General features: G+C 41.6%; 5 protein-coding genes and 1 long non-coding RNA gene across 15 annotated transcripts in view; 3 read left to right on the plus strand and 3 right to left on the minus strand.

Moving 5' to 3' along the window:
- Positions 1-3,565: 3,565 nt before the first annotated feature.
- LOC121627690 (alpha-tectorin-like) lies at positions 3,566-11,926 on the plus strand. The gene is made up of 15 exons (XM_041966717.1): positions 3,566-3,602; positions 4,404-4,516; positions 5,743-5,848; positions 6,307-6,436; positions 7,626-7,866; positions 8,264-8,408; positions 8,531-8,627; positions 8,965-9,167; positions 9,437-9,565; positions 9,917-10,104; positions 10,608-10,762; positions 10,893-11,138; positions 11,234-11,396; positions 11,511-11,603; positions 11,912-11,926. The coding sequence occupies exons 1-15, from the start codon at positions 3,566-3,568 to the stop codon at positions 11,924-11,926; spliced, it is 2,061 nt and encodes a 686-aa protein (XP_041822651.1).
- Positions 11,927-13,043: 1,117 nt separating this feature from the next.
- On the plus strand, positions 13,044-15,968 carry LOC121627159 (growth/differentiation factor 8-like). The gene is made up of 3 exons (XM_041965855.1): positions 13,044-13,371; positions 14,744-15,114; positions 15,588-15,968. Exons 1-3 carry the CDS (start codon positions 13,044-13,046, stop codon positions 15,966-15,968), a joined length of 1,080 nt encoding a protein of 359 aa, XP_041821789.1.
- A 4,340-nt stretch (positions 15,969-20,308) lies between these two features.
- stat1a (signal transducer and activator of transcription 1a) lies at positions 20,309-30,316 on the plus strand. 8 transcript variants are annotated; one of them, XM_041965960.1, is made up of 25 exons: positions 20,309-20,441; positions 22,104-22,234; positions 23,401-23,545; positions 23,624-23,719; positions 23,990-24,076; positions 24,173-24,251; positions 24,376-24,467; positions 24,773-24,924; positions 25,015-25,173; positions 25,308-25,400; positions 25,638-25,697; positions 25,824-25,844; positions 26,059-26,149; positions 26,375-26,416; positions 26,549-26,638; positions 26,817-26,915; positions 27,144-27,279; positions 27,386-27,441; positions 27,564-27,658; positions 27,747-27,886; positions 28,110-28,298; positions 28,803-28,878; positions 28,972-29,068; positions 29,239-29,280; positions 29,868-30,316. In XM_041965960.1, the coding sequence occupies exons 2-25, from the start codon at positions 22,107-22,109 to the stop codon at positions 29,895-29,897; spliced, it is 2,295 nt and encodes a 764-aa protein (XP_041821894.1). In that variant the 5' UTR covers positions 20,309-20,441; positions 22,104-22,106; the 3' UTR covers positions 29,898-30,316. The 8 variants fall into 8 exon arrangements, with proteins under 8 accessions (XP_041821894.1, XP_041821901.1, XP_041821896.1 ...); XM_041965967.1 differs by having other exon boundaries at positions 27,825-27,886; XM_041965962.1 differs by having other exon boundaries at positions 27,567-27,658.
- Positions 30,317-31,074: 758 nt separating this feature from the next.
- Positions 31,075-34,755, minus strand: LOC121627206. Its single transcript, XR_006008012.1, has 3 exons — positions 34,601-34,755; positions 34,040-34,089; positions 31,075-32,907 (listed from the first exon to the last, which is right to left on the minus strand). It is a non-coding gene; the product is annotated as an uncharacterized LOC121627206 (long non-coding RNA).
- A 136-nt stretch (positions 34,756-34,891) lies between these two features.
- glsa (glutaminase a) lies at positions 34,892-57,519 on the minus strand. Of its 3 annotated transcripts, none has more exons than XM_041965971.1 (18): positions 57,164-57,519; positions 49,069-49,159; positions 48,637-48,755; positions 46,339-46,468; positions 46,110-46,189; positions 45,819-45,982; positions 44,772-44,830; positions 40,977-41,009; positions 40,413-40,471; positions 40,088-40,154; positions 39,831-39,881; positions 39,340-39,516; positions 39,125-39,256; positions 38,508-38,600; positions 38,008-38,069; positions 37,722-37,798; positions 37,562-37,625; positions 34,892-37,439 (listed from the first exon to the last, which is right to left on the minus strand). In XM_041965971.1, the coding sequence occupies exons 1-18, from the start codon at positions 57,430-57,432 to the stop codon at positions 37,292-37,294; spliced, it is 1,875 nt and encodes a 624-aa protein (XP_041821905.1). In that variant the 5' UTR covers positions 57,433-57,519; the 3' UTR covers positions 34,892-37,291. The 3 variants fall into 3 exon arrangements, with proteins under 3 accessions (XP_041821905.1, XP_041821904.1, XP_041821903.1); XM_041965970.1 differs by having other exon boundaries at positions 49,069-49,162; XM_041965969.1 differs by having other exon boundaries at positions 49,069-49,165.
- Positions 57,520-63,829: 6,310 nt separating this feature from the next.
- The window catches only part of LOC121627305 (NGFI-A-binding protein 1-like), a 21,676-nt gene continuing 15,308 nt past the window's right edge, over positions 63,830-70,197 (minus strand). Inside the window, exons 7-9 of the mRNA XM_041966148.1 lie at positions 69,372-69,540; positions 66,886-67,032; positions 63,830-66,653 (exon numbers count right to left, since the gene is read on the minus strand). Coding sequence (XP_041822082.1) covers positions 66,577-66,653; positions 66,886-67,032; positions 69,372-69,540 — 393 coding nt within the window. The 3' untranslated portion in view covers positions 63,830-66,576. The remainder of the gene's footprint in view (positions 66,654-66,885; positions 67,033-69,371; positions 69,541-70,197) is intronic.

The following is a 70,197-nucleotide window of genomic DNA, read 5'->3' on the forward strand; positions in this document are numbered from 1 at the left end:
CGGCAAACATCTCGACTCACTGCTTCCCATTTTAACGGGACAGTGGAGGAACGCTCCTCTTTTTAACAGGATGAGCACGTGATGATCACTTCCATGACTGCAGAAAAAATGCATTTTAAACTCCTTCAGTAGGTGTTTCCCCCAAACAAAGACACGTCTCATTACATGCAAGCCTCTGTTTAACCAATAACAGTTAAATCAAGAAGATCTAGTTTGTAAAAGGCTCAACCAAGGTCATCAGTGTCACACCAACAGTCTTGAATTACAGATCATAACACCTTTATGAAAATTAAAACTACTTTTCCTGAAGTTTTAATTAAGCTTCAGTTACCCAACATAAAGCAACACATGGACCATTGAAAAAAAATCACTTCCTTAAGAATCTAATGCCACAACAGGACAGAGATAAAGTATGGAAACTGAATATTGAAGTGTTTTTGGTGTTTTACCCTCTGCTCTGTGCTGCGGCTCCTCTGTGGGCTCCCAGCAGGTAAATTTAAGGCTTCTGCAGCCTGGAGATCTGCTGGTAAACAGGCAGCTGAACCAGTTTCCTCCTGCTGCTGGTGAGTGGGAGGAGCAGAGATCACTCCATACCACCCAAAACACACCAGCTTATCCCTGAAATGTCTGTCACTTCTCCAATTACATCAAGAGAAATTGTCGATTGAATTAGTTGTGAACAAGTGATTTTTAATGTATTTTTAAGTGTTTTTTTTTAAAAAAGGGGTTTTTTTTTACAGAACATACTTCCTAACATCATGTCCTGAAGCTGAAATCATCCAATAAATAATGAAAAAGAGCGAATTAATTGGGCTAAGTAGGTTTTTTTTTTCCATCTTATTTGGGTTGCATGTTTACGAAATGTAAATGTGAAGAACACCCATTACATTTATTGAGAATCCATTTAAATACCAATTTTAACAGTCACATATGTTGAGGTGAAGGGCTTTATATTACTATCTGTTCCAGTTTATCTGTTCTGATAAAAAAATATCTAAATCTCTAATTTATGGATCACATTACTCTTCCATTTACGATAGTTTGCTGACTGTGCAGACACTCCACCATGTCAATACTGCATGGGTACTGTATACATACTGCATTCCCTTGAAAGCCTGACTTCATTTTACATACTTTTCATGATGTATTTTATACTTTTCTCTGTTTATCTCTACTTATTCTTGTCCTTGCGCAGCTGCAACAACTGATTGTCTCCTCTGGGGATCAGATGATCTTACCTGATCTTGTCTTGTCTTTTCACAAGAGGAATAACTACTGAATATGACTGCAGCAACATTTATTTTTTAATGAAGTTAAGTTTGATTCATGTAGGTGCACGTCAGTGGAAAACACTGCATTTATTTTCCAGATGTGAGCTATGTGCGCAGTACTATCATTTCTTCTTATTATTTGTAATTTTTCGTGTCGTATTTGGGTTTGAGCCTTTCCTGTAATCTGTGAGGTCAAACGTAATAAAAAAATGTTCATAAAGAAAAGAATGTCCTTAAAACAACCTGCTTTGCATATCAGGAAGATCTCTGTCACACAACGTTTGCATTAGATGGTTAAGAGGAAGTGGAGCCCCTCAGGACACAAAGGTCAAAGGTCACGATGACCGAATGTGGTCTTAGTGCACTTTAAAGCCAGTGACGGACATGTCCAACATGAAGCAATGATTCAAAGCTGCAAAGACAACAGATGAAAGAGACGTCATACACGGGAACACGCTCAGCTGGAAAATTAAATGCTTGAAGCCATGTGATAACAGTTGTACTCAGATCGGACCACGTCACTGATCGTTGTGACTTTATGGGGTCAAGGGTCAACTGGAGTGAAAATAATTCTCTAAAAGATCAAAACCAATAAATAAAGAACACAGACGGCTCTTTCGTCAAGTCTTTACAGCCTCATTTCCCATCAGGGGAACTTTGGTGCTCATGTGTTGATTCGATCGCTCGCCCAGTCGCATTTCATTAATTTCTCATCGCTTCTTTTTCTACATTTGTCAGCATAGCTGCAGTTTTTACTTCATGAATGAAACAGGAGACCAGCTGACACACTGACATGTTTGCAGGAATGAGTTATGAGGAATAGGAAATCCAACGTCTTGGATCCTTTTCAGGATTTAAAAACATCAGTTTCTTTAAAACTGAACCCAGTTTGTTTTTATGCACAGTTAATAACAGCATTGTGTTCCTGTGGTGTATCAAAGGGACAGTCCAGTCTACCCGGTAATAAATTTGTGCCTTTTGTGCATCAGCACTGGCTGGAATCTGGAATTCAGTGTTTGATTTTATGCATGCTGATTTTACAGGTGCAACACTGCACCTGTAAAGACCCTCTTTACTAAAACCTCAAACGTGGCTCTAGAGGCACCGTCAGTAGTTTGATATTCTGCATGTTCTTCCTGCAGATACAGGTATGGAGAAACGTGCATCCCGACCTGATCTTTCCTGCATCTTTAGTGGAATTTGGATCTCAAACATCGACGGTTAACTGCATGTTTGTATTTTGCATCAAAGGCGAGGGGCTTCTTTGGTGGGGCACCATTTTTAAATTGACAGTCCTTACATTAAATAATCCATCTGAGCTCACAGGAGCAGGAGTTGGACCACAATGCAATGCAGCCACAACAGACTGTGGTTTGAATAACATGGAAACTCAAACGTCTACTTCCAACAATACACACGATTATTAACTCTGAGCATTTAAACCAAACGCCAGAGAGAATTTAGGATATTAGTTTGTACTTGTTTTTCCATCCTCGATAATGATTCAGAACTTTGTGTCAGTATTTGAGAACTTGTGCTTGTTCTGAAAGACATTCACCATAAAAGACATGAAGATCCTTCAGAGATTTAGTAGAAAAATGTTAAACTTTGTGATCTGGACCAGGTCACTTTGGGGAAATACTTTGTGAAAGGTTGTGAATTGCTCTGACTTAATGACAGCTACTTACTGCATTCTTTTAGGAATAATTACTGAGAAAAGGGCAGTTAGTTAATGGACTGCCTAAGATCACAAAAAGCCAGTTTGGGGAGTCAAAGCTTTTGGAGAATGTCTCCAATTAGTTAGAAACTTGTAAAACTTGACGTCAGTCTTCAGGGGCGTGAACAAGAAGGAGCTGTATAAAAAGAGACAGAGAGACACACAGCAGGCACATCTGCCGAGAGCTGAACCATCCACAGAGGTTCAACACAGACCTCCATCTGCAGAGCTTCACCTCCCTGCTGCTCCACCCAACCTCCAAACGGTAAGACGAGCTGCACCCTCCTCCTCTCTCTGCCTGTGGACGATGCTGATGCACTTACAGGATGACCACAGACGTTTCAAATCATTCTGCATCTGTAAAGATGCATCATGCTAACTCAGTGTTCAGACAAGGTGATTTTAGATACAGTAAATGTCTTTTTATACTTTTTATGCAGCACAAGGAAAGCATTGAAACACTCATTAGCGTGTACTGCACTGTATGTATTTGTATGATATGGAATTTAGGGGTTCTTCTTCACCATGTGAACTGTATCTCTCCCACCTCTCCGACAGGTGACTGCCGGGCTCCATCATGGTGAAGGCGGGTGCACTGCTCCTCCTGCTGGCAGGTAAGCAGCCACTGAAAGTGCTGCAGAATATAACCCTTATTTTAAAGGTGCAAAGACATGGCCAGAATTTAAAATGTTCAAGAAATGGAAACCTGTAAACCCTGTCGTCAAACAGTCAGCTAATAGGGAGCCTAGCAGGATGGCTAACTGTGCTAACTAGCTAGTAGCTACAGCCATAGATAGGTACAGCTGAGAGTACAGTGAGCAGCAGTTAGCAGTTACTCAGGTGATACGCTGCCTCCTTCAACAGGTGATCAAGTCCTCCACGTTGTACCTTTATGGAAGGTGCAGCAGCTCTGCGGCAGATTTCATCTAACACATAAATCAAATTAAAAGTCTTTGCTTTGAAAGGTTTGAAAGTGAGGCGTCCCTGCAGCCCTGGCACATTTGTCACAAACTTTTAGAACATGTGCTAGCCAATAAAAAAGGGGAAGGACACCTCTTAATCAATATGAGGAAGTTGGAACAAGTTAGTCTCACACGCTGAAGAGATTTTGCAGTAGATGGAGAACATTGCTCCACCTGTTCATGAGGGGCTTCACCTTTAAGAAGTCACATTTCTGAATGAAATAATTCGCTCAGACTGAAGCCAACTCCTGCAGTGATTCACACTGTAGGAAAGATGTTCTGCATCTAAACATTTATTTCATGACTTCATTCAGTGTTTTACACCCAGAATTTATCGCAGTGATAAATGTCATCCAAAGTGTGAACTGGGGCTGAAAAGAGAGAAAGCTGCTCTTGATAGATTGATGTATGATGTGTCTCATGTCTTTTTCCTTCATATTCACTTTGCTGTAGTGGCTGCCAGCCAGGTCGACCTTTCTCTGTCTCAAGTCATTAACGGTTCTGGAGAGGTGAACATCAGCTCCTGCCCCATCACCTTCTATGGACGCAAATACTCAGTGATGGAAGTGAGTAACATGAAAGCATGTTTGAGAAAAGGCTCGTCTCTGCCTCTGCTGTTGTTATCGAACAGACTGATGCTGACGGCCGTCTGTTAGCCAGCACGTCTCTTCCAGATTTCCACCACAGTTCAAATCTCGTGATCATGAATGGCGTCTCTCTGTTCTCGCAGGTGTCGTTCAAAAATTCGTCTGCTGCAATTTGCTTCAAAGGAAACTCATCTGAAGCCGCACAAGACTGTATGTTGATAACAGACCGATTGGATACAGAAAATGTGACTGTGAATGTGAATTATTCCACAACTGTTGGATCGACAGTCCATCCCCGCATGGTGTACAATTCGACCTGCAATGTCGTCGCTACCATGATCGGCTCCAAAAGTTATGTGAGTCATTGTTGGTTCCATGCTTTCAGTTCGACTGTCCAGCTTTTTGGACAAAATGAACAAGACATTGTGCCGCAAAGTGAACTGTGAAGCTCATTTCTGAAATATTTCTTCACATTTTCTTGTCTGTCTGTTTTCAGTGGGGAATTAAATTCTACAACTTCGGTGCACAAGCAGCTGCGAGTCTCTTCACATTTGCAGACTACACTCCAAACTTTATTGTAAGTATATGCAAGCAGCAACTTTGCTTTTTGAGATGGAGCTGTATCCAATCTGCAGCAGGAACTTTTTCCTCATCTCACCAAAGACGGTTGTCAGAAATGACACATCACTTTGCTCAATCTGTACAATCTGAACCAAACTTGATCAATTTTGAATCTGTTTTACTGAATTATGTTGATTTTTCCGCCCAATATATGACTACAAAACAATGCAGGCTGACAGAGTGATTGACTAGCAGGTGGAGAAAGTCACTTCAAACATTTTGTGGCTAAAAAGAGTTGGTGGAGAATAAACGAGTGAATATTGATCCAGGGTGGGAGTTTGTGAGCTGTTTTGAGCCTCAGGTGGCCATAAAGATTGATTAGAAATAACGAACCATAAGTTAGATCAAAGACTTTGCAGACCCTCTCAGAGTGATCCTACCAGTCTGGGAATTGAACCAGCTGCCTTCTGGTCAACTTTCCACAGATCTGTCTGATGTTTAGGTCACCACTGATCTCACCATCCTACTGAATTGTCCTAAAAGTTGAGAAAAGTATTTATACATATAAATAAAAAGGGGGGCTCAAGTCCCTGTTTGCTCAGTATTGGAGGAGTAATCTTGACTTTTGTTTCTTGCTTTTCTAGAACGCGAGTGCAGTGGTCGGGAACTCATCTCTGGGTTCATGGTCCTACAATACCAGTGTAGGACCTGCCAGGGGTTCCGTAGACGTCAGCGGATGCAGACTCTCAGGTAGGCAAATCCGGTGCTTCCCAAAGAAGGGACTGGGACGAAACTGACCCTTCACTAAACTCCTCCTCCGAACATCACTGTAACTCAGCTTTGGAGCCGTACATTTCTCTGCATGTTGATGTGCATGAGGCTCCAAGAAGAGTTTGGAGGATGGCGTCTTTTTTGTAGTTTTTCAAAAATCTAAAGCACAAGAGCAAAAGTATGTGGAATTGGTTAAACTTTGTCTTTATCTGATCTAACATAAGCTGCAAATATTAGCATGTCTGGCTAACTACCTTGCTACCTGCAGCAGTAAACGAGCGGAGGCAATGGGTGTGTTATTAGCTTCTACATTATTTTGTGGTGTTTTAGGTTAGAAAAATACCTGTTAAGGAGCAACACATCCACTGTCTTTAAATTTTGTGCACCAGTTGAAGTTAATATTAAACAAAGTTCATTAACCTCCTGTCACCTCCCAGATGGCGTTCTTGCATCCGGTTCGAGCATGCTCAGTCCAGGAACTTGCTCCAACTTCACCTGTAGCGTCTCTGCAGTCCTCAGTCGTGCTGATACATGTGGACCCCTGGAGGTTTGCCTGGGCAACAACATGTAAATATGTTTGCTTTATATTTGGAGGAGAGTTTGAATAAACGTTTGACTGACTGATTTAAATGAAGTGTCACCTGAGAACGTGACACAAAACAAAAAAACTAAAAATCTATTTTAATTTCTCATCAGCTGAGGAATCATGTCATGTGACATGCGGGAAGCCAGGGTGATATTTTCAAAGCATTTGTTTTGTCCTCACATTTTTTAAGCAGGAAACAATGAATTGATGACCAATTAATTCTATTTTCTGTTGATCACCTGAGCTATTAAGTGACTAATTGTTTCAGCTTTAATTCAGATATAAGCAGGTTCATTCTAAACTGACAGTGAGAGTGTCATCCCAGTGGAACATTACATCGATTTTATTTTCTTGTGTTTACAACCTAAACTCACACCATTAATGATACGAACTACAAGCAGTAAACAGTTGGACTGAGGTTGCAGTTTAACCAAAATGTGTATGAATTTGGACAGTTTGTTTTCAATCTAAGGCCACTGAGTGATTTTTGCGAGTATTTGTATGGATGTGTATCTGCAGTTAGGTTTGTCATCGTTAGAGATGCTGTCTTTGTCACTTATGTCCACACTTTGGACATATTCAAGTGATCAAAGAGCTGCTTCTGTTCTGCTGTTGTGTTGCACATCCATAAAGTCAGGGAACTTAAACAAGACATACAAAAAAAAGGTCCAAATCCAGGAAGCAGAGGCCGAGATATCCTGACATATCTCTTGGAGAGTTGCGCCTACATTTGCTGCTCCTACATTTCCCATAATGCAACCCAGTAACAGTCCATGGCCCCAGTTTGTAACCCAGGTTGTCTGTGAAATGTTTGAACGTTGCAGCAAACTCTAGATATTTAATATTTCAGACTCATTTATGACCCCAGAGTTGTGTTTTTAGCCTGAGCCACAGAGGACGAGTGTTTTCACTAACTCCCCGTTATGAAGAAACAGCCCAGTCGGCAAAATAACATGTTGGCATTTGATGTTTCTGCAAACCACAAATATGTGAAATGAATATGTGTCATATGTGTTATTAGCAACGATTCTGAAAGCTAATGAGACGCCTGCCGAGCAGCAGGAAATTATGTCTTCATAGGATAAAACATCTTTCTGTCATTGTGCTCTTTGGATTTTTCTCTCTGAGAGAAAAACATAGAAAATATCTGTCTCTTTCCATCTCCATCAGCTGCCATCAACCCCCTATCGTGTGCACTGTGACGGGCTCCACTGTCATCGATTTCTTCGGCAGAGTTAACTCTATCGGTGATCGCTGCGCATATAATCTGATGAGGCCTCTGGGAAGCACGAGTTTCGTCCTATTGGCACGTTTCCGGGAGCGACGGCGTACAGATGTGTCGTTCTTGGACCACTTGATCATACGGATAGGTGGTGTAGATATTTATCTGGAGCAAGGTGGAAGAGTTCGGGTAAGCTGCCACAGCGTATTTCTGGGTTTGTTTTTCAAAACCGCAGCTTTTATCGTCTTTGTCCATGATGAGTAAATCTGCAACCTCCTTTCTATAGAGAGATAATTTAAGATGACAGATAATGTCCAGATGCACCCAGCCGTGCTGCGTTGTGGCCTGTTTGCTGCACCTGCGGGTCTAGAAACTGTTGTCTGTCCCAACATTCTTTAAACAGACGTTTAAATAAGAAATGTTTGATTGCGCCACACAAACAAAACATTTAGGTCACAAATCCTCAGCTGTGAAAAATCCTTCTTCCAGTGGGAAAAGCGCACATGCACAGCACATGTACGTACAGTTTGTATTCGTGATGTTTCAGCCAGTGTCTCCTTCATTCTGTCCGTCTGCTGTGATGCAGATTAATGACCAGGTACAAGCGCTCAACTCCACGGTTCAGCTGGCTCACGGCGTGGAGCTCTGGAAGGACCAGCGTGGAGTCAGTGCCAGGATAGTTTTCCCCAACATGACCATCTTCTTTGATGGCAACACTGCACATGTGTCAGGTACAGAAAGCTAAATCCTGTCTGGACAGAACGAGGGACGGCGTGTTTGTGCCGCTCTGTGGCCTTAGCTGTTTCAAAGCTGATCACTGATTTGTCTTTCATTGTCTCCTGACATCAACCAGGAAATCTTGGACACTATGAGGGCTTGTGTGGCAGCCCCACTAATTCCAGTCACATCACCACCCTGCGTGCAGCCAAGTCTTTTTACAACATCTCTGGGTAAAACTCAGTCACACCCAAATGAATGCATGACTGATATGACCTGTCTATTATTGCTGCATGGCCAACATGCTGTGCGGTTTGTCGCCCCCTAGTTGTGAGGATCCGCAAATGGAGGCCAGCGATCGTAGGGTCAGCTGCCAAAATTCAACTCAACAGTAAGAACCGACCCATCAAAACACACACTGAACACTGGTGTCATCCCTAAAACACACACGAGTCATCTTCATCACACGTTCCTGCGGTGCCAGTACAGTCATGTGATCAGGAAAGATAAACACACATAACTGTTTGGAAAACTGCAACTTCAACATCATCCTTCCTCTCTGCATTGCAGCTGTGGGCTCTTGAAGCAGGGACTCTTCAGTGATTGCCACCTCTACGTTGACCCAGAGCCCCACATAACCGCCTGTAGAAACACTTTGTGCAGCTACCCGACGCTGGACGGCCTCGGCTGCCAGTTTTTTGAGGCTTACGTGAAGGCCTGCAGCCTGAGAAGCAACATCATGCTGGTGGACTGGAGGTCAACGACCGGCTGCTGTAAGAACCAGTACACATTTGTGTGGTCTGAGTCGACTCATTTCCATTTCAAGTAGTTTACTGTTTACGGTGATGAGTATGAAGAAGCTAAAAATAAAATGCTCACTTTAAGCAGTCAGCTCATTGAAAATGTTCCACTGTCCCAGCACCAGTGGAGGATTTTGGACTTTCTTTATAAACAAATGGGCTCTCCCTTTTAAAAAGGCATTTTCACATCACTCCTCCTTCATTTCACAGTGAGCCTCATGTGTCTGTGTGTCTGTCTGCAGCTGCTGCCCCTCACGCCTGTCTGGTCCAGCACTGCAGCTCTCACGAGTTCTGCGCCCTGAAGTTCGGTCAAACCCACTGCCGCTGTCGGGCCCTCTTCGCCTCCAAGCACAGAGCAACAGACACTTTAGGTACCGTGTGACAGCTGAGACATGACGAGCAGGTTAAAGGCTGGAAGCTCTGGTTAGACGGATGACAGAGAATAGAAGAGCTTGTGACTGAAAAACCAGCTGCTGATACACCTAAAAGATTGATTTTACTCCTGTAAACATCTGGCAGCTGGTCTGGGTTTTGTGGTTTGGTTAAACAGAAAAGCATTTTTCCTTTTCAGTTTAATTAAAACTAGACGTGTTTCAGCCTCCACGACAGCTCAGAATCAAAGAAATGTTTGTGAAATGAAACAGAAAAAATGATGGAACACTTCAACCCCACATGAATCATAGCGGTGACGGTTTCTCTTCTTTGTCCTGTTTGGTGTTCAGGCGAGCCGACAGTCTGCACGCAGAACTCTGCCACTCTTTCTCTGGCTGGTTGTCTGCTGGAGGACAGGGCCATCAACTCCTCCGCCTTACACCTCAATGACAAAAACTGCACAGGTGACATCGACAGCGAGACCCACATGGTGACTTTCAGTTTCAACACCAGCAGCAACTGCGGGGCGGAGGTTGTGGTGGGTACTGTCCGCTACTTTCTAGCTCTCAGAAAGCACAAAAACACCCGCTGCTGTTTCTGCAAATCGGTTCCTGTAGACTCACCCTAAAGTCGGGACGAGTCTCAGCCAGACGAGCCACATGTCGTTACTCTTTCACGGCCTTAGTTTGGTCTGTGTGCGCCTCACAGAGGGATGAGGACTTTTTTAAAGCTGCATGAAATTATTTGTTTCCACTTAGCGGCAGCAGAAAAATGTCTGGTTCCAGCAGACACTAAAGAGCTGTTTTATCCGCCTACTTTCCCTCTCTGTGATTGATGGAAGGCTCATCCTGTAGACTCACCTGGTTTTAACTTGAACACTGGGAGGATGTTTTTCACAGGTTATTGATTTGAGCAGAAAAAAGTGTCGTGCAGTGCAGTTTGCTTCCAGGAGGCTAAAGGGGCGAGAATATAAAATGTGATGAAATGAACTCATTCAGTTTTCCTCAGCTGACAACACGTCTGCCTTCCGTCACAATCTAGACAAACGGCACCCAAGTCATCTATAAGAACGCCGTCATGACGGGGAACAGCTCCTTGTCCGACGTCATCACCCGCCACAACCAACTTGTGATCGACTTCTCCTGCTTGTACAACAAGCCGGAAGTCAAGACCGTGGCCTTCAAGATCAGAGACGGGTGTGTGGAGGTTCTGGTTGTTCCTGTGTTGACTGAGGCTTGTTGTAGTCAAAGTTTAAGACAGCTGACCGGAGTGTGTGTGTGTGTGTGTGTGTGTGTGTGTGTGTGTGTGCGCGCGCGCGCTCTCCAGCTCTGTGGTGCAGCACATCGTCTCTGGATTGTGGAATTACACGGTGATAATGAACGCCTACAACGACTCCGGCCTCAGTAACCTCATCGGGTTGTCCAACGAGATCCAGCTCAACCAGAAGATCTGGGTGGAGCTGAGCTCGACGGGGCTGGATGACGAGCTGGTCGCCCTGGTGACCACCGACTGCTGGGCAACCAACGTGCCGTCATCTAATGGGAGCGTGCGATACAACCTCATTCAGAATGGGTGAGAAAGAACTCAAAACTGTGGCTTTGTGTGGGAGACTTTTGTGTCGTCACTGCTCCTCACGGCATCCCGTCTGTTTTCCTGTTTCTGAGCAGATGCCCGAACCCCGCTGACCTGACGGTGCAGGTGAAGGGAAACGGAGTGGGAACGTCCAACTCCTTCTCTTTCGACATGTTCGAGTTCTCCGGGAAAAACAACGAAGTCTACCTGCACTGCAAACTGGAGCTCTGCCTTAAAAAGAGCAACACCTGCCCTCAGGTGAGCAGGGCTGGCATCACAATTATTTCAGCCTCTTTTAAATTCAGATAAAAGTGTTTAAAGTAAGTTTCCTAAACCTGAAACCTCAAGTGTAACATCCTCTCTGTCCTGCAGAGCTGTGGCGGAGGCGCTTGGAGGCGGCGCAGATCTTCCAGGTATAAGCGTGCAGATGAACACGCCCTCATCACGATGGCCTGGACTCACTCGGTAAAGACAGCTGCCCGTTTTTATTATCTGCATGCTGTGTGAAGAGCCAAATTTAGATCCTCAGTGTGTCGAAAGAGACACAACCAGAAAGAGATTTGATCGAGAAATGTTTTGCTTTTCTTGGAGCTTAAAATCTAACGTTTGTCCTGTGGGAGGCGCTAGAGGAAAGGTCAAGGGGTCATTAAGATCAAAAGTCTCTGCAGCAGAATGTGATCAGGAGGTTTCTGACAGTAAGATTCAGATATTTTCTGTGTGAAAAAGAAAAGTTTAAAACAAGACTGATCCCGGTTTGTCTGGTTTCTTCTCAGGTGGATGAAGCTTAGTCCCAACAAGGAGTCTGAAATCTCACTGGTGCTGAAAGAGTGTTTGAAAGGATGTTTGAAGAGACACCAGATGTGATCGTCAGAACAGATCTTCATTTGATTCACCCGAGATGGTTCATATTATTTCTGCAGAATCCGTCCTGATTCAGTCCAATGATTCATGCAAATTATTAACGAGGTTTTGAAATGGAACATAATTTTTGGAGAAATTACATAGAAATTAAAGGAACTGTGCAATGAAGACAGATAATCAAAAGTGGCTTTAGGTGATTGTGTTTGCTATCTGCACCACTTCCTGGTCCTGTGAGCCTGAATGCTGCTTTAACAGAAGATAAAGACGTTTGTGGCTGAAAGAAGCTTTGCAGCAAGAAGTTTTAGAGATCCTGTGAAGGAAAATACTGACGTGACTGTGAACGCAACATTAACAGGTTACATTAACAAGAGGTTGTCAGGAGATTGAAGTTAGTATAAATGAAGACTGTCCGTTCAAAGTGTGGCTGTAATTTCACTGAGACATGCTGTTGTGCCATTGTTATGTCATTATTGTTATGAGCAGAAGGGTGAGGGAAAATCAAAAAACATGAAATAAAGAGAGTGAAAACTTCATTCATTCATCTGTTCTTCTTTTCTGCTTCCTTTATTTTGGATTTTGGAGCTCAACATGAAATCGTGAAGGACTTCATGTTCACTTTTTTCATTTTCATTCTTGAGACCATCAGTCTCTCCATCTTAAAGCTATCATGTTAGATTTGATCTTCTTCTCATTGTATTGTCCAACATCACCATCAATGTAATGTTTCATTTCCAGCAGCCTTTAGTCAGTAAAGTCAGTAAAACAACAGACAATGAAACACCAATGATGAAAGATGTTTAACACGTTTGGGCTCATTTTCGACTCCTGAATCATAAACTTTAAAGCGTTTCCTCACTATCTTTCATTACATCAATCCGCTGCTTAAAACTTCAGCTAAATATTGGTCATTACTTTTTGCTACCTCTTTAAATCTTCCTTCTGGCTGAAAAAAAATCCTCCTTGCAGCCAATCATAAAGTCCTGAGCTCCAGGGACAGACTCATATCAGACAGCGTCACTGCGCTTACCTCTTCTTCCCTCCAGGATGCTCCTTTTTCTCAGCCTGACCGCTCTCTTCTCTGCGGCCTTTTCCTCGGAGATGAACCAGACCTCCAAGCTGCTGGCGGAGAGCGGAGAGCAGTGCTCGGCCTGCGACTTCCGGGAGCACAGCAAGCAAATGAGGCTCCACAGCATCAAGTCGCAGATCCTCAGCATCCTGCGGCTCGAGCAGGCACCCAACATCAGCCGAGACATGATCCGCCAGTTGCTGCCCAAAGCGCCTCCTCTGACGCAGCTCCTGGACCAGTACGACCCGCGGGTGGAGGACGAGGACCACGCCACGACGGAGACCATCATCACCATGGCCACCAAGCGTAACTAAACCAAACCAAAAGCACTTCATATGTTTTTGTTTGTTTGTTTGTTTGTTTTGTTCTGCACCTTCTCTGAACGCCGTGCGTAAAGCGTGTGATCCGTGCGTAAATCCGGTGCGTGAAGTTTGTTTTCCAAGTGGCAGAAAACAGGAGACATTTTTTTTTTTGTCGCAAACGACCATGTAAACCTATATAATTAAATCATTTGTATCCCGCGGAGCAAATTGTATTATCAGTCAGTCAACGAGTAATTTTGGGCTTTCATACAAAATAGTCAAAGCATTCTGATTTTGGTGAGATGTTGGCACTTAAAATCCATAATTTGGCGAAATCTTTCTGCAAATCAAATCAAATAGTCGCTAATTGAATCTTTTACCTTCAGTAATATCAAGTGCTTAACTTCCATGTCAGTAGTGGGACAAGAAAGACGGAATTGATGATGATGGACTGCGTAAAAGTGTGCGTCTTTGTAAGTCTAATTAAAGTCACACAATCCAGCTTCATTTTGGGAAGTTTTACTTTTCCTAAAGCATTAGAATTACGTAAAAATATGGTTGTGATTAGCTGAAGCCTCGTTATCTTTGCTCGGCATTTGTTATGCACTTAGAATGCTTTTTGTGAAAACCACAAAACACACCAAACAAATGCTGAGACGGAAATAACATCATGAACATGGCAGCTTGTCGTCAAAAACATTTTGTTTACAACAAAGAAATTTAAAGATGAGTCTGCAAATGGATTTTAAAAAAACCTTATTAGTATAATAAGCTGCATGATATGTGTGTATTTATGTTTCCATGGCTGAATGTTCTATCTCGCAATATAAACGCATCACGCAAAGTGATTTGTGTGTCTGCCCGTTGATTCGGATCCACTCCAAGATTTTGTGGCTTCTTCTCTGGCCCATGCTACACCCTTCCGCCAAGTTTCATGAAAACCTGCAACCCCCTATTCTGTTAATCTCAAAACAGCACGCTTTTTCACAACAAAACACATGAGTTTGAATCCGTCTAAATGTCTTGGAAATATGACAGTGACATTATGAGTTGATATTTTGTCATGAGGCTGGTCCAAATAAAAACTTTTGCCCATAAATACTGTCAAGAAATCTGAGGGAAATCAGGTCATCAGTTTTTTTTATCGAAGGTAAGATGTAGTCTTGGCGGTGGTGCTGGAGGAAAAGGTCAAGGGGTCACCAAAAGAATTAGGGTTCATCCTCTGGAGATAGCAAATTTCATGCTAATCTGTTTCCTGGTTTGAGATATTTTGCTCTTGACTAAAGTGTTGGACACGCAAACCAATTGATTACATGAAAAATAAATGTTCAATCTGTTTGCATGAAACAAGTTCACATTTTAATGATTTCTTCCAGAGAATCCAATCGCCCAGGAAGAGCTCTCCTCCTGTTGCCTGTTCAGCCTCAGTCCGAAGATCCAACCCAAAAACATCCTGCGCGCTCAGCTGTGGGTTCACCTGCGGCCGGCTGACATGGTCACCACCGTCTTCCTGCAGATCTCCCGCCTCAAACCCGGTAAGGAGGGAAACAGCACCCGAGTCCGAGTCCGCTCCCTGAAGGTGGACACCGACACCGGTGCCGGCTCCTGGCAGAGCATCGACATCAAGTCTCTGCTGCAGGCTTGGCTGCGTCAACCGGAGACCAACTACGGCATCGAGATCAACGCCTATGACTCCAAAGGAGAAGATCTGGCTGTCACCTCAGTGGAGCCTGGAGAGGAAGGACTGGTGAGTGCAATCAAAATCTTGACTTAAAGCTTCACAACACACGAACAGTTTACTGAATATCTAGTTTTCAAGCTTGATTCCAGCAAGTCCATGACTGGCCTAATGGGGGCTTTGCAGGACTATTTTACGTGCATACATTAAACAAGGGTGTTGTTCTTCAAATGTGGCTCAACTAATCCAGGCTAACATGATGATATCTGGCTAAAATAATCTGGTTAAAATGAGATTAGATCAGACTTTATTGATCTCACAATGGAGAAATTCTCCTGCAGCTGCCTTGACTCTTTAAACACAGTTCCAAGATTGACCTGTGAATTGAAAACTTGCACTATGATGACCCCTTGTGGACAGAATAAATCCTGCACTGTCACGTTAGTGAAGTTGTCTGCAGTGTTTTGGGCCAAAAGCCAATTTTTCTTTTGCTGCAGCTTGTTTGTGGTTGCACTTTAAGAACCTTTTCAATTCCTTTCCAGCAACCGTTCATTGAAGTGAAGATCCTCGACAGCCCTAAGAGATCCCGCCGCGACTCTGGCCTGAACTGCGACGAGGAGTCTGCAGAGACCCGCTGCTGCCGCTACCCACTCACCGTCGATTTTGAGGAGTTCGGCTGGGACTGGATCATCGCACCCAAGCGTTACCGGGCCAACTATTGTTCGGGGGAGTGCGAGTTCATGCACCTGCAGCAGTACCCGCATGCACACCTCGTTAACAAGGCCAACCCAAGGGGCACGGCGGGGCCCTGCTGCACGCCCACCAAGATGTCGCCCATTAACATGTTGTACTTCAACCGCAAGGAGCAGATCATCTACGGAAAGATCCCGTCCATGGTGGTGGACCACTGTGGCTGCTCTTGAGGACACAGGCTTGACCATAGAGGCTTTCAGCAAAAGTGATGCAAAAATTCTATATTTTGGTCAAAATCTAAACTTCGACCCTGTAGCATCCATGTGCGAATGGAAAGAAATGCAAGGAGTATTTTTCAGGACAGGACTCCTAAAGTTGTTTTTATGTTCGTGCTTTGTGTCTTAAAAGCACAACAGAAGTCACAGAAATTCTTAAAAACTTAAAACAAAATACTATAATAATAATATTATAATATAATATTATAATCAGAAGTTATTGCATCTTAATCCTCACTTTCACAAGTTTCACCATGTTTATTTTTTCTTATGTTGGGCAAAATTTGAAATCCTTAAAGACTGCCCCCTCGTGGGTAAAAGTTTTAATCCACCGGGTGCACACAGGACTCCCTAAAAACTTGTTATTTTCCCCAGGGGCAGCGCTTTCTGCCCTGTGTCACACAGTGTCCTGTGCCCCATTGTCATCAGCTCGTATGGCTTCATCTCGTCACTTTTTGGAGAAGCTAACAAAACCTTAAGCGAAAAAGTTATTTACAAACCAAAGTTTTGCTTTACGGCCAAGATTAAACCTACAGGAGTCTTCCTAATTGTAGCTTCCTTGTACTGCCAAATCTACTAAAATACATCCACATTTAGACTGACTCAATTATGTCCAACAACAAAAATCTACTCAAATGGGGAGTCTGCATTCAGATATCAATGTAGCATCAATAAATGCATCACCAAACAGCAACTGAAATCTCAAAATCCTTAAAAAAAAACAACGAAAATAGTCAACCTAGGACTTGAACCCCAGTATTGAGGGAGAGAGTCCTGTATCAGAGCCATGAATCCCTCACAAAATGTTCTTTACTGGGACTCTGTCCCCCTTTATTCAATGTCATTGGACTTCTTCAAGCCCTGAGGGCAAACATCTCCAGTAACCACCCACAAGAAGGCCACAGAGCTTGCCGAGGCGTGCTCTGCTACATCCTGCAAAACCACACCTAACCGGGTGAAAAACCAAGTTTTCAGGGAGTTCCATCAGCATCAAGGCAGTGAATAATGCAACTCATGTGTATTCATACGTGTTGGTAAAAATATCATGAATGTAATGGATTCATGAAAAGAAAAACCTAGATATGAAAATCTGTGAAAGCACAAATTCAAAAACAAGATAGATAGATAGATAGATAGATAGATAGATAGATAGATAGATAGATAGATAGATAGATAGATAGACAGACAGACAGACTCCTGCTGCTTCCTGTCTTATGAAATCGTGTCCTGATTTGAGCCTTGACCAGAACAAACGCTGCAGGGCATCTTCCATGTGCGCCTTTATTTTGAAAAACATGAACCTGGTGACACTGAGCTGACAGATTGCCGTTCGCTGTCCCAAAGTTTGTTTGCGAACTCCTCACTGTGATCTGCTCTGAGGAGCGTCACAGTGATGTGTGAGAGAAGCATGTGTTGTGATTTTGATCAGTCAGTTGTATGTGAGGTGGATTGCCTGGTATGTTGTCAAAATGCAACTGGGGTTAGGGTTACTGAAAGTGATAGGCTGAGAGACCTGTCAGTCAAATCAAAGGCACCCCTGTGAGGTTGTCTTGAAGTCAAGTTCACGTCCTTGTGGCCTAAAGGTTGAATGCTTTTGCAGCATCATGAAAGATTTTCAAAGCTTCTTAACAACACATGATGGTGATGTCACAGTGTACTGACATGCCCAGGAGTACACTGCAATATCACTGCAGCAGGGTGAGAAATTAAGCCACTGGAGGTCAGCAAAAACAAGGTTTTATGGGGGGTTGATTTCAACCCTGGTTCAAGAAATTGAAAGTAAATGCACATGAATCATCATGTACAGTTGTTTTCCTGTTATAGTCAGAGTGGACCCTCTAGTGGACAATAGCAGGAATGCAGCTAAAGGCTCTCAGAGGCTCTCCTTAGCACTTAGCAGTGGCGTTTGGTGGTTAATTGAAAAACTCATAACTTTTTGCAGTTGGGAAGCAATAATACATTCATTTGCATGGCTTCACACCAAAATCTGACCTCCGAACTTAAAATGGACTCATGCAAAAACTAAAGAACATCAGAACCAGCCTTTAGAGGTGGTTTCAGATCTAAAAATCACCACTGACTCGTGAAATAGTGCATAAACAGCCAGAGAGGTTGTGGATCCACCAGCCAATTACAATGTGAGGGCAGGAACTGTGAACTCAGAGGGAGGTTTGATCTTGATTTGAAGCCGAGTGCAGATGTCCTTCCTGTTGTTGTGCTTCATGGGGGTTTCTGACCCAAAAGTCTTTGTTCTGCTGTTGGAACAGAACGTCCACGAGTGACACAGGTTTGTGATTCTGCAGCAAACAAAATGTCCCGTGTCAGATTAATGGGCAGCTTAGTCCTGTTTTTGTTGTTTCAGTGTGTTCAGCTCTTCAGAAGTTGTTTTCATCCACCAGAAGAAACATAAACAAAGATTTAAATTGCAAAAAAAGTTCAACTTCATGAGATTTTAAATCTCAATAAAATAGCTAAATATCATATGTTAAGATATTTTTTGACAACTTCTGATTTCAAGGATAAATGCCTTGAGAGAAAGACAGTTTAGATGGATAATTGTTGGATCTTGCATTTCTTATGGCTGAGACTGAAGCAGAGTTTGTTGCTGTTTATCTCTGGATAAGACAGCAAAACGTCAGGCCATGCTGTTGCATTTGTGGTCAGCTGAAGGTCTTGATGGCTGATGCATTGAGGGACAATCTGACAACTGATAACTCAGCTGGTGGTTGCTGGAAAGCATTGCATGGATGAGCTACTGTCTGTTATCACAAGAATCGAACCTCGTAGACAGTGAGCAAAGACATTGTCAGTCACTTGAAAATGTCATTTTCCGAGGTGAAATGTTTGCTTTTCAGCAGACATCGCTGAGATTATCTTTGATGCACATTTGTGTCTTTGAAAGCACCAGCAATTTACCTGCATTAACATGTAACTATAATGTCACATTATCACTTGATTCTCTTTCAAAATATGCTAAAAAGGGACCAAAACCAGTGGTCCTATGCATCGGAAACTAGTCAACAGTAATATACAGTATGTACATATTGGTAAGAAGTATGATAAGCATTATTTTAAACACAAGGGTGGTCCTTTTAAAGTTTATATTTGTCTCCCTGGTTATCTTCTATCAGTGCTGCGTAAAGTCTGCTTCACACAGTGGTTGTAAAGTATCAAACTCAAACGTTTCTGGGTAATGCAGTCCTTCAAATATATTTTTAAAAATATTTATTTCTGCCACCAGGTGGGGCTAACGCGCACTGTTTCCAAATTAAGATACTGGAGTATGAACGTGTTTTTTTTTTCAGACTTAATGCCACTTGTGTGTTTTAGATATTTGTATCGGTCAGACAGTGCTTTGTGCACTCTGTATATGTATATTAATAATCATAAATGTACTATAAAAGAATGAGGAAAGGATCCGAAAACAGCAGCATATGACTTGTCAGTTGAAGAATTATGACTCATATATATGCATGAATAACAGTGTTATCGCGTATTGTATCATGCTTTGGTGAGGAAACTAACAGGCTTGGATGCATTTGAAAAATCTTCACACTTTTCTGTGTTGTTGATTAACATTTATTTTTTTAAGTGCTGCTGAACGAAATATTCAGATTTTGTCGACCAAGTTAAATAACGAGCACAGTAGTCCATAAACCATATGTATACATATGTGTGTGTCTGTTAGTATATATACACACAAACATATATATGCATATATAAATGCACATGTACATATACGTATGTGTGTGTATATAAAGACACCCATATATGTATATACTGGACATAAGGGTATTTTTATTCCTCAAGATTTATCTTAAAATAAAATCTTCTTGTCCAGTCATATGTTTTGGAAATCGCTTTTATTTTATTTAGGACAACATGAAATAAGTGATGTGCAAAGAGATCTGTATCGTCAGTTTCAACACTGTAGGTGTGTGCGTTACTTTCTCTTTCTCTGAAAACACGTGGTCCCTGTAAGCTCTTCTACTTATTGGTTTTCCTCCCCTAAAAACTGCGTTGTGTTGCTTTTGATCATTTAAAATACATGTTGCGGATAGTTTGACACCATAAGAGTGCATGAAAAAAAAAATAAAAACACTTTTCCTCTTGAACCTGGGCTCATACTTCCAAATCTACATGAAAAACACACTGTGTATAATTGTTATTATGGGGAAGGTTGCTAACTGACAGAACAGCCGACATTTATCGCTGTGATTGGCTGTCACAAGTAAAAGGGCGAGCATGTGTCACGAATACGAGACGCTGATTGGATGACCCTGTTTCCGTACTGTCGCCAGTACCTAAAGTCTGCAGACTTACGCTGATTAACTCTCATGTAGGGTCGTTGCACAATTTTGGAGCACCCTTTTCGGAAATAAAACTACATTTCTGTTAAAGACAAAACACACATCCTCATTCTGACAGGTAAGTTTAATCACCTACTTCCTCACGCATCGGCAAAATGGAGCCCAAATGCGCAATTTGTTTTCATTTTTAGATACATTTACGCTAAACTCACCGACAAAATAAAGTAGCTGAACTTGACTTTGCTCGTTGACTTGTCGGTTATATAGCTTCCATCATATCTGTCAAAATTCAGTTTTATAGTTAACGATATCCATCACCGTCCACCACTTGCAGTCTCACGTTAAACAAGCGTTATTAACAATGACCTGTCCCAAATGTTGTAATTTCATTTCGTATGTTACACCAGCTGAATGACATGTAGGCGGAATTCACCAGTGAAATAAACTCATTTAGATTAACTGTTATATTTTATTGTATGACGCTGATATTATTAGCGATATAGAAAAAATCCTCAAAAAGTGTAATTTCTGGACGGAGTTTGGTTTACTAGCAATGCCAGGTGAGTCCAGGGAAGATTTCTGTTGGAGGATATCTTTAGACTGATGCTGGAGGCAGAGTGAAACCAGTGGGGAAAATGAAACCTATGGACTTCTCGCTTATTCATTGCCAGCATGTCATGAAAAGATACAGAGTTTGAATAATAAAACCATAAGAACCTATGCAACAATAACCTTCAGTTTGGCCATTTACCTGAAGAAGTGTGTTTTAGGAACCAGTTGCAGTTGAGAGTGGTTCTGTGCACACAAGCACAAATCTCAGACTTTCCTGCTGACTGTGAATGCATCTTTTTAAACTTGTATTTTCAACCATATTTAACCTCCATTCTTCCAACTTAAAGACCTTTACCATTTTTCTCTGAACAGAAATCATTCAGGAAGGAGAAGGGACACAGCCCATAATAATTAGCGAGTCAGCACTTCTGATTTCTTACTTGTTGCTCGGTTAATGAAGAAGTGAGGGATGTGTGCAGCAATGTGCTGTTTAATAAGTTCACTCAGTCTTCTGTCTGGCAGTAAATGTGTGTTAGCAGCTGGTCAAAGCACTGTGCAACCTCACAAAATTAACCAGCGATTTCTTGAGCTGTGGTGTCGTGAGTGAAGAGAGGAGCCGGATTCAAGCCACTCTGCTGAGGTGCTCATGAGCAAAACTTGGACTTTCCTCAAGCTCCAGAGCTCCCTGACCTTTGACCTCTGACCACACTGAGAGAAAGAGGGTGGGAAACAGAATATCTTATGAAGTAATTGCATTGTTAGGGATTGGATGAAACTTTACTGACTGCAGTGGGAACAGTGGGACATTGCAGAGGCAAAAATACAATTGAACACCACAAAAAACATGTGAAACAGCAGCAACGGTCGAACTGCAGATGACAATCTGAGAACATAAGTAATATAATCTGGACAGTAAAAGCACTATTTTTGATTGTCTTGAGATGGTTTGAAAAAGTTTTTTTTATAGAACATCTCAACTGAAAAAATCTAGGTCAAGGTAATTATTGGCTGATATATTACCTAATCACAGATAAATTGGTGTCAGCATCAATCCTGTGTGTAGGCTGAACATGAAACTGCCTGTGTGAGTTGTCTCCATCACATTCTTTGTCTATTTTTCAGCACTAAAACATTATTGTATATTCATTAATATTATATACGATATTCAAGCGATCCTTATCAAAAATGTTGAACCCTGAACCCTCATGAAGCTGCTCCTGTTCAACAGAAGATGGCGCAGTGGTGCCAGCTGCAGCTGCTGGACTGCAAGTACCTGGAGCAGGTGGACCAGCTGTATGATGACTCGTTCCCCATGGACATCCGTCAGTACCTGAGCAGGTGGATCGAGAGCATCGACTGGTAAGACTGGAAACTGGAGTGACAGCTCGCTGCTTATATCCACGTTACATCTGTTTTATATATTTTTCTCATTGATCTGTTTATTTTTTGAAAATAAAGTTAAAGATTACAAAAAGCCTCATTTAAAGTTTGCCTAAAATGGAAAATTCTGGGATTTTGGATGAAACAAAATATTTCACGGGGTCGCTTTGTGCTCTGAAAAATTGTGATAGTGCAGTTTATTGGCCAGACATCAAATAATTAAGCAGTTTAATCAATAATGAAAATAATAATTACTGTTTTGTATTTTGTTGTATCAAAAGAGACTTTAACAGTTGCCCTTGAATAAAATAAAAATTATGATTATTATATGATTATTTTTCATTATTATAGAATAGTGTTTCTAATTAATTGATCTATGAAAATGTCAGAAAATGGTGAATATAATGCTCATTACAATATCTCAAATGTCTTCAATTGTATTGATGTTCACTTTACTTTGTTGTAAACTCGAAAAATAGAATTTGTATTCAGAGAATAATTTTTGTTTTTGCTTCAAAGATGACAAAAAGTGTATAAAAAGTTTTCAAAACTGCTGCAAAATGTCAAGTCAATCAATGGATTAATTGTTTCAGCTTTACACTTTTATTAATGTTGCATTGTTTTGTGTGTTGAAAGTACTGCAAACCTGTGATCTGTAATTAATTAGTATTGAAATAAATACTAAAAGGCAATTAAATGCTTTTTGAACTGGGATCAAAAATGAAAGAAATGAAAAATTAATTCAGATTAACCCCTTGACGCCTGAATTTATTTAGAATTATATTAAAAAATTAGAGGCATTTGAGGAATGCATGCGTGATTCGGCTGCAATGTGGATTAAAGCGGTATGATGCGAATTCGCGACAATCAGCGTTAAGGGGTCAATTGATGTCAAATCTTAACAGTGGCCCCTTCAAAAACTGAGCTTTCAGTTATTCATCTTTTAAAGGGACAGTTCACCCAAAAATCAGACTTTTCCTCTTACGTATAGAGTTGTTTATTAATCCAGACTGTTTTGGTGCGAGTTAAGTTGTCTTTTTGGCTGTAGAAATATCGCTGCTTGCACAAAGCGTTTCTGTATTCCTCCTGGACTGAATCTATTGGTTACACCTGTAGTAGCAGTGCTATGTTCTCCGCCTCCTCAGGGAGACAGTGGCGTCTCAGGACTCTCTGGCCACAGTTCGGTTCCACGACCTCCTGGCTCAGCTGGACGACCAGCACAGCCGCTTCGCCCTAGAGAACAACTTCCTGCTGCAGCACAACATCCGCAAGATCAAGAGGAACCTGCAGGTTGGACTCTGTTGTTTGTGTAGTTGTGGCTTATAATTTTGGTGAGAAACTCTAAATGTGTAGTGATTGTCTGTCCAGGATCGTTTCCAGGAAGACCCAGTCCACATGGCCATGATCATCTGCAGAAACCTGAAGGAGGAACAGAGGATCCTGGCCACTGCAAAGAGTGCTGAGGTGAAACCTGCAACTCTGGGCATCGTTTTCAGGAAATTGCTACTGAATGTAATGTGTTTAGTTGGTGCACAGCAGGTCACAGATATTCATTCATGCCCCTGGAAGCTCTCAGCTTTTATTTAAGAGAGGAAATTCAGAAATTTCAGATCTATAAAGTGCAGAGTCATTTAAGACAGCAGGGCTTTGCTTTCTGTCATAGGCCCTGCACATGTTTTTTTTTTCAATGCTCTTCTTCTCAAATCTGCAAACCTGTGTGCCTCCTGTCTGCAGCAGGAGGGTGAGGGGACAGTGTCGGCCATGGTGGTGGAGAAACAGAAGCTGGACAACAAAGTGAAGGAGATGAAAGACAAAGTCCAGGTAGTTTTCCAGCAAAAGCTTCAGGTTGTGGCCTGACGTCATGCTTCTTATAGTGTCATTAATGGATCCGGCTTCTTCTCGATTCTTCTTCGTCAGGTGACGGATCAGAACATTAAGAGCCTGGAGGATCTGCAGGACGAGTACGACTTTAAAATCAACACGCTGAAGAACAGAGGTGGGAAACATGTTGAGCGATTGAGCTTCATCCGCACCGCTCCGCGTTATTTGCCGTTAAGAAGTAATTTTTAAAAAACTAATTTGCTGGACTGTGATTTAAGGGTCTCTTTACGTTTCTGTAGAGAATGAAATGAACGGCATGACTCCAAAGGAGCTGGAGAAAGAGAAGATGATGGTTGGGAGGATGTGCTTTGAGCTGAAAGCCAAACGACAGGTGAGCAGACAGACGTGTTGATCACTGAGAAAAGCTTTGTAAACACACCTTTTTTTACTTGTTAAAATCTAGTTTTCAAACCAAAGGCAACTGAAGGAATCTAAACCAATACAGAACCAATACAAAAACAAATGGATGATCAATACTTCAATTATTTATATTGCACCAAATCACAACTAAATTCATCTCATATACCGGCCATTGTGGTGAAGAGGGAGCTGAGTGTGTCAGTCGTCCTTTGAGGTTTTGGAGAGTGTTTTTTGTGGACGGTATCTTGAGGTCAAACCGGATGCTTTCTCTGTCAGGACGTGGTGCTCCAGCTGACCGACCTCCTGAACGTCACCCAGACGTTGCTGTCGGACCTGATCTCCGAGGAGCTGCCGGAGTGGAAGCAGCGGCAGCAGATCGCCTGTATCGGCGGTCCGCCCAACGCCTGCGTGGACCAGCTGCAGAACTGGTGAGACTCACCGCGTCCCACAAAGACAAACAACAGTAAAATAAGTATCTTCACCCACCTCTTCCTCTCCGGTCCCTCCTCGTCCTGCAGGTTCACAGCAGTAGCAGAGAGTCTCCAGCAGGTTCGCCAGCACCTGAAGAAGCTGCAGGAGTTGGAGCAGAAGTTCACCTACGACAGCGACCCCATCACACAGAAAAAAGCTTACCTGGAGGCCCGAGCCCTGGAGCTCCTCAAGAACCTCCTGTCCAAGTAAGGAGCCTCTTACACACAAGTTACAGCACAAGTACACCTGATTATTGATTTTCATTTGGGAATTGTTAAATAGCTTTTAAGGAGCTCATTTAACTCTGACTGTGTATGTGTGTGTGTGTGTGTGTGTGTAGCTCCCTGGTTGTAGAGAGGCAGCCCTGCATGCCCACCCACCCACAGAGACCGCTGGTGCTGAAAACAGGCGTCCAGTTCACTGTGAAGCTGCGGTAAGAAACAGAAAAACACACATCGCTGATGTCAAAACTTAGAAAGTGTTTTTTTCTGTGAACACTGCGGCAGGTTTGGGTCGGGCTCAGTCACGCTACAAAGGACAGGACTGTCTTGTTCTTCTATCTCTCAAATATTTATCATATTTTTATCATCTGCTCTCAAGTCTGCTCTTGTCGGCAGATCTGTGTTGACTTCCTGTCTCTGTTGAATAACTCGTTCTGGTTTCCGTTCAGGTTCCTGGTGAAGCTGCAGGAGTTCAACTACCAGCTCAAAGTCAAGGCCGTGTTTGATAAGTAAGCTGTGATCCAAAGTTCATTCACCTGCTCAAAACTGTTGAGACCGTGTGTGTGTGTGTGTGTGTGTGTGTGTGTTTTTGAACACCTTTATTAATAAATCTCTCCACTTCTGCTTTTCCTCAGAGATGTTGCAGAGAAGAAAGGGTACGTCTCAAAACCAGTTACACACACTTGAGAATACATAAGTAATGCTACCAGAACATGTAGTGCAGTCACTTACATTGATATTATTATTATTATTATTATTATTATTATTAATTAATCAGTAAAGGAAAAGCTTCTTCTTGCGCTTGAAAATATCTGAATGTCAAGAAATGTTTGATTCCTGATGAACTGACTTAGTGACGTCTGTCATCAGGTTTCGGAAGTTCAACATTTTGGGAACAAACACCAAAGTTATGAACACGGAGGAGTCGAACGGCAGCCTGGCAGCAGAGTTCAGACATTTGGTAATACGAGTGTTTTGTTTTAGATACTCCAGTGCGTTTGTACTGGAGGTTCGCTCTTCTGCGCCCCTTCATTTCATAGGAGGATTATGGAAACAGGAATTGTGACAAGGTGTTTGGTTGTTTTACGGGGGTGCAGGCAGGCTGAACATATCACCAAAAACCACGCGTATCCAAGTGTAAGTGTAAAAACTGTGTTTCTCTAATTTGTTCTCCTTCTCCACGCAGCAACTGAAAGAGCAGAAAGTTGCCGGCAACCGAACGAACGAGGTAAGAGCTTCAGTGATGAGCTGATCAGTATGACGTCAGTGTTGCCCAGTGTAATGGCGATACAATAATGACTCCATCTGCCTCTAAGCCTCGCTTTCACTGTGCATATCCTGTCTGCCACTGTTTGTTCAGGGTCCTCTGATCGTCACCGAGGAGCTTCACTCGCTCAGCTTCGAGTCCGAGCTGCAGCTCAACCAATCGGGACTCGACATCAAACTGGAGGTGAGAGCAGACGGCAGACACACAAAGATTGTTTTCTGTATGTCGTAGCAGAGGATTCACTTGTTATCTACTCTGGATTTTCATGTGAGTTTGTTCACGATTGTTGCCTGTTTTTTTTTTTGTTTTTTTTATTAAATATGTTGTTGTTGTTGTTTACATGCTGTTGTTGTCGCTGTAGGCCACATCTCTGCCTGTTGTGGTTATCTCTAACGTCTGTCAGCTGCCCAGCGGCTGGGCCTCCATCCTCTGGTACAACATGCTGTCCACCGAGCCCAAGGTGATCACTCTCACACACACACACACACACACACAACCAAGATACTGATGATAATCAGTTATTGGCAGTTATCACACATGCATGTTTCATAAGATGCATTTTAAGCATTTTGACAGTTATTATTATTTTCCATCACTCATCTCTGTATTGGTCTCAGGAATCCAGCATCAGCCAGTCATCTTTGACATGCATACGATACCAAGTTACCTCTTTTCTGCTCATCCTCAGAATCTGAAGTTCTTCATCTCCCCTCCGTCAGCGAAGTGGTCTCAGCTGTCCGAGGTCCTCAGCTGGCAGTTCTCCTCCGTCACCAAGCGAGGCCTGAACCAGGAGCAGCTCAACATGCTGGCAGACAAACTGCTCGGTAGGAATCCCTCTGATACCTGCAGGCTTGCTCCACTCTTACGCTGGTGAATTCAGTAACTCACAGTGGCGGCATGCGTAACGTAGACCTGAATGTGTCTCCGCAGGAGCCAAAGCCCAGAGGAACCCAGAGGGACAAATCCCATGGACCAAGTTCTGTAAGGTGAGCTGCAGTCAGCCTTTGAGGAAAACATTCTGTTATTCTTGAACTTGTCAAAATGTCTTTCATATTGGATCTTTTGGATTTGTCAATCTAAATGTATTTTTATTGACTTTGTCCTGCAGCAGAGCACCAATGAGAAGGCTTTTCCCTTCTGGTTGTGGATCGAAGGAATCCTGGATGTGATTAAAAGACACCTGCTTCCCCTCTGGAACGACGGGTGAGCCATGCTGTGGTTTTTAGAGTGAGAGGGACACATTTCTGATTGGTCCGGGGTGGAGCTGTGAGTATTTTCTGTCTGTGTGCAGCTCCATCATGGGCTTCATCAGTAAGGAGAGGGAGAAGGCTCTGCTGAGTGACAAGTGTCCTGGTACCTTCCTGCTCAGGTTCAGTGAGAGCAGCAGGGAGGGAGCCATCACCTTCACCTGGATCGAACACGACGTCCACGGTGAGCAAAGTGTTCAGTAAAAGTACGAATACTGCACGGTAAAAATACTCTGATACAAGTAAAAGTCCTGCAGTGAAGATGTTACTCAAGCAAAATTACCACTAAATGTGGATTAGTCCACCGCAGAAAATAGTCCACAACAGATTCACCACTTCCACCTGTGCATAATGTAGGACAGTCTGGCATTTCCTACAGTCTGAACTGTGAACTCGTCTCTGAACAGACAAGCCGCTCTTCCACTCTGTGGAGCCGTACACAAAGAAGGAGCTGTCCGCCGTCTCTCTGCCCGACATCATCCGCACCTACAAGGTGATGGCTGCCGAGAACATCCCCGAGAACCCGCTCCGCTTCCTCTACCCCAGCATCCCAAAAGACAAGGCCTTCGGGAAGTACTACCCCAAACCCTCAGAGAGTAAGTCACACAACAAGTCTATATACTAATATTGAGGATTCTTCACATGAGTATTTCTTTTTTTCTGCTGTGTCCTCTCCACCACAGTTCAGAGGGAAATATACATTTTTTACTTCACTGCATTTGCAGATTGTTAAAAATTATCAGTTTAAAAGATATGATGCCTTGTTCAGTGCACAGAATCTGCCTAAATGTGTTTTCTTAAAAACTATTTTTTAAGATGACACTATCTGCCCTAAATCTGCTGTTTTGTTATGCAAATTAAGCATTTAAGCAAAATGTTTTTCTTATTTGTATTGCAGCAAACCACTGCTTCGTTCCAAGCCAGTATATCAGTACCTATGCTGTTACTTGTTTTGAATAAATATTTTACAGTGTGCTAAAGGGTCTGACTACTTCTTCCACCACTGATTATTATCCACTGTCCCAGTAAAAACATGCACATTATGATACAAAACTTCATTCCAACTGTGAAAGTTTTCTCTGTGTTTAACTGACTTCCAGTTCCAGAGCCCATGGACGTGGAGAACCCAGAGAGGAGCGGCTACATGAAGACGGAGCTCATATCCGTCTCAGAAGTGTAAGCATCCGTCACAGAAACACAGAAAGTTTTATGCGTGTTAGTAATAGATTGGGCAGAGTTAACGTGGATGTTGGTCTGTCCTGCTGACAGACATCCATCCAGACTGCAGGACAACATGATGCCGATGTCTCCTGACGACTACAAGGCTTTGGCACAGTACGTCAGCCCCAGAGATATTGACGCTGTGGTGAGTTCCGCTTAAGTACATACCACGAGTGAACAGACTGCTGCTGAGTGCAGCTTTAAATACTGCCGTCCAGAGTTCTGCACAGGTCCAGAACTGAACCCTTTAATATCAGATCCATGATGCTGAGGTCTCTGTCTGTCTCTGTCTTTTTCTTCTTGCTCTGCTCTCAGGCCAACAATCTGATTTCTGGATTTGAAGAGTTTGAAGTTCAGGTAGATGGAGCATTAATGTGTTGTTCACACATATAGTTTGGTTGCTCTGGTCTGAATCAGTTGATAAAATGCCAAACCACTTGAGAACATGCACTTCACTTATTGGTCAGATGTGTCTGGGGCAGGAGTGGGAATGTAAACACAGGAAGAGGGTCCTGAAGGGGTTCCACTGGCCCACCCCATTACACTAGTCCAAATCCAGCATTGATTCATTCTATAGCAACTGTTTTTGCTCATCCTCATTGCGTGACGACTTGCATGACCTGCCTACAGGAGCCTTTTCGCTCAGACTTGGAGAGTATGAACGTCTTGTGGCTGGATCAGATCCAGGTCGCATCCAGTCGATTCCACGACAACCCCTCCAGACTTTGTTTGGTCTGCAGCAAGATTTGATTTACAGCTTTCACACCTGCACAAATGAGCTGCACTAACCCAAATCAAACAGGTTCGGTGTGAAAGCAGCCTTCCCTTTAACACTGCTAACAGCTCTCTGCCTGCCCTCTCCCTTTTAACTGCAGCTCCCAGCACAAGTTGCTGTGTTTTGTGTTGATAAGAAGAATTAAAAGGTTTCTCCTTCTTCTTCCCAGATGAGCGCAGACTTTCCAGACCAAAACTGAGGACGACTGAGTTTATTCACTTCATCCGCGTCTTCACACTAGACTTTCTTTCAGAGATTTTAACATCACATGATTAGCATCACATTGAATGAGGCTTAAATCAAGTGATCTGTCATTTTATTTATGTACGTGTATGTCTTTTTTAAAATCTGAACTTTAAACTCAGCTGTAAAACAGTGAAATTCAAGAATGTGACTGTGCATGCCTTCTTCTTTGCAAAAGAAATACTATGAAAACATGCTGAATCATAGAAAGCTCTGTATGATTTAACATTTGTGGGAACGTGTGAGCCTCTTTGCATAGATATAATGTAAGTGTGGAGGTTTCATGCAGCACTCAGATCTGTATCATTAGCTTTGGTCTGATACAGTGATGAAAGAGTGGCAAAGCTGAAGCAATTAAACCACTTCACGACTTCATGAGTTCTGTTTATTTTTCATGAAACATGCAAACATGCATGCTGATGAAAACCAAATGTCCTGTTCCTGAAGATTTTCAGGAACACTAAAACGAGCTAAAGTTAAAAACTAGAACAGCATTGTTCTCATCAATTAATGTGCTATTTTCTCGATGAATCATTGATAAAATGCCAGAAAACAGTGACACTTCGGGCATGAACAGCGAGAGACTGACGTGACTGCCATCCAGTGGTCACTGTCAGTAACTACACTGACAACAACACTCACAGTGTGTGTGCGTGAGCGACACCACTCACTTCATCTGTCAAAACCAATTTGTCAGCATTGACATGGTGAGCAAGACCAGGAGATTCTAGGTTCACGGCTGATCTGGCCTTTAAGTTTTCAAAGCTAACGAAAGTTTGGATAAAGGTCAGTGAAGTCGCCAATCGGGAGGAACAATGGAGAGGTTCCCCATTTAGACTGAATTAACATCACGGGTGGAGTGCTTTTATTCACTGAAATTCTGTCTGTAGGATGAACAACTCAGATCCAGTTTAAACTAAAAGTTCACAGAACAGCTGCACCGGCGGGGTGTGTGAAAACAACACACAGATGAGCCTGTCTGAATGAGGCTTAAATCAAGTGATCTGTCATTTTATTTATGTACGTATATGTCTTTTTCTAAAATCTGAATCATCTGGATCATCAATCAGAGGGAACTGTGAAAAGTATGATTTCATATTTGTGGGGAGCCTCTTTGCATACATGTAAGTGTGGAGGTTTCCTGCAGCGTTTTATTGAACAAACTGTATCATTAGCTTTGGTTTACACAGGTGATGAACGGTTACAATTAAACAATTAAACCACTTTATTTTTGAAGAAACATGCTGATGATTATAAATAAAATAAAAAACAAGAAAATTATGGTGAAAATAGTGACAGTGCTCGACACTTGCTGTGCCGTTTTCAAACAGCAAGAACAGCGAGCGACAGAGATGACTGCCCTCCAGTGGTCACTGTCAGTAACTACACTGACAACAACTCTCATATTCACACGATAGTATATGTGCATGAGCTGCACCGCTCACTTCAGCCTCGACGGACTCACTTCATCCGTCATAACCAATCTGCCAGTATTTAAATGGTGGGTCTTGAAGATTTCAAAGCCAACATGTGAACTGAATTTCTGAGGTTAGAGGATCAAATCCAAGCTTGTTCTGAAAATTTTCAGTCTTACCTTCAGTAACAATGAAAACAACAAGGAACCAGCACAACTGTCCAGCTCAGTGAGGAAGGCTGTTGATATCTGATAGATTGATAGAAGGTGGAGGGTTCAAATCCAGTTTATCTTCCAATGAAACTCTGATGCTTTTTCTCCTCAAATTGTGGAGAAAAGCAACAAAAACCCAACCTTCCACAATCCAACACAGACATTTGCAACCTCAGGTGAAGCTCATTGAGACAAAGTGATGCTACTTGATGATGTTGGGCTGCTGGATCAACTAGAGTCATACATACAACATCTAAGCAGCACATAGCAAGCTCAGGTACAGCTCAGTGAGATGAGATGCTCATGTGCTTGATTGGGCAGATACCTGAGGTTGAAGGATCAAATCTAAGCTCACCTGTTGTGACAGTTTTCAAGCTTTTCTCCTCAAACATTAGAATGACAAATACAACATCCAAGCAACACTTTGACAGCCTCAGGTATAGCTCAGTGTGATGAGTTGCTGCTATTTGCTGGATCAAATCCAAACTGTCCTTGCATTGGTTTTCAATGTTGTCTCTTCAGACTAATGTGAGCAATAAATAGAAGTTCTGAGCAGAACACAGCAAGCTCAGGTACAGCTCAGTGAGATAAGATGCTGATATAGTTGCTGGTGCGGAAGCTGAGGTTACTGGATCAAGTCCAGGCTTCTCTCCAGTAATGTTTTCAATGTTTTCGCTTCAGAGTGATGTGAACAACAAGTAGAAGTTCCAAGCAGATCATTGTAAGCTCAAGTACAGCTCAGTGAGATAAGTTGCTGATATGGTTGCTGGTTCTGAAGCTGAGGTTGCTGGATCAAACCCTGGTTTTCTCCTGGTAATGTTTTCAATGTTTTCTCTTCAGACTAATGTGAGCACTAAATAGAAGTTCCAAGCAGGTCATAGTAAGCTCAGGTACAGCTCAGTGTGATAAGATGCTGATGTGGTTGCTGGTTCTGAAGCTGAGGTTGCTGGATCAAATCCTGGTTTCCTTCCGGTGAAACTTTAGCAATTTTCTCTACGGACTAATGTGAGCAGTAAATAGAAGTTCCGAGCAACCCATAGTATGCTCAGGTACAGCTCAGTATGATAAGTTGCTGGTGCTGATACCTGGGGTTGGTGGATCAAATCCAGACTTCCTCCTGCTGATGTTTTCCAGATTTTCTCTCCACAGTGATGTGAAGAATAAATAGAAGTTCCGAACAGGTCTGAGTGCGTAGGGGTTCGGTGGGGCAGCGGGGAGCGTTCCGGCTTGGTTAAGCCTCTGTGACACGGAGTGTTGCAGATATGGTTCGAATCCCGTGTAACCCCGGGTCCTGGCGCGGTGGGAGGTGGGCCGGGTGGGGGCCGAGCCCCCCGGGTTCCTGGAGAGATGAAGACAGGAGGTTATAGAAGAAGAAACAAAAACCAGCTGAAATTTTAGCAATATTTTTTTTTTTTTTTGCGTTGTCGTCGCGGCGGCCGGGGCTCGGCCGGGGCGCGGCCGGGGCGCGGCCGGGGCGCGGCCGGGGCTCGGCCGGGGCTCGGCCGGGGCTCGGCCGGGGCTCGGCCGGGGCTCGGCCGGGGCTCGGCCGGGGCTAAGAAAAAAGAATACTAGAGCTAGACCAGGCAAACTGTGGGGGGGGGGGGGGGGGGGGGGGGGGGGGGGGGGGGAGGGGGGGGGGGGGAGGAGGGAGATAAAGAGAAGATGATGATGAAGAAGAACAGCTACAAGATGATGACGACGAAGAACAAGATGCAACCTACAATTACAGAGTTTGTCAAGACTTCATCACAATGTGACATTTTAGCAAAACTTGTGCTGAACGTTGTCTCTGAAGAAGCCAGGGGGCGCTATGCTTGTATGCTTCCACATTAAACGCAGCAGCCGACAGTCAAAAGGTATAAAAGTAATGAGGAATTTGTGTACATATACATCAAAAGTAAAACATGTATTTCAATCCAGTTGAAGTCAAACAAGTGGAATCAGAATTGACCTTGTCCCGAGCGAGAGAGGGCATGATTAAGTTATTATTGCACGTTAATATGGATAATAGCAAAGATGTTGAAATTAAGGTAAGTATTCTTGAACTTACTATGACCTGCTCCATCATACAGACAGAACAGACACACTTCTGTGTTGAAACATATGACACAAACAAGATACTAGTTGTTAATGAGTGTGTTAGCCTCTTAAATAGAGGCAGACTGGCTGTTTTTTCTCATCAATCAGGCAACACACAGAGAGAGGTCAAATCTTCAATATCTTTGCTGGGAGGGGGGCTGACTACTTTCACTGTTAGAATGTCACTTTCTTAAAATCCATAAAGCTGCTTTCACTGTTGTTACAACGTCATTCATCTTAAAGGTGAAGCAGTGAGTCTTTTTTGGTCAATTTGTGAAACTTTTTGAAAAATAGCAAAAATTGAGCTGGATGTTGTCTGTTTTTTCATAAGTGAAGTGTGTGAAGCAGCCACATGAAAGACAGCAGCTGGAAATAGTGAGAAAATCTCCTACCTGTGTTTCCTCTTCTTCCAACATGTCCTTGTTTGAGGCCACAAAGAAATCTGTAAGTGTGTAACAGATGTGTATGTTAACATGCTGACAGCTGACGGTGACAGTACAATCATGTGTACCGTGTAACCGCGTATCCATCTATAAATAAGCAACAGTGAATGAATGAATCAAAAGCCAGCATGAAGAAGGGTTATAAAACAAGCCATCCATCGTTGTTACATCATCAGTACTACAACTTATAACGTCGCTTTTGCCTGAAATTAGCAACAAATGCACCACTAAGATCTGACAACTCCCACTGCTGTTACTTTAATGGACTGTGGTAGGGTACCTTGTTGATCAAGGTTGATCGTATCTAATTTGGGGGTTTCATGGAACTATGGCCGTCTGTCATGACAGGAAAACAAAAACAATACAACAAAACAATCTCTGACCGGTGACCCGTTTCCCCGTTTGTTTATCCGGCCCAAACTGTCAACGTACCAACTGTACAGACGTAAACCTAGCTTAGCCGTAAGCTAGGCTAGTTAGCAACGGACGCAGCTCTGTTGATGCACTAACCTCAAAACTGTCAACAAACTCCAGCCTCTCTCCTTTATCCTCTCGTCTTCCACACGTCTTTATGATGCAGGATTCTCCGGCACAAGCGCGAACTATCCGCTCAAGATGCAAACTTTCCTGCCGTCTCCGGGTCCGTTCGCTGACCGGAAAGAAGCCCCGTCAACCCCCAGAGACACTGCCCCCTACAGGCTGTATACAGTATACAGTAAAACACAGTAACTGCAATCAAAACTCAAGTAATACTCATAACTAAAAGGAGAGCCCCCCAAATACACACATCCAGTTGATTTTTATAGCTTTTAATAAATGTTTGATCTGTGAATAAATATCTGAACTGCCTGCAACACTGAGCTGAAGCAGCATAAATATACATGAGGAGGAGACAGAACAACACCAAACACGTTACATTCAGAATACTTCAGTCACAGCTGCATTCACAACAGATCACTTCATATCTACGACAGCTGAGTTAGTGGAGTTGCCGGTTGGGATCGCTTTATTTTAAAAGGAAAGACAAATCCATATTGCTGATTACAATCATTACATTTCTATTGCTAATTGCTTCTTCAAATAATGCAGTTTGTAGGTACAGTTTTGTGCTTCTTTTCATTACTTTGAAATAATTTCAGTAAACTGATCCCAACCAGAGGAATAAAAACTGCACTAAATTTGACATGTGGATTGCCTGGTTCAGTTTGTTGTACAGAAACAACATCCAAACTTCAAAGAAGCTACAAACACACAAAACCTGTGGAGAAATTAAACATCTGCTCAATCAAGTATGACAGATTCTTCTGCACATGACACATAAAACACAAAAACAATCCGTCTGCATCATAAAGCTCCTTCAGCTTTGTTTTTAGTGTTTCACTTGTGTTGTGGAGACCTTCCTGAGTCCTCTGCAGGAACAAGTGTTTACATACAAACCATCATAATTCATGTGATACATTACAATCAACACATTTTCAGAAAAAAATGAAAATAAAGTGTTACAGCATGAAATGAAAGGAAGTGGTGCACTCAACAAAGAAAAATATTTTAAAGTGGCAACAGTCAGATTTTTGTGTCATGCAGCACAACAGTGTGTTCATGCAGACAACCAATCAGAGGGCTGGGATACACACACATTTTTTGTCTCTCATCACAGTAATGTGGATAAATCACATGAATTTAACTTATCTTTCCAGATACTGTGCACAGTTCCTTTTCCTGTTTTAGGGTTAATGTTGGACTTAATTTAGATGTAACTGCCAGTGGTGGAGTCAACGCCTTTTTGCCAATTTACGAAGTTAATGCTTCTTAAGACCTTTTTAATACCATACAGAATGAAATTTAAGCATTTAAGCGTGCTTACAAAGCATGAACGTATGACGGAAAACCAGTTGGGACAATAATTATCAATCATTATGTTACATATTTTTCAGTATTTCCCAGCAGTTCATAACAATAAAGGCAGAATGTGGGACTGGAGGTATTTTTCTATTGCTGAGTGCCATTCCTTTGACTCGTAAATCTAACAAAACAAAACAAAAAGTATAAAGCAAACTTCTTCTATTGTTGGATCTTTACAGTAACTGAGGCTACTGTCAGTGCTGGCAGTGTTACATCTGATATTTAGAAACGTGAAATATTTTCAACGGTCAGGAGACTGAACTTTGGCTGACTCGCTTACACCATTAAAATAAATAGCAAAGAATATGGTGTAATGGTGAAATTGGGAGTAAAAACAAAAACAGCTATTTGATAGCAAAACAAGAAAACAAAAAGCCTCTAACTCATATCCAGCATTAAAGGTTGAAGACTCAACAGTTGAAGTAAACAAAAATGTAAATATTCATCTAAATGCTATATTCAAAACTGTTTCCATAGTCGTGATCTCCTAGTGAAATCAACATCACACACAGACGAGAACTTTCTTTGTTTCATTGAGCTGATCCACTACAGAACTACAACTATACACCTGTACGTATTTACACTAATTTATCCTCATCTCAGGCATCCACACACACACACATCCACACACAAACTGTACAGTTTATCTTAAATAGATAAATAAACATCACACACACTCACAAACACACCAAAGTGTTTGGGGAAGATACATTCCACCACGTTGTGATGATGATGTGAGGAAGGTTTTTAACTGTCTGTAACACCTGCTAGACTTCCTGTTTTCAGCTTTTCATAGTAAAATCCACGCTCTGAAAGTAAATAACAGAGTCCATTGACTTACCGGCCGCACCTGAATTTACCCAGCATTCAACTGGGGGCTGATTACTTCCTACAAAGCTACAAAGCTGATGGCGAAATACAGAAGGAGAAATGAAATAAAAATATTTCCCCACTCAAAGTACACACACTGATACAGTACAAAAACCAACAACATCTAATAACATGATGAGGTGCGATTACACTGGAGGGACGGTGGCTGCTCTGTGTTTAAGGGGGCTGTCATCTAAGTTGTCTCTAAGGGGATTTTGTTCAGATATTCAGTTTTTGTCTGGGTTGATTTCATGTTTTCTATGTGTGATGTTTAATACAATTTCCTTTCTAGTTGTTTTGATGTAAGATTTATTTCTTTTCTCAAGTGCAAACGGCCTTCTGTCGCCCCTCACAGCATCCCATCCAGGTTGACTGAGCTGACTTCTTGAACACACAACCAACCAGCTTCTCTTCTTCAGCTGTTTCCCTTCACAGCATGCCGTCCAGGTTCTTCTCTGCATTCTGCTTGTCGGGCGTGGTTTCCTGAGGGCTGTACTGGGTGTGGTAGTCGCGGAGGATGGTCACCACGTCGTGGTGGCCGAAGTGGACCGCTTCGTCCATCGGTGTGTTCCCCCACCTGCAGCAGAGGGAAGAGTCAGAACAGAGCTGGCAGCTGCAGGACGACAATCAGAGGACTCCCACTTGAAGCCAGTGAACCTGTCAGTCAGACAGGTGGATATGCTGATGGCTAAGTGTTACCTGTCTCTCGGAACTGGGTTGACTTTACAGGCCTCCAGCAGGAAGCGAACCACCTCAGCATGTCCTGAAACACACACACACATAGCTCCAATCAGGTCCACAAACAGGTGAACTGATCAGAATGACTAATCATCATCATTGATCTCCTCAGTGTTTTTACCCTCAGCAGCTGCCACGTGCAGGGCAGTCCTGGAATCGTAGTCCCTCTGCTCCATGTCCATGGAGGACAACGCAAACCTGGATAAGAATGGATAAATGTGAAACAGCAACTCCAGAAACTTAATATTAGTGCAATAACAAATAATGGCTTCTGAGGAGGACAAAGGTCAGATGGGAAGAAACACTCCTAATGGGAAAGGACAATGGAATGGCTTTAAACATGCTTTAACAAATTTTTTGTTGTTCATCAGACAACAGACATGCGAGCAGTGAAAGAACTGGTTTACCTCCTCAGGGCTGAGACGTCTCCAGTGTAAGCAGCAAACAGCAGATTGATCACTGACTTCACCTGAAACACAAACACATTAAAGCTGAGCATTTAGCAAGAAGAGAGAAGACAGACAGGAATTAGAAGAATCAAGTAAGTTAATAAGTTCTTGTTCTCTGTAGGTCACCATTTATGAAAAAAATGTCAACAGCACTCCACAACATCACCTTCCTGCCAGACATTTACGACTAGTGACAAGTTTGATATGTCAAATTTACATTCAACACTGGTGATACTATTCATTTCCACCAGATGGCGCTGTGGATTAAAATGCTTCACACAATGTCATACAGCATCTTGGCCAGTGAGCACACTGGGAGGATTTGATGCAGACTGTCTGAAAAATGTTTTACTGCCTGATAAAGCAGGAGTGTATGTGGATATCACAACTTATGAGGATGACTGTAGGAGGAGGAGGATGGATTGAAACTGATGAAGGAGCATGGTGCTAGGACTCACCCTCTGGTCTCCTCCCTCCCTGCGAGGATCCAGTTTCTTAGCAAAGTGTCTCAGGTTATCATAGTTGTGAAAGTTACAGAGAGAAACTAGGTCCTGAAAGAAGAGAAAGACAGCACTCATGTCAGGTGAAAAGGCTTCTGTCAAAATACTTTATACTGCAAGTGAAGTACTAACAGGCTTTTATAGTGTACATTTTCCAGTTTCAATATAATATTCTATAATGTTGTGCAAATATAAAGACAGCAGCATCTACATCGACGCACACATAGCACTGACAACAAAATAAAATAAAACACAAAATAGAAGAAGAAATGGTGGCACAGTGGTATAGTCTGAAGATTACAGCTCAAACAATTAGCAGACCAACCGACCAATCACCTTACAGAAAACCATCTGCAATTACCTTCATAATTGGTGAATGAAAGTCATTTTAGTCATTTTGAAATCAGAAATGGTTCCAGGCCAAATAGGAATACTCCCTCGTCTTCTGAGGCTATATCCTCACTAATATGTTCTCATTTTAAAATGAAAAGGAGACTTTTGTAAACCATGAAGCAAACACCCACGAAATTACATTGAGCTAAAACATACAAAGACGAAGTTAAAGAGGAGGTTACCGTGCAGAACTGGATGCCTCTGACGCTGTTGCCCAGCTTGTCGAGTGGAGGAGACCAACACATGATGCCCATCACGTTTGGAACAACCAGCAGAATCCCGCCAGCGACACCAGATTTAGCCGGCAGACCAACCTGAAACAGAAGGAGGTTGACAAAACAATCGAAGCAGTCCAACATGCCGATTGTTTTCAAAGTCTGATGAATGCGATACTGACATGGAAAGCGAACTGTCCTGAGAAGTCATACATGCCGCAGGAATGCATGAGACTCAGAGTGTTTCGCACCGCCTCGGGGCTCAGCACACGCTCTCCTGTGATTGGACAGAAGCCGCCGTTGGCCAGAGTCGCCGCCATGACGCTGGCGCTCTCACAGGTCACCTCGATGGAGCACAGCTGATGGGGAAAAAGAAATGTTTTATAATGACACTTTAACACAGAACAAACCATTTCATTTTAGCTTTACGCTAATTTATTATAATTTGATTTAAGATCATTGCTGTCATGTTAATTAAATCACTTTCAAAAACTAATTCCAACACGATAACACAAAGGTGCTTCTGCAGCTTTGGTTTCTGGTAAGTTTCATCTAAAATATCTAAAATCAATTCATCAATCAGCAACAACATTAAATAGCTCATCGGGTAAACAATTTTAGATCTTTTCCAAAAAAAACCTAAATTTTATGCTTTTTTTTGTTTCCCATTTACCTGGAAGTAGAAGTCGAGGATGGAGGTCATGTCTGTGCCCTCCGGAAAACACTGAAAGAAAAACAACACTCAACTTGTCAACATATTTGCTGCTTCTCCACAATTAACTCTACTCAGAGAAAAAAATTCTGAATGTGTAATTTTGATGAACAGGCAATCAATGTATTCACATTTGCGACAAGAGCAACAGCAGAATTACTGAAGGAGAATGACTGAAAATACTGAGTTTGTAAAAGAAACTCGACCTTCGACCTTACCTTCTTCTCCTTCAGGTAGTAGCCGATGGCAAAGTTTCTGTCTCCAGACTCTCGCTCTGACTGGAAACTGGGACACACACGAGGAAGGGGGTTTGTTCTTCAAACACCACGACTCAGCTCATGTTATATAAAACTCAGACTGTCCTGAATGAATGATTTTCTCTTCAAAGTTGCTGACATCAAGTTCAACTCAGTGACACAGAGCTTCCCTTCACTCCTCACAGACTTCTGAATTAAATATATGGTATGTTTAACAAATAAATAAAAAATCCATGTGTCTTATCTGTCGTGCTTAGTGTATTTCTATAGTGATCGTCGTACTCACGTGGCGTTGCTGAAGCCCACGTACTCATTTCCTGCCAGTTTGTTCATAAAGTTCATGACCTGCAGAGCACAGCAGCAGATTTAGAGTAAAATATCCACTAATAATCCAAATTAAAATGATTCCAAGTGGGTCAACACCATCTATGTTTTCAATATCATCAACAGTACAAATTTAAAGCAAAGTACTGACTGTTTAAATGTCAAAATAAAAAGATATTCATCAGTATCCAAGGTACCAAAGCTATAAAATAACAGATGTACAATCAGATTTTCAACCCAAGGCTGCACAGATGAAAGAATGGGGAAGAAAATCAACCGGCCATTAACCATTACTGTTAACATGATTACAAATGTGTTGGTATGTGACTTTTTCTGTATCAGCACTGTGTGCAGGTTGTTCATAAAAAAATAATAAAACTTGAAAATCAATCCATTAAGAAAATAAATGTTAGTAGCAGCCTTGTTTGTTTGTTAGTACACTTAGAAACAAATTTTCCAAAATGGACGCATGTCTTTTACCACAACATTAAGAAAAAGACTCTCACAACAACGCAGTCATACTCACATAATCAAATTTTTCAGCATTGCTTGCCCCTTGCTGAAACACAAACAAAACAATCACAGTATTACATTTGTATCTTACTTCTCTGACACTAAAAGTTACCCATGTCATGACATTAGCACTACTATGTATGATCCATATCTTTATGATATTAAACTACGACAGGAAAACAGTGCAAGTTTACGTCACTACGGTTTTTAAATCAAAGGCGGAGCTCATCAGTTATGTGACCAATCAAACCAATCAATGAATTAAGATTAGAGGTGGCAAACTAGCTGAAGATGGAGGAGGTGAAATAAAACAGTTCATCCACTCAGAGTCTCTGGTTTTGTAAAAGAACAGAAAACACTATCTTGGAAAGTATCAAAGAAAAAAATGAATATTTTCAACTAAACTTGATCCATCTTGGTAAACTAGCCACAGAGTGAAGTTAGATGTGGCTGATCGAGATGTAACTGTTGATCAGCACAGTGTGAGTCTATCAGTGTGGTTATGTGGAGTGTGTTTATTGCATAAAGCTGTGGCAGGTGAGTTAGTTTACTTTATAACAAAGTGTATTCACACTGCGAGCCACGTCATCAACAGCTCTTAAAAAGGGCGCTTCAACAGATTTAACGTCTTTCATGTTTTCCACCACTGACATCATCTTACTTGCTTGGTTTGTACATCAGAGAAAGACGCCCAAACATCTATAGTCCATAACAATCTAAACAGAAGTGTAAAAAGTATTAAAAAACAAGACCAAGAGTCTACAGCCATGCAAGCAGCTGTGTGTGTGTCAGCACATCAGCATGCTAACTGATGGCATCACAATCCATCCAATAACTGCTAGGATGCTGCTAGCATGGCTAACGATATTTACATGTTTGCAAGTACACACATGTTGTCCCTGAGCATTTATGCTGGGTCATCGGACTGAAATCAGTATTTTCTGATACTGACATCTAAAAATACTGTAGATAAAATTCAGAAAGTGAGTAATGCAATGAGCAACTGTACATTCTCCTGCAATAGATGTCAAGGTTGTATGAAAAGAGAAAACAAAAATCAGCCCAGTTTGGAAGTTTTTGGGAGAAATAATTAATTCTCAAATAAAAATAAAAGGACTTTGTCATTACAACACTACTCCACTGTCACTGTAAGGCAGGATTGAATTATATCTATTCATCAGAGTATACAGACTCGTTGGACATGTAGCTCGCCATGTGAATACACATTCCGAGTTTTATCGACTACTGAAGCCGACAGACAAAAGCTGATTTTCCGGCCTAAGATGACAAGACTTGAGTTCAGAGAGTCCCTAACAACTCAAATGGATGGCAGATTAAGACAGACAAAATCAGTTTTAATCTAAGGACATGAAATAAAAATTAAAAATATATAAATCAAAAGCAAAGAGGTCCTTCTATACAGAAGAATGGAGTATGACATAAAACGAGTGTTTGAGTTAAGCCATAGCTGTACTGTTTATAATCCAGACGTATAAACAGGTTTGGAGAATGCAGGTGAAAAGTATAAAAGCAACATTTAAACATTCATAAACAGCCATGTGAAGGCTAAAAGCTTGTCACAAATCCAGACAAAAGAGGGGGAAAAATAATTAAAAAGGAAAAATTACCAACGTCATTGACCTGTTGCAGTGGTCATAATTTCCCAAAGATCCTAATGCTGTAAAATATGCAACAACACATAAAACCACACAACGAGCCTTGAAAAGGTACATTGCAAATGAGTGTATTTGAAGCGTAGATCTAAATTCAGAGAGAGGAGAGAGCAGGGGGGACGCATGCACAGAGTCCCTGAGAGAACCAGGTTTTATCATTTGGATCAATGGATACGACAGATTCAACCTTCAGCTACAGAAATCTCAACAGTGATTGGTTGGGATTCAAAGGGAGAGTGGGACAGATTGACAGGAAAATGTTTTCATATCATACGGGAATGATCGACAGCATGACTGTAACATCCGACAACAATCAGTGATTCTCTGCTGTACTTTGATAAAACTGATAAAACTACAACTCCTTGAAGAAAATTTTCTCTTTGAGCATTCACATGATTTGTTTTAACCCTGAAGCTTTTCCTGGCCATCATTCCCCTGTGATATGAACACAATAAAAGACAGTGGATGATTCCTCTGCTCATCCATATATGCACAGCTGGTGTCATGTGAAAAAACAAACACAAACAACAGCTATTCTGAGACTTTCTTGTTTTTGGACTTGGGTGTTAACTTGTAAGCATGTCTGTGTAGTTCAAAATAAAAAGGGGCACAAGCCCTTTTGATGACCTCCTTCATTTCTCTTACAGCTGCATAATGTGTTCTCAGCCCATGTGTAAGTATCAGTTAAAGGCCTCCTGAATCAAAACTTTCATCAATGTTTGCCAACGCAGCCTTCATAATTCTACTGGGAAAAAGGCAAAAAAAAGGAGACGGATGGTGAGGATGTTTGTTTCAAAGCATATCTGAGGGATGTGTATTGGTGTCCTTCCTGTATGCAGCCACAGTATGTGTTGCTCTGTTGGTTTATGTCCGACAACGTGAGTCGCAAAGTTTCCTCATGTTGCAGTTACATGTTACGTTTACACTTCTAACAGCGGCATGAAGAAAATGCTGCTGTGCAATGGATCAGACAGCAAACAAACAGCAAATATGATGATTTTTGAGCAACATAATCAAACAGTCTACAAGGGTCTCTGCTTGGCCAACTTTCTCTAGAATTTCATGATACATAATTTTGCCACAAATGGAGCAATTTACATGAAAGCAAGTACAAGTTCATCACAAATTCAGATGATGGTAAGTTATAAACTCATTTAACACGACATATGAACTAATTTGGGTGATTTTACAGTGCTACAAAAGTCAAAGATTTTGGGATTACAAATCAAATTGCTCACAGTGTGAAGGGGCAGTAGATCAGCTTTGCACTATGGTCAATACTGAACAATGTTAAACAGAATCTCAGTGTTTCCACAGAATGTATCTGATATTCCTCTCAAATGAACCTGATACAACATCCAGGGAAGGTTTCAATATATAGCAGCTAGATTAAAAGTATGCAGGAGAGTTAAAACTCTTCCTGTGGACTGTTTCTCTCTGGATGAGAGTGTAATTAAACTGCTCGCCATTCCGCTGGGATGCAGTGCTCCATGTGCTCCACAGGGTCACTGAGACTTCACATTTATTTAGTCTTAAATCAGCAGGTGGTGCTCTTGCGTTTCTAACAGCTCCCTGTGTGTCTGAAGGTCAGAGATATTTAACGAAACATTCAGGTGGCAGAGCAGTTTCCCTGATTAAAGCTGGTAATATGGCTGAGCTGACCTGACTGAGCGACGCTGGTCTCCATCTCCGCCCACTCTGTAAACTGTGTGTGTGTGTGTGTGTGCGCGCGCAGGATATCCGAGTGATGCTGCTTTCAACCAAATCCCCTTTCAGCGTTATTATCTAGAACCATAATCTCCCTGTATACAGTAATCTGGCGGAAATACATTCTCCAGACGATTATAATTGTATTTCGTACAGTTTATCTTCGGATACAACTTCATATGACTTTCTAGCTGCAGAAATTCAGAATTCAGCTGTGACGTAACATCAGCCCTGCCATAAAAATAAAACCCCTCACAATCTGGAATCTACATTTTACAGATAAAAAATAACAAATTTCAGGATTTTAGGCCATCTAAGCAAACTTAAAATGTCAAAAAACAGTCATGTAGGCCTTGACCCAATTTAGTCTTTTGTATGAGTTTATAAAATAAATGCACTTAATGATGGGGTACGTAAATGCAGCTCACCTTAATGAGCGAGGTGCAGACGATAGCGCCAGCATTAACCATGGGGTTGTGTGGTTTATCTGTGGGAGAGAACATAGAAGGTTAGTATCTGCAAAAGATTTTGATGTTTTTTTGCCTTTTACTGATATGTGAAAGTGGAGAGAGACAATGGTCGAGGTAGGTAACTACACAACATTCACAAAAACTAAAACACACCATGTGCGGTGATACAGCACTTTCCCTCTGTGTTTTAATCTTCTTATGCAACTGGCCAGGACAATGTATCAAAAAATAAATCTAAAAATAAACAGCTGGAATATTTCTGCTGCCAGCGAGTCCTTTGCTCTGTTAGGTAACAACAAAAGGAGGAAACCCGGGAACTTTCTCACACCAGTTTCCATTCAAAAACACACAATTTTGACCAAAGCTGATGTCTGGACTTGAGGTAATGTCTGCTGACAGTGGCTGCACAGGATGAACCAACAATTCATGCTACAGTTTTTTTTCACACGCTGACTGACAACATCTATTTCTTAAAGTCGCTGGGCAATAACATCATTCATCATCATTTACATTTGCCTAATATCTACTTTATTAACTGGATTAACCCTTTTCTACATCATTATGTCACTACGATAAAACTCAGCGCCACTGTGCACCTAATATGATGATCTTTAGTCATTATGTCGCCCACAAATAAAATAATCAACAGTGATATTTTTTCAGTGATTATTTTGAAGCGAAATGTGAAATCCTGCAGACCTGTGAGAAACTGGATGTGTTTGGTTAAACTGCATTGAAATCCCAAACACGACAGCACAGTTACGTTGTAAGACAGGGTCTCATTGTTCTGGTAGTTTGTTGCATTTCCATGTTATTAAGTCTGTTATACACTGGCCACTCTGTTTTTACTCTGCTGCAACCTCTCATTAACAATTTATTACAGCTCCATAGCAACCAGGCCTTGAGATGGATCCTCTTTCAGCCAGTGCATGGAGAGAAGGTTCAACCACAGCTGGATACAAATTGAGATGGGTTGGTGAGTGTGTGGACTGATTGTTTCCTCACCCTCCTCGTTCAGGAAGAGCTTGTTGAATCGCAGACCGCTGGGCTCTTTGCCAATGAAGCGGTGCACATACTCGGTGCCGTGGTCGTGAACGGCGATGGCATATTTCAGCGGCTTAACACAAGACTGCAGACAGAAAGGGACCTTGGTGTCACCGACAGTGTGTCTGAGGGAGAAAGAGATATTTGCTTGTCAGAAAGGTTTGGGTCTAAAAGGAAAGTTAAATTGCATGTGGTGTGGTATCATTACAGCTGCTAATGTCAAAGGTCCATGAATTAACATTTCAGTTGTACCTCTGTCCATCGACGGTGCACAGGGCGACAGCCCACAGGTCTGGGCTGAAGCGGGCCAGCTGGGGAATGTAGTCAGCCACCTATTACATGAAATAAGAGACAAAAACAATAAAAACACACCACTTTTAGGGACAGGTCAAAGTCAAAAAGTACTCCTTATTTTGAATAGCTTTTGAAGTGCTATGTTGTCCCTATAGACCATTTTATCTTTACAATAGCACTCACTCACCTGCCCTCCAGACATGTTTTTAGCATTGTCATAGAGGTCATCTATGTGGGCACAGAAGGACTGGAAATCTGGGATGACAAACTTCTTCCTGAAGGCCTGGGTGAGCAGAACAATGTTGCTCTGGACACATCTATGACAGGACACAGGAAAAACAGAGGGCCTTCAGTAAGCTTTTAACCATAGCCCCTTTTAGCACTCTGCTCAAGGTGGGAACATCGGGAATAAAATATATTCAGGTTTTTAGCCAAAGAAACATGCACAAAATGAACATTTAAACCTGCAGTGTGAAACTTTTCTCTCCCTTTTCAGGCAGTGAGACTTTGCCTTTTACTGACATGGAGGAGTTTACTCATGGTTACCATGGAGAAGGAAAGAGGAGGATCTTAGCCAGATTTTTATTTTCTCAAGACAAGAACTGGCTTGTTGGCTCTGGACAGGTGATTATTTACACTGCAGCTCACTTGTTTGACGGTTGAATGCCTGACAGATCTTGTTATCAAGCCATTGCATGAAACAAATCAGAACACTGTTTTAAAAGGCTTCCTAGCTGAACTGGTTCAATTCTTCACATGGTAGCTGCAACTGAGAGAAATCTGCTCCTGGACTTAAATATCATGTAATTCGTCACGTTTGTTGGCAAGATGTCTGCTCTTCTGGTTCAGTGCCTTTATTTCCAGGCTAAAGCCTCCTGGTGACTTTTCTAAACAAGGTGAATTTCAAGTGTATCCTCAGATTCCCAAAATAAACATGCATTTGTAAGCGGTGGCATGCTGGTCCAAGTTTGTTTTAAACTGTGGTCCTTACTCCCATTAATGAAAGTCTTCTCCCAAATGTTGTCAGGGCATCCAGATTTTGTCCTAATCTATTTTATCTGAGCGATTTAGGATCACAGATAGTAAACACAAGACTCTAAATAATAAGGCATGAGGTAGAAGCTGTGCCTCTCTGGCAGCAGAGAGATTTGTGGCTCATCTATCTCACTGCATCAAACCCTGTCTAATCCCTGTAGCATGGGATCCCTGCACAGAAAAACCCACACCACATCCACCGCCTGCTCACGTGCTTCCCTCTGCGAGGCTGAGCTCTATAAATAAGCCTGGGGAGCAGATACCAGCGGCACTGGGGTCTGTTCGTGGAGGATTCAGATCCCCGGTGAGCCGTCATATGCCCCGACTCACCACGCCACCGCTTCCCAAGCTGTCACCCAGTTCTGTCTCAGCATCATTTCTTTTAGGGGGGTCAAACAGCAGTGGTGCTTCTGTAGCGTGATTTCACAGCAGCTTGTGGGAATACAAATGTTTGGTCCAGCTGAATTGTGGGAAATACAGATGCCAGGTTTTATCAAGGAAGAAGATTGTGTGAATGTAAAAGAAGAATGTAAAACAAGACTATATCTATTTTCAGCAGATTTCTTACTGTTGTTTTACTATTGTTTTATGTTGTAGTCTCTTTAAATGTTTTACTTGTGACACAATTTCATGTGTCCTCTCCAAACTAGCATCATTTCTGTTAAAATCTGTGATGAATTTGGGTTGATATTTCTGTGTTAGGGTTGTGTTGTTGAGTTTTATTCAAATTCAATTGTACAGTTATTCAGTGTACTATGTTTGCCCCAGTAGTCGTGTTCTTGAATGAATGCTGCAGGACGAAAAACCTCAACAAGATGCAGATGACGTGCAAACTGAGGTGATGAATAATTAACGTCGTGCAGTGACCCTTTTCTGCTCCAGAGAAGTGCAGAGGACTCTGACCAGCATCAATAAAAATCTCTGATGAAAGACTGATGCTGATATTAAAGGTGGAACAGAAAGCAGGATATTACTTAAAAAGACCACAGGCTGTCACTCACAAATAAATGTTATAACACACCACATGTTTTCATGTCACAGTAAAATAAATAATTTGTGAGACAGTTTCCAATAGTCTTTATACGTCTGCAAAATCAGCTCCCAGCCAACCTCACAATGTCCTTGTATGGAATCAAAAAGCTCCTCTATTGTTCTTTCCTGAGAGCAGTGTATCTTGCACATCTTGCACTAAATGATTTCAGATTTTAAAACAATCTTCTCCCAATTAAATCATGCTGCACATTTTGATCTTTAATTATATTTCAAGGCATAGATTTGGAAAACTCTTTGATTGCTAGTGTTGCCAATTTCCAGTATTTCAAGACAAATGTTTGGAATATATAAAAATGTAAAAACTCTGTTTGCAAATTAGATTGTGCTGCCATTTCCAATACTGTGAAAAGAAAACCATGTCCTTGGTTACAAAAATAAGGGTTCAATAAAAACCTACTTCTTGAAGAGGTGTCGGTCCAGCGCTCCGTCAGAGGTCGTCTTCAAAGTCACCTTCAGCATTTCCATACATTCTTTCAGCCGAGGGTCTCCTGTGCGAAGCCCCGTGGCTTTAAGAGCCTGTAGAGAGAGGAGGAACACGACGATTAGGACAGCCTGACAACAAATCAATAACGCCACGAGCCGTGAACTGAGGCTCCTGAAGAGCCTCACAAGACGAGTTATCCTGCTCATAATTCAACCACAGAGACATCTACAAGGAGTAATGCTGATTCACTGCCAACCTGCTGTTCAACTGTCACACTAAATCCCACAGCATAGGCCCATTTTTTTGTTTTACATTTGTAATTCTTGCAGAAACGATTTTGATCTTATTGAAGCTAGTCATTTCAAACATAAATCCTCAGTGACGTTTCCTGCTCTGAGGACTCACTGTGGTGAATTTGTGTGCAGGGATTTTTTCCTGGCCCTCTGCGATGGTATAGAAGAGCAGGTCCTCCAGGCTGGGCAGGATGCCTGCCTTCCTTCTCCTGTAGGAAAGAAGAAAAACACACAGACAGTGAGAAAAATAACTCCCCTGTGAGACCTGCTGTAGTGGAAACATGGAGGGGAAACTGCAGCAGAGGGAGGAGAAAAAAGCTTTTTGACTGCAAGGAGAAGCTGTGAGGAAGAACTGTCATACTACAATGGAAAACATTACCTTACACTGACCTTAGTTCAGTATTATAAATATCTGGAAATGACCTGTACTGTACAGGTAATTTTCCATAGGTTTATTCTGCCATAAGGTCACTGCAATGTAAACTGTTTGTCTACTTTGCTCGAACACCAGCCAGGAATGTGCTTGAAAAGCCGATTAACATGTGAGCGAACCAAACAACCCGCTACATAGTTTTCCACTGAGAATTTAACAGCAAACCCTTTGACCCAGAATAAAAATACCTTTGAGGAATTTATAATTATACATTTATTTACAGAATTTACTCATCCTGTTTTAGTTTGGGTAAATCCTGGGGACAGTAAGGCAGGACAGCAGCAGCACATTACGATCAGAAAAACAACAAATATTTCATGACAGTCTGATAAAGAAGTGACGCTGCCTTACGGGCATCTTCGTCCGTGCTGTGTGTGAGGTGGCAGTGTCAGTGCAATTCAGCCGAATAAAAGCACAAACTGTGAATTGTGAAGACTGGCCCTTAACTGTTGCAGCTGCGATGTGGAAGCTTGCCAACACCACTGGCACATTAGTGCCATGTTGGTCAGTGGCTGAGAAACAACCACCAGCCGCCTACCAAATGACAGTACAGTCTGCATTGTGGTTGTTTAAAAACCCTGAAATTATTAATTCAGTGTTGAATAGAAATACTTTCAATGAATAAAATACCACATAAAGTCTGGGACAATTACTGATTGAAGTCTGACCAAGCATCAACTTTTGATTCGTAGCTCTTTTCAATTCTTGATTCAAAAATCTGTGATTCTTCATGCCAACATGCTGACAAGCCTCTTATTGTGCATGATGCACAATGCTTTGCATCTGATTTTCCTTCAGGTTTCAATCTCAGTGTCGCAGCTTGCAGACTTTAAAGCTCAGACTCATATTTCACCTCATACCTTTCCTGCATTTTTACATTTCCTGAACCACTGAAAGTGTTAATCATCTCTTTATATCATTCTTTGTGCAGCTGTAATCCCGTAATTTGCAGCTGCAATACCTTTTGTTCCCCATGGCAATCATTTAATAAAATAAACGTGATCTTTACAGTGTGATAATTTTAAATCTAATATTACGACCTGGCTGGTATTCTAAGCAGCGCTTCTACACCAAGTCGTCTCTGGGAGGACAGTTAGTAGCGTATCAGGATGCAGACGGGGCGACCAGTTCACAGCAGGCTCTCTGCTATGATTCATATCAACACCAAATTGGATTTGTGCAAAGCTCTGGGTGCCGAGGCGCACTCTGTCCTGAAATGCATCATGGGGCACTGGCCTGTGTGCTAGGAGAGGATGTCTGAAGGTAAAGCTTTAGTTGACAGGTGGCTTCTCACAGCAGCCAACCAGATATAAAGCTGAGTTTGTACCCTTGGAGACATGAGAGTAGAAATCTAGCAGATTGTCACTTCAGACTCAGCATTAACAGAGTTTCCTCCGGATTTATTCTGTAGCAGTGAGCTATTAGGAAGTTGGCATGACAACTGTAGAGAGCCAAATGTGCGAGGGATTGAGTCAAAATAAACTACAGTGTTTGTTCATGTTAATGAAGGAACATGTCAGCCAGTGCGACAGTGGGGCTCACTAATGTGTTTTAATAGTTTTTAGACAACAATGGGGCTCTATGGCACAGAGGAAGAGGATCGATCAGGCTTTGATACAAACACAATACTTTTGTCATTTCACAGGATTTATTGATAGTTCAAAAATAATAGAATATCACCAGTTTCATCATCATCTGGACCACTAGGCTGCAGAATAAGACAGAGGAAACACTGGCACCAAGACTTAAACCTGTTACTTTGACATCATCAACTATTCTGACGGTTCCACTCAGAGTCAGAAGTCAGAAATTCTGAGAGGGAAATTTATCATTCCAGCGTTTCAGTTTTCCAGCCAGGAAACAAATATGGATGCAAAATAAATTCTTGGCACACTGCAACAGCCAGTGTCATATATTTAACTGTAATTTATCAAAACTCCATAGCTACTACTTTACTAGTGAAACTATGTGGTGTTTTGGAGTCACCGAATACTGAAAATTACAACTTGGTGTGCTTAGAGGATTATAAATTGTATGTAAAAATGAAATCTTGACTTCAATGGTCCTGAGATTAAGGAAATCTGAATTCCCAACTTTCTAACTCGTGTGTGGATCGCAGCATTATTACTGAGTTCAAAATAACTCTCATGCACTCCGGACAATCATGTTGTTGCGTCCTTATAGAACCTGCAACGTGTCATTGATTGTTAGCGTGCTCTGGCCTCATTAATGAAGGTTGATGCCTGCTGCCGAGGAAGGAATACACATCAGAGAGTGTGTGTGTGGGGAGAGGGAGGGGGGATGGAGGTGAGGTAGAAGGGAGGGGATTCAAGCGCAGCCGCTGGGAGGAAGTGAGGTAATTTCAAGGTAAAAGCAGTTATTGGCTTTCCTGCAGAAAACCTCTACTTCTACTGGAAAACAGATAAAAAAACAAACACTAAAACTAAAATAAAAGTAGAAACATACTTACAAATGCAAAGCAAGCAGACCAACAACACGGAGAGAGTGTGCAGAGGGAATAATGCTGAATTAGTAACAGTGAAAATGGCATTTACAGTACAGCATGAACACATTCTGATACAAAAAATGTCCACAAATATTCACATTAGTCACAAAAGTTAAAGTTCTGTGTTTAAATATAAACACAAATGTGAATGCTGGCATAATTCATAGCTGCTGTCAGGACAACAAATTGTCAAGAAAAATACAGATTAATGAATAGAAAGCACTGCAGTTGTGTATATGTCACAAACCTGATGGAAATCACATTATTTGATGAATCAAGGGAACATAATATGCACTTTTCACATTGAATCAACAGCAAGAAAGAGCGATCTGCTAAGTGTCTAAAAATAAACCTCGACCTTGGTTATAATTATTATTCCGACTAGCTGCAGTAACATTAAAATGATGGAAGAACTGGTCTCATTAACAGTTAATGTACAAACAGGGAAGACTGCAAACACTGAAACAACCTGAAATGCAGAGCCCTAATTAATAACTGATAACTGATTTCAACCACCCAGCGACACCCACTAAGCCTAAAAGTAAATAGCAGACTCAAACATGACAGCCATCTCATAAGAAATAACATTGAGGCTGTACGTAACATCCTTGTTAAGTTAACAAGGCCCGTGAAAGATTTCACATCTGGGAACATCATTACCATCAGGTTAGTGGAGGCCACTGGAACATCTGGACCAGGCTGGACTGTCTCATTAATCCACCTCAGCTGCTCTCATTAGCACTCTCGCATCCCTCTCTGTATGCTTTTAAAGGTCAGCTGTGATTCAACACACAGTATGTCCAGAAAAGTGAAAACAACTCGTTGAACCATAGATCGATTTTGGATTGAGCTGCACATGAAGGCTTTATAGGTTGATAAAAAAATTAAATAAAAATATTGAGCGAATAATCTCAACAAATCCAGGCTACAAACAGAGATCTACCTGAAAAAGATAGATACCTACAGTGTTATGAAGTAAATTTCTTCCCAGGTTTGTTTTCAACACTAGTTTGATAATCTATCAATTATTGCAGTTTCTCCAAGTTGCTCATGAATTTTAAGTCATTCCATAGATGCCCATTAAGCCCACCACAGATTATACGACTTTATTTAATTGGAACACTAACACTCATATTGCTGAGCCGAGGTCAGTGTCTGGATAGAGTTGTCTGTAGTTTCTGCTGTATTTATTTGAACCGATCGATGGTGCTGGTTTCATTGCCTCACAGATGTTATGACAAACTGGTGCGGAGGGTGGAGGCAGACATTAAAGCCAGAGCGTTGAGGGGCGGCGCTGCACAAATCAATCTGTGCAAGTGACTCATCTGCTCCTGGAGGCCCTGACAACTGCTGGGCATCACGCCAGCATCCAGGCTTTGGTGCAAAAACCATGGAAAAATGATGTGGGCGGGATAAGCTCCCCTGCATTACAAACATTTTTAACCCCTTATTAGCAGGAACACAGCCTCAGGACCCTCATAGCCAGACTGGAGTTTAAGCTGAACGTTGTCAAGGCCCCTGGGACTTCAAACACCTCCCCGTGGATATTAACAGATTTATTCATGTTGTACTGGCCTGATTTACTGACCCTGGTTATTCTGTATGTCTGGCATGGCACCATAGTCTCGTGGGTGTGTCTATTAAATGTCACAGCATATAGAAAAATGCCTGTAACATTTTCTCTGAGCCTTAATTTTCTGAGCAACATGGCCAAAATTTAAAATAGCAGCCACATAATTGTCTGTTATTTGACTACTTGTTTCAGTTTTACTTAGCAAATGTCTTTTTTTGTCCAAGCAGCAGTCCAAAACCCACAGATATTCCATTTAGTAAGATATAAAACAGAAAAGCAGTAAATCCTCACATTCGAGAAGCTGTAACCAGAGAATGTTTGACATTTTTGCCTGATAAACATGATGAATTCATTTTCAAACCTACAAAGTACACAAAGTTCCTCATTCAAACCAAAATGCCAAATGCCTCTGCATGGTTTCTTTATGTTAAACAATTCCTTAACTTTTTTTTGTTTCCTTGACCACCAGCAGAAGTCCACATGATCAGATGACTCAGTGCCCTTTATGCTGCCTTATAGTATAATAGCCGATGTTTTCCTCAACAGCAGTCCTACTTACTCACTGTGCTTCATCCTGTACAAAGCTGAATGCAAATGCAGCCTGTTGGTGATTTCTCAAACACAAATCTTCACTGTTAACAGAATGAGTTGAGGCTTAACTGACACTGAAATTAGCCTCCAGAGGGAAACAAGACGTTGCTGACAACCAGTCAGCTGAGCAAAGTGACTGCCTAAACATGGCTGACCGCTTAAACAAATTGTCCGTGAATGGAAACAAACGGGACAGCGCCGGCCTGCAGGGGCAATGAGGCATTTTATTACCATGGAAACTCTCTGAGGGGAGGATACAGGCTGGTGTAGTGGCTGGTATCACAGCTGCTCCGAATGTAAATTCTATTGCGTAGCCTCAATTCTCTGTGCAACATGGAAAAAACTGGCACTAACATCTTTATTTGGACTTTTTAACCTTTCTTTATTTACTTCATGGCAAACTGGCAACTTCTGCACTGCATTGATCTGTCTTCATTAGAACTGGCCCAGTTCTCTTACAGCAAATTGAAAACAGTTCAGTTTGTCAGTATGAATGACTGTCTGCCAACCAGGAATTTCTTACTGATTCAGACTCTTTAATAGCTTAGGTTAATACAAACACATCTCCAAACATGGTTTAACATATTTCTAACAATCAGCTGATTATTTGAAGATAAATGTCAGAAATCTGGCTTGACTGAGCCAGACTGATTCAGTCCAGATTGTTAAATTTCTGGGTTATAAAGCAGGTCATGAGCATCATGCAAAGGCCTGAGTCAACACTCTGTTGTTCACTGAGGAAAAGAGGAAGCACCGTATCACATTGCAGCTAGATTTACATCTCATTAAAATAACACACACATCAGACTGGATGCTACTGGCATACTAATGTAACCACAGAGCAACCAGGGCCGATGGCATTATTAATAATCTGTCGTACCTGTCAGTGAAGTATTGGATATTTGATTTGAGAATTTCATGCTGTCTTGCAGTACAAACTTCCTGGTAAATACTCTGATTCTTACAGTTAGAGTGAGCTTTGAGTTTGAGTATAAATATAGCATTTAATGATAGAAAGAAGTTGTCAGAGCCAAAATGATGAGACGATTGATCAGTTAGTCGATCAACAGAAAATGAGTCATCTTTGTTGAAGATGGATTAACAGTTTCATTTTTCAGGCAAAAACGCAGAATGTTCTTCGTTTTTGACGATGACAATTTTGACTTCGAAAATTTTGACTTCCAACCGATTGTGAAAACAACATAATCAAGATCAAACGATTAAGGTCCTGCATTCTGTTTCGCAATGAAGCTCTCATTTTTATGTGTCTTTTTCCTGCGGATCCCAGCACTTGACAAGGTGTCAACACTAAACACGTCAAAGCAGAGCTGCACAGCAGTTCGGGATCTGTGCACACACTTCTGGGAAATGTAGAATGCTACAAACACTTCAACTGTAAAATACCTTGCAGTGAAAGGGAGCATTCAACGAGTCAAAAAAAAAAAACAAAACAAAGTTGATCATTGTCTTAATTGATGCCATTGGGTTTTAAGTGGACCCGGGGATGCCTTATCAGCTTGTGGTGGTGATTTTATAGTGTTTTTGGTCATTAAATGCTTTTTACCTGCATCCAACCTATCACCAAGAGGACTCTCATCCTCACTTCTCTATCGGCATTCACTAATTCCCCCTGTTGAACAATCACCCCCTTCAGACACACTCAATTAGCCTTATCTGCTCGACGTACAACAGTGCAAATAACCACTGATAATGCCGATGGAACAATCCGCCAGTGAACATATAATGTCAATAATGGTCTATGACTCAATCTACTTGTCAGACACGGCCTGTTCATAACGTGAACCAAAAAGACAAACAATAGTAGTGCTGACATTTGCAGCTGATTGATTTGTTGACAGAATATGAGTTGGTTAGAATTATTATACTTGGTTAGCTATCATTTATCACCATATTGCCTTGCAAATATACAAAGTTGCTTAACTTTTCTTTACGAAATGAATGGAAATCTCTGTGGTTTTTAGACTGTTGATGAGAATTGGTAAATAAAATCTGGTATCTGGTAATTTCTGACACACATGCCATTTTCATTTTAAGGATTTATGAACTCATGATCAATACATTAAATCAATTTAAAAAAAAAATACCCGTTAGTTGCATTCCTACACCCAGTGATGACTGACCTTCATTAGACATTGAGTTGAGGCTTGGGCTGTCTGCATGCTGAATTAAGTTATACAGACACACATTCGTTTTGTTGTAGTTATATTGTCATTTTCAAAGCCAAGTGAAGCTGGTGCAGCTTAATGCCTCAGTGAGTTTAACATGCTGGGCTGCTGATCAAAGCTGTAGCTTCTGGCTGGTTACGATATCTGGCTGGCTGCACACCACATGCTTCCATTTCCGGACAGAACACAATTTAACGCCAACTCCCCTTTTTCCTGCAGAAAGGTTGAATCGGATTCCCTTCTCTTACAGGAAGTCAATGATATTGCGATTAATGACAAGATAACATGCTGACAAAACAATATCCTTACAGCCACTTAGCTGTCACGCCCCGGTTGCTAACTCCCGGTAAGCACTGAGCTTTTCTCCGTTCATTCTGGACTAAGCCCGTGTGTGAAGGTGGTGTCACCGGTCACTTCTGGTGACACAGCCTTGACAACACAGTTTGCTTATATCCACACTATAGCCTCAGTTACACTCGCTGGATGGCTAATTCGTCAGTCCAACCTATGCCACGCATTGCAACTGAACAAAATCTGAGCTAGCTAGTCAGCAGCTAACTTAACGAAAGACCCTCTGCGTGGTGCATGTGCAAACGCTTTGTGCCAAACTACTATGTAAATATCGACAAATTAAAATAGGCCTCGTGTTGTAAATGCAAGACACACAACACATAGTAAGTCATTTTAATCACAAAGTACTTCATATTAGGAGCCATTCTCTAATTCGGTATCTAGTTTGTATGCAAATGTAGATATATTTCAATAAAAATGAAATTTAAGGATTGGTTCCCAGGCGTCATCACAGCCTTCCATCAACGATTACAGTAAATTGTTGGTTTTCTCTATTCAGTTCGGTGTACCATGGAGCTAACGGCTAACACCTGTCCGCAGCGCAGGGTTAACGGCAACGTTACTCACTTCTCTGCTGAGGAGTCCTTGGCGGCTTCATTATGGCCGTCACCTTTGGAGCAAAAGTCTCTGACGCCGTGCCTTCTGGTGAGGTGCGGCGGGGCTCTCCACCCGGCAAACGCCTTCCCTCTCCCCGGCGACCTCCCATCCAAACTAACGGTGCTGAAGCAGGCGGAGGTTGCGGTGGCTGCTGCAACACCAACTCTGCATGTCATCGGACGCTTCAGCTGGGTTTGAAATAACTCCTTGAGCGCGACAGTTGACCGAAAATGTAACATTTCAACCCCGTCGAGAAGAGTATCTGATGGTGTACAGTGAGGCCGAGTGTAGAAACGGAGAACCACGGGGAACAGTAGCTGCTGAGAGTGTCGGCTTTCTCGGTCGAGTAACGGTTTTCGTGGTGACTCAACAACAGAACATCCTTCTCAGTGGGACTCAACCTACCCTTCACGGTACAAGAGCTTTGATTGGAGTAAGATAACACATACCTCTAACTGATTGGCTAAAAGGGCTGTCAGTCATCAGAACTGGCTCCCCTACTATTTTGACCCCATGAGGGTCGTGTTTTTGATCATTTATCTCCATCACTTTCGACAGTTAGAGAACAGTTTATCGCCATTAGGAATATATACTTACTTTTATAATGTTTTTAAGAAGTTTCCTTCTTTTTAACAATTTAAGTAAGATGTACAAACACAATTACCTTATATTAATGTTTAGAGAGGAAACATCACAGAAAAGTATATGACCACTCACTTAAGTTCTGTGGACTTAAGTACAACAATGATACAGTGGATAAAGGATGCACTCATTTTTAATGATTACCAGAAATACATTTTTTTATGGGCTGTTACAGTAAAAGCTCATTAGAAAAATTTCCCTCTGCTTCATGCACACTATACTGTAAGTTTCAAGATTCAAGATTGCCATTATTGTCATTGAGCATGGACATGTCAACGAAATTTGCATTGCAACCCCTGTGTTAGAAACAAGACAGTAAGAAAGATAATAAGATAAAATAAAGATAGAACAAAATAAACTAACATGCAGTAAAAAATATGCGAAAATGCAATGAAAATATACCTGAGTAAAAATATACTAAGACAATAAAAATATACTAAAACAATAAAATATACCAACAACAGCTGAATATATACTAAAAAATATATTATATAATAGTAGGTCAGTGTGTGTGTACTTAAATGTTGAGTACACAAAAGGTGCAGGTGAAGGTGTAAAAGTACAGTGTGCAGTGGCTGATAGTCCTCACAGTCTCTCACTCCAGTGAGGGGCTGCGGGGGTAATAGTTCTGACAGCTCTGGGGAAGAAGCTGGCCACTTTTTGGCCAATGATTCAGTGTGTGCACCTTTGAATCAAGCAAAACATGAGCTCAGACAGAGACAAGTGAATATGGCAGATTTTTTTGTGTGTGTTTCACTATATGTTATATGTGTCAAACTTTACTGCTGCAACTTCATCATGAACTTATTTGATGATTTCTGTGTAACGCTGCTGACAGCACGGGGCATCTTTTAATGCACCACAGATAAACGTTCAGCCCTGCTAATATTTGAGTGACATACAGGAGTTAGTACATAAAGTGCCTTAAAATATAACTGACCACAGAGCAACACACACACACGCACAATGGTCATTGTCATGTCTTGTCTTGGTGTGACACCATTCGAATCACTTTGGTACTGCACATATTCAGTGGTTTCCTCAGCAGATGGCGTCTCTGTCCTGAACAAAACACTTTCAGCGCCATCTCCTGGTGAGAAATAATTTTAGTCCACAGGCAACAGCAACAAACTGAGACTAGATGTTAAGATATTTTAGTGTTGGATGACCTCATAATAATAATGATCATAAACTTGTAATAAATGTGGATTTTATTTTAATCATATGCTACCTTTACATACATATATCATTTTCAATTAGAATAATTTCTTAATCAATTCATAAATTAGGGCAAAGTCAGGCAAAGTTCCTTTTCTGTTGACCAGTCTGCCAGATTCTAACTTGAAGGCTTCAATGTGTTATCAGACTGTAATGGACCTGAGTCAGGCAGCATTTTAATGTTTGTTTTGACCTCTTTTGAAGCCTAGGTGGGTGGAGTGTGACACCCATCATAAAATAATGACCTACAAAGGAGATTACTCACTGGAAAGTATTCTCTAAGTTGCTTCAGTTTACTTTTCTGTAGCTCCCAACTTTTATCTGAATCTCGGTAAACTCCACCCACCTGGAGCTCCAAGTAGGATAAAACAAACAAATTCATGCTGACTAATAATGCCTCACTTGGAACATGAAACATTCATGATTTTGGACTGAATGCACTGGAAGAAACCCAAACTCTGCTTCTCAAATCTCAGTGTAATCAGGTCTAGAAATAAAGGGGAATTCCAAAGAGATTTTCTCGTAGGTTGTTATTTTACAGGAATTCGCATTTCAATGGTTTTAGCAAAAGCCTTTAGTTACAAAGAACAGAACTCTTAATACGACCACATACAGTGACATTTTAGACGCGAGTGTGCTTCCAGCTGTGTGGCAAAAGTTAAAGGGAAGGCTCTTTCCTGTTCCATGACGATACCCGCATGCACAATGTCAGCTGCATGAGGAAATAAATTTTTCAGTCTGGCATAGAAGAACTTGACAGGCCTGCAAAGCGCTCTGTCCTCAACCCCAGCCAACACCTCTGGAACGCGGACTGTGAGCTGGACCTGATCATTTTGCTCTTAAAACTTGTGTTTTTTATAAAAAAAATGTTTGCTGTTTCAGGCCTTGAGTTTGACAAGTATATCAGCAAGGTCGTCCAGTCTTCGTCATCTAAAAAATATATCAAAGATTTCATCTCATTATCTTCTTTTATATTGCTTTTTAAAACAAATTCTCATTGATTAGCCTGTGAATAATCCTTCTTATCATTACTCTTGTTTCTTGTTTCCTTCTTGCTGATTCTATTCCTGTATCTTTGTTTAGTGAGAGGCACTTTGTATGATTGGTTTTGAATATGGGTGTAATTTGTTTGGGTGTCCACATATCATGGCCATGTAGTGCATTTGACAGCCTAACAAGCTTGATAGCAAGTAAATTAACAGGAGCCTTGTTTATGTAAGCAAAACATTTTCTCGACCACTGGGAGCTTCTAAAAATAAGACTGTGCAATCTGTCGCATTCAATCTGCAGTTAAAAAAATGACTGACTGCTGTACCTTGGGTTTAGCGATCAGTGAGACAATTCAGATTGCTTTTGTGTGTTAAATTTGGCTAACATGTCCTAAACATGCAAACAGTGTGTACCTTATGGTAAGTGGGTTTCTTGCGAACTCATGTCTTCTTCTGATGTGGCAATTTTCCATGCAAAGCTCTGAAAGCACAGACACATGACAACTCTCCAGATATCAGCCACTCTGAATCTAACAGGTGTAAAGGCTTTTTATTAAAGGCAATACAAAGAGTAGATTTGAATGAAAGTATGTATGATTTGTACAGCGTGTCATTGACACAATAACTAATCCCATGTTGCTATGATGATTTGGGGCAGGACCACTATGGAAATTCACTTTTATTGTTTTTATCTGTCAACTTTATGCAGCACACTTTTTTGTGTGTTACACACTACAGTCGCCTCTTCATAGTTTGTTTTATCCGATTGTAATTTCCACTCCAAGTCTACATATGTGCACTTTTTCTTTTGGCTTTCTTTTTCCCAGCTTCATGTGTATTCACAATATGTTACACATGTTTTGAGCACAGAATCTCGTCAGATAAAGCTGTATGTTGTTGTAATAATGTATTTTTTTGCTTGACCCTGATGGCCAGTAAATGTAATAATATGGAAGAAAATAGAAAGACTGGTGGAGATGTGTCCACTTTTGCATGCACCCTTTTGGTATCTATTTTTCAATCTAATTACGCCTTTTTGTTTCTGTCATTTTGTTCCTTAACTTGCAATACCTTTTATTCTCAAGTGTCTGTCTTGAGAGACCATTGGTGTCATGTATACATTTATATAAAAAAGTCACTTTTTCAAACTAACAGCGGCTGTCAAAGTTTAATTTTGTGCAGAAATCCCCCTTGAGCAGCTGTATTTTCACTGCATGCAGCAGTAAACCAGAAAACAAAGGAAGGAAGGAAGGGAGACAAACAAGGCGATCCCTAACGAAGCTGCAGGGAGGAGAGGCGATAATTCACCAACACCCACACCTTCTCAAAAGCAGTCAGCTTCCTGCTCCTTTCAAAATGAGGGTGATGGGTGCGCTCGGCAGATCCCTCCCACGCTGCTTAGCGGCTGGCTTCCGCCCACCACCCGTGGAGCCGCCCACCTCCAGCCGTTGCCACGGCAACACATCATCATCAGTGACTTGAACTGGAGGAGGAGGAGGAGGACAGGGAGGGGAGGGGTGGCCGTTTGAGCGCCCAGCAGGGCTGCCACTGTGAACGGCAACCAGCATGGGTGTTCATGAGCTGAGCTATTCTCCAGAGAAAATCTGTCTACGTGTGTGTGTGAGAGAGGAGGGGGGGGTGAGGGAGGGAGTGGAGAGAGGGAGAGGGAGAGGATGATGGGAGGTATGTGAAAAGGACCTGCGTCAGAGTGAGTCATCAGCCAGTTTCACAATGTGTTGATGTGACGCTGATGCAAATGGCCTGTGCAGGGATTCATTTCTGTGAAAAAAGAAAAGAAGAAGAAGAAAACAAACAGAAGACAGAGAAGCTCCTTTAAAGGAAGCTGACTGTCCTTTTTGTCTTTTTGCCCGTCACCACTTTCATCCCCTTACTGCCTGGGTCTCTTTTTTACCTGCCTTTGCATGGATTACTAAGCATTTGTGCTCTTTTCCAGCTCCTCCCTGCTTCGCGTTCACATGCACGTTCAGGCTGGGAGAAAGCCGGGGCTTCCCTGCCTTGCTCAAAGGCACCTTCAGAGACGTTGCTGGTGGATGAGTGCAGCCAAGACACTGAAACTCCACCAGCTCCTCCTTCAAGCGGGAAACTCATATATAATTTACCAAAACATTATGATCACAACATTATAGTGTTACAAAGACTATAACCTATTATCACAGCACTACAAAGAGCTTTTCTGTCCCATTAGTCACTGTACTCGATATTCTGGACCTGAGCAAGGCCGCAAAAGCTCTGTCTGGTGTGCATGCTAGCACGCTAACATGCTAACAGTTGAAGTGAGGGTACGATGTGCAGCTGCATATTCGTCCAAGTTGACCTTTGGAATAATAGTTAAACAAGGTAATCTTCACTTCAGGCCCATTACTTTCTCCAGGAAAAGTTAGTTTGCAAAACTTGAGTTGAGATTCAGTCAAGCTACATACAGCTAGCAGACAAAGATTAAACTTTTTGTTTTAATACAAAGTCATTCTTGTTCTTTTTCACTCCCCTAAATACAGATCATCTTTATTAGTAAATCCATAATGAATTATTGAAAAGATGTTATGAACAAAGGTTTCCACTGTGTGGCTAACTAACATCTTCACATATCCAGCTAGCTTTAATTAGTCCAGCAAGTGTGAATGCTGGATTTATGTTGATGTTTAGCCATCATTAAGATATGTACTTTGTTTACATTTATCTTAATATTGTGTACAATTATAATGGACTTTGATGGATATTTGGGTCATATTCCTATACTTTGATAAATTTGATTACACACATATATTCTGCTAATAGTTAGATTACATGCATATGCTTACAATAATGATAGTTGGATCCTGATATGTTGATCTTATTCATTTTTTCTGCTGATGGATTGTGTGACTGAATAATCAACAGAAATTTTACTTCTCCCGGTTAAGTTTTTCCTTTATTATTCATAGAAGTGATTTAGACGAGGAGTGATTCTTTGTGTGCAAAATATATCTAAGGCCAGTGTGACCTAGAACAGGAGGTTTTGAGATAGAGGCCTGGTATGGGAGACATCTTGGGGCCCTGGACTTAAGATAGAACAGGTTGGCGTCAGGGATAAGGGTGTCTCTAGATTTGTCCTTGCAAACAGGTTGCTGGGCCGGTGACATTGGATTCTCGAAGATGAGCAAGCAGAGGAGATAGAGAGTGCCCGTAGCCAACGAGAAGGAGCCGACGACTGTTTCAGCATTTCCTCATGTTCTGTCTATAAAATACTGGGTCAGGGAGAGGTAGTGTGTCAGACTTCGTGAACTGACCCAACTCTGTGGATCAGGGAAAGGTTAAGTCCAGACCCAGAGCTCTGTAACCTTGCACATTCTATTGATGTTAAAATAAAACAGATTTTTTGGGACTCAACATCTTCTCCTAACCCAGAGGACCAGAGAGATTTTTGAGACATGTCCTCGACAATTTAAAAATTAGCTCCAGTTGGCAACCTCAGGCTAGCTTCGGCCCAGAGCCGGCACCTGGGATTGAAGCAGAATTCTTAAGGCAAATTGGGTTTAAGTATGCCTCCCAGCCATGCTGCTGTCAAACATTTTAGCTGTTTTGAACATTCGGAAATAAAATGATCACCATTTTGCTTTATACAGTTTCAACATTTTTGACTTTAAATATTAGTGTGGATGATTTTAGCTGATTTAGAGATGATTTTGGTAAACAATCCTGCCATTACATGGTGAACCACAAACAAACCACAGGTTTTGAACTGGATTTAGAGGACAGTGATCACAGAACGCACCTCACAATAGAGTTCAAAAAAATAAAGTTTAATGTTTATGTGCTGTATAACAAATAAAATATATTAGTGTTTAAAAAACAGGTGCATAACTAGGTGAAGCCTAATCTATCACTTTACAATAAACAGTGTGGAGAACAGTGATCAGTGAGACGGCAGGTCAGACATGCGCTAGTCTCTGAAACATCGTACAACAGTCACGCTAACTAGGCCAGTGTTTGAGCCAATCCGGCTGGAAACTACAGGTTTCTTGTCCCCGAGCCATGATGGCTTTATCTCCCAGAATTCACCAGCTAGTTCAGCTTTCGCCGACTAGATTTTTACAACAGATCACGACTCAGAATTCACGCTAGTTTCTCGCCATAGTGGCTGCTCGAAACAAAACAATGAAACCTCGTGAAAAGAACACAATGTCTTTAAATACAAACACAGTGCCCTGCGCACCGAAAGGGAGACAACACAAACATTTCCAAGTTGCAGGTGAGTTCCCCACCCTGAAGTTCATGACAGACACACAGTTACTGGGCACACAACAAAATGATGGATCCATATAGTATGCAAATAGACTTATTACTTACATAAATATTGCATTGGTCTGTCAATACGCTGAGTGAGACTAAACTATCTGTAGGGAGTTGGGGGAAAGGAGAGTTAGACCAAATTGTCTGGACATTGTTATCATTTTGGACCAAACAGACGTATTTACACAGTGTGGCAAACACATAAAAACACAGTGAACACTTATTTGTTATGTATTTACCTCTAAACAGCAAAAACACATCTTTGAAATATGCACTGATGGCCATCACAGGTGGATTAAACACTGTTAAGAGCTAAGGCTAATCAACATTATCATCATGTAAAGCATGTTTTTATATACCACTTTCACACTGTTGTATTTTTTTCCTCAATGACACTTAAGTTTTCTTTTTTGTTTTTGCTCTACATACATAAACACTGTATCGACACCAAAAATCTACAGCAAAGTTACACTTGACAAAGGAAAACCCTGGTTGAGAGATTAGGCTAGCACTATTTGTTATCTTGGTACTATTTACAGACCCCCAGGCTGCTGCTCTGCGAAGAACAGCAATAAACGTGAATTTTGCTTTTTGCTTCTGCTGATGAAAAACCACATACCTGCAATCTTTAATATTTGACTCCGTTTCAGTCGAACACTTGCGTGTTGAGTGGATTTTACGACCTGTGGGGCCCTCTGAAAACTTGTTGGATCATTTCTAAAAAATACCCAGGCTTTATTCCTGAAATACTCCCTGTTTGCAGATGCGTGGTTTCAGCTCAACAGCAGTGTTTTGCTAAATTACAAAGTGAAATGAACCAATTAGCTCGGCCTCCGGCATGCCAGCCCAGCCATCCTGCCAAGACGAATGACAGAGGTCCCCTGCTGTTATTCCACAACAGTTCCTATACATCCTCTTCTTATATTACCTCCCATAAATATACACAAAACAAGAGTGAGGAAAGACGGATTAATCCCATCTCTCCCGTTTTCCCATTTGAAGTGAACGACAAAAAACTAACCTGCAACAGGGGCTGAATCCCAACTCAATCTCCCTACAGTACTTTTACACTTTTACATTTGGACACCAAAGTTAGATTTGGGAGAATGGCGGAGGCTCAGAAGACCTAGGGCGAAGATTTCCTCATTTCCTTGTAAAGTTCTGAAAATGGATTGCGAATGTTTGCATACCAGCCACTGCAGCCCACAGACAATTATGTTCCTAGAAATAAATCTCAAAATTAGGTAACATTTTGCATGTCTACCATTATTGTGTTGATGGCTTGAATGGCTTTCAATCTAAATGCTAATGTTTAGCGAGTAGTGTTTGTCATGGTCACCAGCTTAGCAAACAATTGCTAATTAGCACCATACACTGTGAACTGGGCATGTCAGTTGTTGTGCAGGTATTTCAAAAACAAAACGTAGTGGACAATTATGTTTTGACTTGATGATGTTGACCTGCAGGTGGTGCTTAATCAAAAGTAAAGGGATCATCAAGTCTTGATGAATGTCCGTACCAAACTTAATGGTAATCCACCCAAGATATTTAAGTCTTGACCAAAGTGGAGCATTGCCAGAGCACCACCACTAGTGTTGCTAAAAATCTGAAGGAGAAACACTGAATCCCTGAAATATTTTGGAATTTTAAATCGTTGGTTGAATATTGGCAGTTTTAAAAACACTAGCTATATTGTTAAAAAATGTTACTGAGATGCGAAACCCGCCAATGAGTGGACATGCAGCAATGCAGCCAACATTTCTGCTTTTGTTTCATTTCTGAATCTACGCTTGAGTAAAGACTCAGCCCCAGCATCACAGCCTGTCCAAAGAAAGCAACAAAAATACCACCCGGGCAGAGGTAAAGAGTATACAAATGTCTACAACGGATCACTCTTAAATTACAAGTACATCTAACGTGTACAATTAATCAACAAAGACCTGTAGAGCATTGAAGGGCTTCTCAACATGCTCTCTAGGTGCTTTGGCAAATACATTTTAAACAAACAACCCCCCCCCCCCAAAAAAAAACCCAAAAAATAAACTAAAATAAAAAGACAAAATCAAAGAAAAATAAATGCTATTCATGAGGCAACATTGGTTGTTAAGGCTCTACTGTGGCTGTGCTTGCTTAGTATCTATTGATGGGTAATAACTGCATACTGTCAAGTGTGAGTAGAATGAATTGAGGGTGGGTACATGGGGTGGAGGGGCAGGGGTAGTGGGAGGCGGGAGGCAGGAGGCACTATGTGGAGTCTTCCGGCTCTGACTTGATGGTCTTCTTCTCTGTGTTGCTGGACGCTCGCTGTGACGTTCCATTTTCTGAAGTGGAACACAAAGATAGATGATGGAATCATCAGCAAATAAGTTTATAGTGAAGCATAAATGCTTGTACAGACTCATAACTGTAAGGCAAATTTAATGCAGTGAATTCTCAGATTTTATGTACCTCAACTTACTCTTTTGCCCAAAATGTCCTTGAGGCAAGGCATGCAACACTCTGCCTACTTGTCCACTGAATAATAGCTCCAGCTGGATGTCTAATATCACTAACCTGTTGCTGGTGTTTTGGTCTCGTCTGTGTTGTTGTTATTGTTGTGGTTGTGATGGCGCTTCAGTTCATTGGCCAGCTGTTTGCCCAATGGGAGGTCACCTTCCTGCATGTTCTGACTAACCACCCGCAAGTTGATTGGTCTCTCATCTGGAGGGCAGACACAAGATTTCTTTATTGTCATTGAACACACAGACAGAAAAACAAAATGATTCTCATTTTGCTGAGAAGCTTTTCCTGCAGGGTGGTCCTCACCGATGATGATAATGTGATAAATAAATGTAAAATCAAACTATATTTATTATCAGGCAGAATGAGACTGAAGAGAATCCAAAGGACGCAGCAGCCAAGATGTTCTAACACTGGCTTCGTTTCACATGCTGGATATTCCCTGTGGTAACAGAGCCTGTGTTTGTGTGCGTTAAGATACAGATCCCTTGTGTTTGCCTTTCATTCCCTTTGAGAGCAAGAAAGTCGGAGAGAGCGAGAAAGAGGGGGAAGATTTTACATTATTATCTATACTGCTAGACTCTTCTATGCTCAATATTGACATAGTTATTGTTTATTTTACAGATTATTTGATTTGCATGCACACTCATAATGAGTGTATTATTATCTGTAAAGGAGCCTTGTCTTGGTGTCGATTACATTCAGGACTTGATGTTTATATGGAACATGGGAAAGCTTGTTATTTACATCCCTGTATACATGATTCAAACATGATGCAGGTTTCTATTTTTTGCTGCAACTGATAAGTTCATCAGTGATTAATCTGCCGATTACTTTTGTAACTAAACGGTTTCATTGTTTGAAAAATGCCACTAATGTCTAACAGCTTAAGGTGATGTGTTTAAATTGCTTGATTTACTTAACTAAAACCTAAATATATACAGTTTACTGTCACATATGACAGAAAGAGCATCAAATCCTCTCAGTTTTTTAAGATGGAATAAGTGACTAAAACGATTAATTGATGATCAAAATGGCTGGCAATGAATTTTCTTTTCAATTAATAAACTAATTGTTGCAGCTCTACATAGTTGACATTGCAAAACATGCTGAGATGTACTGGTGGTGGATAAAAAACACAATTCTAAATTATTAATCTTTCGCAATTTTCACCAAAAATACATTTAATCAAGCAGGTTTTGGCTACTTTGATGTAACATCGAGCCAATTTTAGTTCTCCAGTCAAGCTGTTCCGGTTGGCCAGGAGGAGAGGATACAAAAAATACAAGACATACAGGAAAAACATGGAAAATGAAGGTTAAGAAAGAGATACAGTTTGCACAGGGAGGTAAAAAAAAAAAAAAAAACAATAAAAAGATTTTAAAAAACAGTGGTATGGGAGAGAGGTTGAAACAGGAAGAGGATAAGAAGGAGAAGAAAAGAAGTGACAAGTGACAGAGAGGAAGAAAGAAAAGGGACAAGATGAAGAAAAGGAGGAAGGAAAGCAAAGAGGAGGGGGAGGAGAGAGAGAGGTAGACAGAGAGAGAGAGAAAGAAAGAGAGAGAGAGACGCCCCCCTCCAGGCAACTGGCTGGAGGTAAACAGGCGTGGGCGTGATAATTACAGGTGCATTGTGGGATTTGTGGGAACAGTGATATAATGAGCTGTCGGGAGTGGGTGAGGGAGGAAAGGGATGAAAATGAGATGAGGCCCTGAGGAGAAGTAAGATCCTGAATAATGATGTTCTTCCTCCCTCTGTGTTTGAGAAGTCAGAGCTGAAAAAACGGAGATAAAAAAAAGGTGACAGCTGCCACAACTGGGTGTGGAAAATCAGTACCTATAGGTGTTGTTTCCATCCACGCAGCCGCGCACACATCCTGTGGCATTTACGACATGAAATGAATCTTCTCTTCAAATTAACCTGCCGCACTCCAAAAAAGATCAAGTCCTATTAGGCTCCGATTCAGTCTGTTTCCTTTGAGCTTAAAGCCAACAATGGGCAACATTTGGCTGGAGACTGCACCCACAACTGGGTGTTTTCTTTTGATTGGACATCAGGGGCAGCAGTGAGCCAATTGCAACTCGGCTCACCAACTAAATCTGGACAAGCCAGACAAGCCAAAGCCTCCAGAGAGTGCCTTTCACATTTTCCGCACCGGCCCTCCTACACACTTGGAAAGGGCAGGTGAGGTGAAGGATATTCAGCTGGTTGCAATCTGCAACCTCACCTCTAGATGCCACTAAATCCTACAAGCCGGACCTTTAAATTTATACTGATGTAAAACTGAGAAAAGCAGCACATCCTCACATTTGTGCAGCTGGAACAGAGACTGTTTGCTTGACAAATAATGTGAACTATTAATTGATGATCAAAATTGCTGTTTTTTTGTTGAACTCTGAGAAGCTCCCACTCTGTATGGTTTGTGTGCGGCCATGGCAACCTGATCCATGCCGATTTGTTTCTGTGTGATCACTTTTTGAAAGAGTAATGTCCCTCCCAAAAGGACGATATCATGATGGTATTATTGTTCAAAAACATACCTTGGTTGTCTCTGCTGGCGTCAGTGGCAGCTCCGTTGGTGTTCTGGGCGTCATTGAGGTACTTTAAGGCAGCTGGGGGGATCCTCCAGTCCAGAGCCTGCAGTCGCTCTTGTACGGCGGCATCCTGGAGGATCTCCATCTGCCTGGCCAGCAGACGCTCCAGCTGCATCTGATGGCACAAACAATTTGTAAGGAGAATTTAAGGAGCAAATATATGAACAGAAAAATGAACAAGTCAAGAAAGTAGTGCAGAGGAAGTAAAAGAGCTAAAACAGCTGACTTCTGTACCTGGTGTAATATCTACGCATAGAGCTTTGACGACAACAAACAAAAATGATGAGAGTGTTCTAGAACAACCCAGGCTGGATTTTTGAGCATGATGCTGATATTTCAGAGTTAAAAAAAGATCCAGTAATTATTTGATACTGTATGTAGGCACACTTACAGGAAGGATTCCTTTAAAATTTGGTTTCCTCTGACTCATCGCCCACATACCTGATTTTTTTCAGAAAGTGGCAGTGAAATGACAGTTCAGAGTGATTATCGGGCCAAAAGCATCCACAGAACATGCTGATCTGTTGCATTGCTCATAGAAAGTCAACAGGATTCACTCCGGCACTGCACTTTTCGGAGGGCGGGCCTTGTTGAGGACTGGGGAACCAAACTGGATCTGACATTTGCAACAACACAACTGTCCCACAACAGAAAAAGGACAGTAAACAAACGTCACGCTTCCAAAACTTTGCAAATGTATGCCGAGACAGTTGTTATGGTTAACCACGCACTATGCAAGCTGATTGGTTGATCCTAGGTCCTGTTTATTTCA

The sequence above is a fragment of the Chelmon rostratus genome, chromosome 24 (genome assembly GCF_017976325.1).
Source record: "Chelmon rostratus isolate fCheRos1 chromosome 24, fCheRos1.pri, whole genome shotgun sequence".
Taxonomy (NCBI): domain Eukaryota; kingdom Metazoa; phylum Chordata; class Actinopteri; order Chaetodontiformes; family Chaetodontidae; genus Chelmon; species Chelmon rostratus.

Bases quoted from the DNA above. Each gene is read 5' to 3' on its own strand.
- LOC121627690 (XM_041966717.1), top strand. From the start codon at position 3,566: ATGGTGAAGGCGGGTGCACTGCTCCTCCTGCTGGCAG. The intron at 5,849-6,306 runs GTAGGCAAATCC...GTCACCTCCCAG, and splicing joins CAGCGGATGCAGACTCTCAG to ATGGCGTTCTTGCATCCGGT. The intron at 10,763-10,892 runs GTGTGTGGAGGT...CGCGCTCTCCAG, and splicing joins GCCTTCAAGATCAGAGACGG to CTCTGTGGTGCAGCACATCG.
- LOC121627159 (XM_041965855.1), top strand. From the start codon at position 13,044: ATGCTCCTTTTTCTCAGCCTGACCGCTCTCTTCTCTGCGGCCTTTTCC. The intron at 13,372-14,743 runs GTAACTAAACCA...GATTTCTTCCAG, and splicing joins CATCACCATGGCCACCAAGC to AGAATCCAATCGCCCAGGAA. The intron at 15,115-15,587 runs GTGAGTGCAATC...ATTCCTTTCCAG, and splicing joins AGCCTGGAGAGGAAGGACTG to CAACCGTTCATTGAAGTGAA.
- stat1a (XM_041965960.1), top strand. From the start codon at position 22,107: ATGGCGCAGTGGTGCCAGCTGCAGCTGCTGGACTGCAAGTACCTGGAG. The intron at 27,442-27,563 runs GTGAGCTGCAGT...TTTGTCCTGCAG, and splicing joins CATGGACCAAGTTCTGTAAG to CAGAGCACCAATGAGAAGGC. The intron at 28,879-28,971 runs GTAAGCATCCGT...TCCTGCTGACAG, and splicing joins CTCATATCCGTCTCAGAAGT to ACATCCATCCAGACTGCAGG.
- glsa (XM_041965969.1), bottom strand. From the start codon at position 57,432: ATGTTACATTTTCGGTCAACTGTCGCGCTCAAGGAGTTATTTCAAACC. The intron at 39,882-40,087 runs GTAAGGTCGAAG...TTTTTCTTTCAG, and splicing joins ACTACCTGAAGGAGAAGAAG to TGTTTTCCGGAGGGCACAGA. The intron at 39,517-39,830 runs GTAAATGGGAAA...TTTCCCCATCAG, and splicing joins TCCTCGACTTCTACTTCCAG to CTGTGCTCCATCGAGGTGAC.